At 42.0% G+C, this 72,089-nt stretch overlaps 1 pseudogene; it reads left to right on the top strand.

The window, feature by feature from the left end:
- The first annotated feature begins 34,719 nt into the window (after positions 1-34,719).
- LOC130095972 (zona pellucida sperm-binding protein 4-like) lies at positions 34,720-63,524 on the top strand (annotated as a pseudogene).
- Positions 63,525-72,089: the final 8,565 nt, after the last annotated feature.

Raw genomic sequence — 72,089 nt, 5'->3', positions numbered from 1 at the left:
GATTGGCCTCTCTAGCGAGATTCCTATTGGTCAGTCTGACCTACGTCTCCGTTCCCTCCCTCAGGGAACGAGGGTTACCATATGTAACCGAAACGTTTTAAGTTGTGTTGGTCGGTTCTTGTTGATATTTTGTGTGATTTTGGTTCCTGAGACATTGTTATCTATCTTCTTCGTCTTTATCATGCGCAGGTGCCATCACACACGTAACAATTTACAATTCAAATACATAAATATTAAATTTAGTCCTAAATATTTTTTGAGTGTATTTATTTATTGTTACATTTTGTAAAATTGGCTGATATGTTGAGATTTTCATCCTTGTGTTGATTGATTTTGGAGCAAGTCACTTATAATAAATGGTCTTTTTGGACTGAGGAGAGAGTTTTGAGTCGAGAAAATGACAGCATATTACACAATATGACCTCTTTAATAAAGCAGCATTTGTCCAAATTTGTGAGCATCCCACACATGTAGTCATTTTAAAGCTCAGGGGAGTATTTTCTGCTATGAAGGTCTTCATTAAACTGTGGGTGTGTTAATGCACAGTTCTTACCGTTTGTGTGCACAGAGCCAATTATAGGTTATATTGACAAGAAAGCAGTAATCTGAACAGATGGAACATAAATCATTTCAACACCTACTGTGCTGTTTACCAAATATGACATTTAATGTTAGTAGGTTTTGAATCTCAGGTCACATTATATTTATTTTGATGTACATGTAGCCTGATGATGTATATCAATACAACTGTGTATAACTTTTATTAATCTTGGATGGATTTTACAGAGCCAGAGCAACCTAAAGTGCAAACAAACATTCCTCCTGATATTTAAAGACCTGGTTCATTATCCATTTCGGGACTAAAATGTCAGCATTCCAAGTATTATCATTTATATTACATCTATGCATTTGGCACATGCTTTAATCCAGAGTGGCTTACGTTGCATTAAAGGTATACATTTGAACACATTTCGTCAGAGGTGCTGAATAAATGGCCCCATTGATGGCTGTGGTTGGATTTGGTGTATGGGACAGTAGTAGAGCATCCATTCATTAACTCCCAGTAGATACTTCATTAACCCTGGGCCAATGGGCTTCTTTTTCCAGGAACCTCAGGCTGGGAGCTAATTAAAAACCTGGCTGACAGTATCTTCTGTATTTTCAAAGATTTCTGTAGATCTGTGATACCCACTTGCTGCTCTGCCTCATGTTGTTTTATGGCTGTCTTCTGATAAACAAAAGAAGATATTTTGAATATTCCAACTGTTTTCATGAATACAATGAAAGCAGAGTCTAAAACAACAACACATTTTTTTTTGTGTATCTTTCATTGTATGGACAAATTGACACTTTTACATATTCACCCAATGCATTCTAACAATATAAAAAAACACTAAGACATGTTTATCATCGAACAGTGGTTATATTAGACAGTATGACAGTTAACTTTGATTTCCAGAGAGATCATAGACAGGATTTTGCCTTCTGAAATGCCGCCTCTGCAAGTTTTCTACACTGCCTTATTTTTTCCATACCTTATGTTAAGCCTCTTGTTTTTTCCCCACACATTCATTTTAGAGCTCATGTGAATCATCACCTGGAGGGGAATAAATTGATAACCTGAGTCACATTCCAAGACTTTAAATGCAAAACAGTGAATATTCACACACAAGTTGGCTACTTGTTTTCTAACATATACATATATAACATATAATAAAAAAAAGAAAATTATGAAGTATGCTCATATACTCGATGAGTATATGAGTATAGTCTTTGTCTATAAGATTTGTCTCTGGCTCACTGACTTTTATAAACACGTTTACACGCAAACACCTTCAGTTGAGCTTTTCTCTTTCTCTGAATATTAATGGCATTTTAAGTGAAAATGTGATCCAACTTAATGTTATTCACCACTGCATATTCAAAAGACAACTTTGATTCAATCCTGTCGAGAAACACTGATTTGTTGCACCATAAGCAAAGCAGTGATAAAAAAGAAATAGAATTAATATTTTTAGGAGAGTTCCAAAGCTTCTGCCCAAATTAATGCGTTTTACTGATGTATGTGATATAAAAAAGGTAAAATGTGTGGATATATCCTTGTGAAAAAGGTAAAATGTGTGGATATATCCTTGTGAAAAAGAAGTACACTTTAGCATAGCTTTGAAAAGAGTACAGTAGCCTACTAATTCCAGAAATAATTTACTTCCAAAGAATATACTTCAATGTGAACTGAATGTAATACTTTATACACTTAATTGCCTGATAAATGTTAATGTAATGGTTTCAAATTATATTAAAAGCAATTAGTTGAACTTAAGAGTGCTTTTTTATCCACTTATATGTGTCACCATTATAGCGATGGTAAGCAAATGCATGATGCAGGCAATCTAAATATATAGTTTTTAGTAGACAAAGACGAGAACCGACAATGTACTGAACAGATCCGAAGTATAAATACACATGAGTTAACAAGGGAACAAATTGGGACCAAGGTGACAATAATCAGTAACTAAAGAAACTAATTAGGAAACTGTCACGTGTCTGTCCTGTCTTTGTGTTGCACATGAGTGTTTGGTAATGTGGGTCATTTGCTCTAGTCATTGTTTGGTCCCTCCCCCTTGTTATCTGATCATCGGTTTATTTGTCCCACCTGTTATCCTCGTTACCCTCCTCATTTGCCTTCCTATTTAATCTACCTGTGTTTGCTGTCCTGTGCTCGTACGTTGTTTATTGTTTCAGTGTTAGTCGAGTGGAGTTCGGTTCCGGTCCTGTTTTGCCATGTCTGTGTTGGATTTAGTTTCATTGGATTCTTTTGTTGGTTTGTTTATTTCATGTTTTCTTTATTAAAGATCTCATCACTCACTCTGCGCTTGAATCCTCCCTTCAATTCTCCACAACTCACCCAGTCAGAGACTGTTCAGCTCACGTCTGCCCAGCCAGAGAGTGTTCACGTCACGTCTGCCCAGTCAGAGACTGTTCAGGTCACGTCTGCCCAGCCAGAGAGTGTTCACGTCACGTCTGCCCAGCCTGAGACTGTTCTTGTCACGTCTGCTCAGTCAGAGACTGTTCATGTGATGCCCATTTGTGTGGCCGCCAAGGGTATACTGGACTTTTTGGAGCAATTGACTCGAATCCCGGACATGCCTGTGTCTGCTGCTCCAGAGCCGGAGCCAGGGTCCGCTGTTCCAGAGCCGGAGCCAGTGTCTGCTGTTCCCGAACCAGAGCCAGTGTCAATACCCGTTCCGGAGCTGGACCCGGAGCCAGTGGCTGTTCATGAGTCGGAGCCAGTGTTTGTTCATGTTCCGTCTGGCCAGCCAGACACGGTTCATGTCCCATCGGGCCAGTCTGAGACAGATCTAGAGATGCCCATTTTTGGGACCACCAAAGCAATGAGGGCCTATTTGGAGCATCTGGCTCGGAGCCTGGACAAGCTGGTGTCTGCTGTTCGAGAGCCGGAGCCAGTGCCTGCTGTTCGAGAGCCGGAGCCAGTGCCTGCTGTTCGAGAGCCGGAGCCAGTGCCTGCTGTTCGAGAGCCGGAGCCAGTGCCTGCTGTTCGAGAGCCGGAGCCAGTGCCTGCTGTTCGAGAGCCGGAGCCAGTGCCTGCTGTTCGAGAGCCGGAGCCAGTGCCTGCTGTTCGAGAGCCGGAGCAAGTGCCTGCTGTTCGAGAGCCGGAGCCAGTGCCTGCTGTTCGAGAGCCGGAGCCAGTGCCTGCTGTTCGAGAGCCGGAGCCAGTGCCTGCTGTTCGGGAGCCGGAGCCAGTGCCTTCTGTTCGAGAGCCGGAGCCAGTGCCTTCTGTTCGAGAGCCGGAGCCAGTGCCTGCTGTTCGAGAGCCGGAGCCAGTGCCTGCTGTTCCAGAGCCTCTGCTATGGCCGCCCGAGGGGTCTTCACCGCCCTGGCCGCCCGAGGGGTCTTCACCGCCCTGGCCGCCGCCCTGGCCGCCTGAGGGGTCTTCACCGCCCTGGCCGCCCGAGGGGTCTTCACCGTCCTGGCCGCCCGAGGGGTCTTCACCGCCCTGGCCGCCGCCCTGGCCGCCCGAGGGATCTTCACCGCCCTGGCCGCCCGAGGGGTCTTCACCGCCCTGGCCGCCCGAGGGGTCTTCACCAAGGGGACTTATGGAGCGTCTGGTAGCCGCTCCGTAGGGAGGGGGTAGTGTCACGTGTCTGTCCTGTCTTTGTGTTGCACATGAGTGTTTGGTAATGTGGGTCATGTGCTCTAGTCATTGTTTGGTCCCTCCCCCTTGTTATCTGATCATCGGTTTATTTGTCCCACCTGTTATCCTCGTTACCCTCCTCATTTGCCTTCCTATTTAATCTACCTGTGTTTGCTGTCCTGTGCTCGTACGTTGTTTATTGTTTTAGTGTTAGTCGAGTGGAGTTCGGTTCCGGTCCTGTTTTGCCATGTCTGTGTTGGATTTAGTTTCATTGGATTCTTTTGTTGGTTTGTTTATTTCATGTTTTCTTTTTTAAAGATCTCATCACTCACTCTGCGCTTGAATCCTCCCTTCAATTCTCCACAACTCACCGTGACAGAAACGATATACTAACTAAAGCTAAACTGATAGGGTATACAAGGAAGATAGACACATGCATGAAAACACAATGAAACTAAACATAACCATGACACTACTCACCCCTCTCACAAGACACGTCCTCGCGCTGCGCATTACAGTCCAAAGTTGGAGGGAGGAGGTCATGGAGGCGGGCGAACCAACCCGATCTCACGGCAATTCGTATGAATTTTACGAGGTGGCTAATTCGTAGGAATTCATACGACCTCACTCGTTCGAATTCGTAAGATTTTTGCTAAATAGTACATATTTTACAAGTTGCCCAATTCGTATGAAGTCGTATGAATGACCTACCCCTGACCCTGCCCCTAAACCTACCCATCACAGGGGTTTGGCCAAATTCGTACGAATTCATTTGAATTAACCACCTTTTACTCACTCGTACGAATTAGCCACCTTTTACTCACTCGTACGAATTAGCCACCTTTTACTCACTCGTCTGAATAGCGTTGGGGGAACACCACGGAGGGAGAAACCAAGGAGGAGCCCTGATGGATCGAAGGAAGCAGAGTTGAATGAGATTGGGACCCCAGCTAAGAGTTGGAGTTGAGCCTATCGTTTCCGGATCTGTGTGAACGGGAATCATTTTCATGACATTTTCATCTGTCCAGAGGGAAAACGTTTGTCGTGAACAAAAAAAAATGTTGTTGTGTTGATGGGGTCTTCATAGGGGACAGTTAAGTTGACACGGTCTCTGCTGACATTTCAACTTTAAGGCATGACAGAAGAATGACAAAACATAATGATTACAACTGTACTTCAAACTTTAATTTGACACTGTAAGGGTGATTTCCCAACACTGGTTCAGGCGGAAGGATTGCCGAATGACAAAAGAAATATTATCAGCATGATGGTGTAAAACTGTACATTCCTTGTATATCACCCACTGCTACTTATGCCAACAATGGAAACATGTGCAGTTAGAATAGCAAAATATGTGGGAGAGCATTGCTAAAGTGTGACTATATTGTATTGCAATAGGTAGCACTTCGATATTAATACTGAATCAAAACTAGTTAGCACATAATTTATACTTGAAATGGTTTAAAAATGAAAAGAGAGAAAGATTGAGTCTAGGAGTAGAGCCCCAAGACTAGAGCTAGAGAAAAATAGAGAGTCCACAAAAAGAGCCAAAGAAAAGAGCGCTAGATCAACAATTACAATCTTCTTTTATCCCTTTTTTTGTTGACCATGTGACTAAAACCCAAATCTGAGACATTCAAACTGACCGATCAGCACATTACACCTTCCCCCACCATGTGGTAAGAAAGAGGGTGTTGAAACAGGAGTCTTTTCATCAAAATTCTTTCTTCCTTTCAAGATTATAACACACTGCAATGTTTAAAAGTGCGTATCTCAGTTCCATTCAAACCTTTAAGGTTAAATGTGACTTTGTGAGGTTTCTAGTTGTTTTTGTTGATTTATATTTATTAAAGTGTTTGCGAGTAGGTGTTAAAGAGGAGGCCACTGATGATTAATGCGAAGTGGGTGCCACAACTTCCTCTTATGTCAGTTGACACATACAAGAGTCCCATCAGTGTGATGACTAAGATTGGACCCATTCAGATGAGAAGCTTCAAGCACCTCCTCAGAAACCTCTCGTGCTGTGTTCTAATCAACAGTGGTCCCTGCGTTTCAAAGTAAAAAAAGAAAAAAAAAGCCCTGCCTTATTATTGAAAAAAAAAAAATATATATATATACATATATGTGTGTGTGTGTAGGTTTCATCTGAATGAGTTGAGCTCATGAGTGCAGCTAAGCAGCTGCAACCCCTAAACAAAAACAATATTTACGTATTTAATTTAATTCTTAAAGAGGGAGAACCATGCACATTTCAAATTCCCTTGTGTGCAATATTCCAAGTCGTCTTGTTTTATGTGAGAAAAATTTGTCAGTGTTTAACAGTCCACTGGAGATATAGATAGGCCTACTCTCCTTGTGAAACAGAAGTGCACTTAATTGTATTCAATGTGAACTTTACTTAAAATCTTAAAAGTTAAAAAGTGTACTTGCAGATATACAGTAGATTTCATGAAATAAATCATTGTTTAAAAAATCAAGCTTTAGAGAAGTACACTTATGTTGACTAATGAACTGAAGCTTGTGTAAAGTACACTCTAAAAAAAGATGGTTCTTTAAAGGTTCTTTACATGCAGTAGTACTGTAGCGTCCTGAAGAACCCATTATATGCTGAAATGGTTCTTTTTGTTAGAGTTTAAGTTTCCTTATTCCCGCCATTTTGTTTTTCAAATCTGTAACTGTCAAAGCCTCCTCATTACTGATTTTCTGGAGCTCAGCTATACAACTACAGTTACTACACAGACTGTCAACATACTCTCAACAGGTACATGATTTTCTGTCCATTTTTGCTAATTTTGGGCTTCATGAACAAATGGAAGAGACACAATGTAACTCTAAACTCAATTGTTTATTTCAGATGCTGTCACGTACCATAACCTCCTCATCTGCAGAGAGCAACTGCCACTCAGAATACACATATAATGAAGGACGTAAAGACATCATAGGGGGTTATGAAGATACTTCACTGGGACTTGGTCTTCATTACATCTAAATCACGTTCACTGTCAATTGTTATTAATCACTGTATTTATATTAATGTTATTTATTATTTTCTCATAATATACATTGCACATCAGCACATTTTTCAATGATTCTCAAACGACTCGTAGGATGAATCAATCTCTCTAAATACCTCATTTCCTACTCTGCTTTGATTGGCCTTACAGCGCCTGTCAGAACCTCAATGCCTAATACCATGGCTGAATTTCAGCTCAGGAGGGTTCCTCAGTCATCAACGATTGTACTACACACCGTAAAGACAGTAACGATGGCGTTGATTTTACCATATTAATCCAAGAGCGAGTCCGATGATGAAACATTGGAAGAACTAGTTATTCAACCCGAACCTCTATCGCAAGGATGACTTGAGCAGGACGTTTCTCAGTGATACACTACTCATTTTGAAGTTATGAGATGTTGCAACTGTAATTCCTCACCATCCGCATTAACATGTGGATGTGTATATTTCTAATTTATTGGAGAGCACAATAATTGGAGTGTATCAATAACGGTGCATATGTTCGCCCAGTACTAACGTGAATGACTTATGTAACATTAAAGTTTGTAAAACAAATCTTGCTCCAACCTTTATCTTTACTCAACGACAGACAATCTGCATTAATAGACACAGTTTTAGTTAATAGTGGCCCACAGCTGATCAGCAGAAGTATTTCAGTAAGACAGTAATAATGTGAGTTAGCCGGTTAGCCGGAAAATTACACAATATAAGACAAAAACCTACGTATTTTCAACACCCGGTAGAAAAAATATACATCAATAATTATTCATACTTACAGGTTGTGATTCTGAGGAGCAAGTTGGTCCAAATAAACTGGGTACTGACCCATCTTTCAAGAGCAAGCGTTTTGTGAATCCCGCGTTAAATCTGCAAGAGATTTGAGGGGGTCAAGTTGTTCGCAGGCAGACAACATACAACATAGGCAGGCGTTACACAAATGTCTTATCTAGTGACGGTGAACTGTAACATAGTGGGATTCAAATTACAGATGACTCGTTTGGGCGATTCAGAGTTGATTCTTTATTTTGGGAGTTGGGAGACAATAACTTTATTGTGCACTTTCGACTTTACAACTTTGTGGAACTTTTACATTCACAAACAGCTATATTACACACTGCTTGAAAGGGAATATTCGAAAAATCTCAAGTAAATCCTTTAAAGTATATTATTTTTGTAATAAGCACTTGTTCTAAAAGTAAGAGATTGAATGACATTTGAATACTTGGCAGGAGTCATATGAGATATATATTATTATGATTATACAGCACTTTTGCATTCTTTTGAAGGCACAAAGAAAAACAAAGAAAAACAAATCTTCTTTTGCATTGCACAGAAGTAAGAAAATCATACAGTATGTGTTCAGAATGACATCAAGGTGAGTAAGTTATGATGGAATTTGCATTTTGGGATAAACTATTGCTTCAAGTCATTATACATTGTTTTTTTTTTCAGGAAGGCCTATAGGAAAAGAAATTAACAATGATTCATAATTAGACCTTTCAACACAAGCTGTTGCAACCGTGGCCAATTACCAGTTTCCTTTAGGTGATCAAAACAAACATACAAATGTATGCTTAATTGCCATGTTTCAGCAGAAACCCATTGTGGCCAACAGATGGAATCAAATGAGAGATATATTGACATTCATGAACAATATTTCAGATGCTAAGGGAGACAGTTCTGTTTGACTACAGATGAAAGAGGCTTTGAACTCCCTAAAATTGCCACATGCTTTGATGACAACTGTGACAAGTATTATCATATGAAAAAATACAAGAACATGTTTTGTGAGTAGGTATTAGTATTCACTAAAAGTGTTTTATATGTTTAAATTTATATATTTTATGTTGCTTTGGGTGGACTGATTATCTCAGAACCAGGACCGTATAGGGAAAGCCATGCACATATACAATATTTTCTGATGAAGAGAGCTATCTGAAGATTAATGATCTTTCACCTCGACTCCATCAATTATGTAAACCCTGAAATTAACATTGAGTCAGACTTTCACATTCTCTGCAAATGCTCCTGACAGTTTAGTTCATGCATTTTTCAGGCCACTTGAAAACCCAACCATTATGAACAATTTACTCAGAGAAACTGGACGAATAAATGTGGGAGTTTGTGAGAACTTAACCACTGATTGTGTCTCCTCGCTCTTTTCAGAACTGTTTAGGATTATGTGCTCATCCCTAAGTGACCCATAAATCCGAGCAAGGCACTTTATATAACGCAGACTGCATCCAAACAATCCATATTTCATGCTGTTGTCATGGTGCTATGGATTCTTAAGTTAGAGTCTGTGCAAGATAACGGCAGATGAGACAGTTGTACAGTGGGGTTAAAAACTTTGAGACCATTTTGAAAATCGGGATTCAAAATTGAATTTAAACTTGGAAAATAAACAGAAAGTCATTCTGAAATTGATGATAATTTGAAATGCTTACCATATAATTTGTCATGAAAAGAAAAACTTGTCTTTAATTAGAAAACTGCAAAAGCATTTTTACGAGTGGTCTATTTGTTATGATTTCCAAGGGCTTTCTGATGTTTCGCTGCCAGCAAATCACTTTAGTAAAAACTGGCTTTTGCAAAGCTGCAGAGAGATCGCTGTGTGTATGTGTGTGTGTGTGAATATTTAATACAGATCCACTGTTGTAGGTCAGATCAATGTGCAAATGCATGTTGCTAATTGAGTTTTGGGGCCAGTGAGACCGTAAAATGCAAAGTGCATTAAAAAGATGTTGTGCTTTCATTTTCCATGCATATAATCACATCATTCTGCCTGCAGGCTGTACGCAAAGTGTGCAAATCAGATGATTAAGGACTCATGTTGTGTCTTTCTATAATAGAAAATTATCATTGCTGCAAATAAAACAAAGATAACCAGATATGTCTTAAGGAACTTTACTGACTCAAATCAGGTGTCAAACCTTAATTGAGTCAGTAAAGATCCTTAAGACGTATCCTTATGATCTGTAAAGTTGCCTGAATCACCCTTTTTATCGTGGCATTATTTTTCTTAGTAAATGTACTTTTGGCTATGAGATATAGCTTCTTTACAGAGAGTCACATCAATTTGTGGTATTGTTGTGCGTATTGTTTGAAGGTTATTGATTTTACTGGTGTTATCTTATGCAGTCCTGGTCAGAAAATGATACTGTCAGACGAGACTCATGCTAAGTTAAAGGGCCATTCAGTTGTTCTTTAGCATTAGCAACAAAAAAAATAGCATTAGCATCGCTAGTTATAGAGAGTGTTCTACACAATAATTAACTTCCTATACCTGCCCATGTCACCAAACATTTGCAATAAAGTTGAGAAAACTGACCTATCCGCAGTCGTGTAAATTTGAACGTCTCAGGTTACGTATGTAACCCTGGTTCCCTGAAGAAGGAAAGAGACGCTGCGTCGAGACGCTGTGGGTAGACCACTGCGCGATTGCGTCGTGAAGCACGCGTATAATCAGTCCAATGGTGTGACATAGGCTGGTGACGTCATAGACCAGGATACTATAAAGCACACCTGAAAACAGACCGCGCTAGCTTCTGATAGGCCGAAGCAAGTCGATCACAGGCATGCTGGGAGTATCACAGGGCAACGCAGCGTCTTGTTCCCTCTTCTGTGCATTTGCTATTATGGCACAAATCATTGTGCACACTAAGAAGCAAACACCTTAGACCCTGGAGTGGAGCCTAGATCCAAGTCTTAAGGCGAGACACGGCAGGCAAAAACAGTTTTTTTTTTTTCCATTGGTCAATTTTGAGATTTTGGGCTATTTGTCTTCAATAACATGTCTTCTTTCATTCTTGTGCTGAAAAAAAGTGAGATTAACCCTCTGGGGTCCAAGGTGTTTTTGGGGTCCTTGAGATGTTTTGACATACTCTGACATTTGTGCTTTTTTCAGTTGCTTATAAACAAATTACTGGCAAAGGTGTAATTACACTCTATTTAGCACACACAGGGCTACCATAATATGTTATCAACATGTATGTACATGTTTGTATTTTTGAGAGAATATTGTTTATGCGTGGTTATTGAAAAAACTAAAACTTAAAGTTTCTGAAATAAGGCCACAAAACACATACTAAATATGTGTCCACAAGACTTTTGACTAATGGATGTTGTCGCCTAGAGTTTTTTCTTCAAAATGATCTGAAAATCATCCCGCCTTATCATTCACATAAAACAATAGATTGGTTTAAATTTAAAAATGACACTTTTTGTTTGGAAAGGCAATATGCGCAGGGGTGTGACCTGCTGTGATTCACACCTGAGAAGACAATGGGCCCGCATAATGAGCGCATAATGGGGCTGCATACTAATGAGCCTTTCATTCAGGTGTGTCACTGAGCCACAAGAATGCAATGACAATATATATATATATATATATATATATAGGCCTATTTAATACAAAATTGGTTCACAGTTCCAATTATTTATTTATTTATCAAATTGTGCTTGCAAATTGTATAATATCAAATGTAAACATTTCTAGTAATTGTGCAGTTAATTCTCATACTGTTTTTACAGAAAGTTTGGGAATATATTCCAAATTTGTCACTAATAAAACACAATACAAATAATTTAAAGAGGAGGCTTATATTGAGCTTTTAAGATTTACCTAAGATGTATTTATATGTAGCACATATATTTAAATAAAAAGGTTACAATTACAACAACAATTAAAATTAACTATATTTCAAATGTAATCTTTCTTTGTATATATTAAAGTATACATTTTATCATACATATTTCACAGTTGCAGATTAATTAGTTTGAATATAGCCTACAATCGAACAAACACTATAATAACATCTTAGCAAACAAGCTTATTTGATGTGGCAGTATTTTACAGTAAAAACGACATCTTGTCTTTCATATGTAACATATCGTTTTTATGATTAGGACATATAAATGTTAATTTGCAGTTTAATACGTTGCTTATACAAAAATATTTTATTTCAACATATTTCAGTCGATTTTTACTCATCTCAGTATTGGAATATAGTTAGGTAAAAGCTGTTCATTCATTCACACACAAAAAAGCGATTCATATTCAAACAGTCTTTTTGTTTACAGACACTATTTCATATCGCGATTAGAACAAAGCACTTGAAAATAAAGAATGTAGCCTACCTATTCCTCAGCTGGATCCGTTGCTCCTCCAAATGAAACTACCTGTAGGCTACTTCTGAGGTAATTTTTTCCAGGATTATTATTAAGATAGTATTATTCCTCACAGCGTCGGAAATATGAGTCTCTTTCGGTGGGTTATCCAGCTGATGTGGGCGTGGATCGCCTCAGAGCATTTGTGTTTGAATAGAGCGCGCGCTCCGTGGGCGTGGTCAAATTAACTTTAATGACCTGAGACGAGAACGACTGTCATCTCTCTCTTTTCGTACAGATTACATAAAATGAGAAAATTTGTTTTTTATATAAATTACTTCATTTAAAAGAAGATAATTCAGGCTTCATGCCTGTGTGCCTGTATACCTGTTTGACTGAGTATTTGCAGAGTTACAGTTCATTTTTCGGACGCGTTTCAGAATGGACTTCACTGACAGAGAGAACGCAGAATGGGCATCATGTTTATTTTTCTTTATTAGGCGAAAAGCACAACACTTTGTTTTTATTATGAGGTTCCACAAAAAAAATACAAACTTAACAGGATCGAATGATGTACAACACTTATATGTAAGATCAAAATCAACAGAGTAATTTGAGTCTCTTTTGCACTGATAAAGAAAAAAGTGTGCTGGTATCGCCGGCGAGACCGCCGACCCCAGAGGGTTAAGTTTTTCCTGATCTGGTGTATTAAAAGGTGGAGGACAGAAGGCCTGCAGCACTATCTGGCCCGTAACATTAGTAGGGAACTTAGGAATATAACCCAGCCTAGGGTGAAGAAAGGCTTTCACCCTCCCATCGCCGCGTGACCTTGATCATGTGAAACGGATTTCCCCTCTGAGAAAACCCCTTGGTCCTGAGCCACCACTGCAGGGGTCTCATGTACAGGAGGCCAAAAGTTATTACGTTGGACGCAGCTGCCATGAGACCCAACAGTCTCTGAAACTGTTTCACAGTGAGTGACTGGTCTAGTTTTACCCCATTTATGGCTGAGAGAATCGAAGTAATATGTCCAGGTGACAATTGTGCCCGCATCATTGTTGAATCCCATACCACACCTAGAAAAGTGGTCCTCTGAGACGGGAGAGCACACTCTTCTTGGCGTTGAGCCTCATCCCCAGCATCTTTATGTGGGACAGAACGATATCTAGATGCCGAACCGCCATCTGCTCGGAACTTCCTGTGATGGGGATGGATGGATACATGGAAGTAAGCGTCCTTCAAGTCTATCGTGACAAACCAGTCCTCGGACTGAATCTGTGACACGATCTGTTTGATTGTAAGCATCTTGAACTTGAGTTTCTGAACCCTGCGGTTAAGTTGGCGCAGATCTAGAATAGGACGCAAACCCCCATCCTTTTTTGGAACAATGAAATACCGGTTGTAAAACCCTGACTCCCTGCTGGGAGGAGGAACCCTTTCTATAGTCCCCTTTCGTAGAAGAGTCTGTACTTCCTGCTCTATAACCAGAGCCTGCTCAGGGTCCACCAACGTAGGGAGGACCCCTAGAAATCTGAAACCCCTAGAAATTGTATGCAGGACCCAATGAGATATATTTGGCAGTAGCTTCCACGCTGACAGAAAATCTACTAAGGGAACCAGTCTCTCGAGACTGGCATCTGGATTTGGTCGAACAGTCACTTCGGTTCCCTGAAGCGGCGAACCGGCAGGGAACAACCTAACTGACTGTTCTACGACCCTCCTCGGAGGATCGTTGAGATGTGCAGGCACCTCGGTGCCCTGAAGCGGCGAACCGGCAGGGAACAACCTACTGACTGCTTTACGAAGCCTTTTTAGAGACGATGACAGTCCTCAGATCTTGCCTGCCCCTAGCTGTTTTCGACTGCGACCGCCACCCCGGCCCCCCTGATTGTGGAGGCGCCCGAGTGGCGATCCTTTGTTTTTGTTGCACTCTGTGCTGTGAGGAGCTCGTAGACGGCCGAGACTGCTCCCGCCCAGCAGTCTCGGGGACATTAGATCGACGGGGAAGAAACTTTTTGAACACCGCTGATTGTTTATTCGCCTCCAGAAATCTATCGACGAACGTATTAACAGCGCCGCCGAATAGACCCTAAGGCGAAAGTGGAGCATCCAAAAGAACAGATCTGTCTCTATCTTTTAAATCAGCTAGATTTAACCATTAATGACGTTCCGTGGCCCGGAGAGACAGATCAGTTGACTTGATGATTGATCACAATCATCCATGTCCCTAAGCAGATCAGCCTGGTATGCCTGCAAAATTGACATGTAGGCAAGCATGCCACAGCCTGACCCGCTGCCGAATACGCTTTACCCACCAGCGCTGAAGTGGATTTTAGTGGCTTGGTGGGTAATGTCGGGGCTTTTAATGACGATGCTGAATCGGGAGAGAGATAGCTCGCGAGCGTCTCTTCAGCTTGAGACATCGTCCCATAACCTTCATCTTTAATACTGACCGCTGTCAGATCCATTTGCTATGTGCCTTGGCATTTTTTCCCCTTTCTGTCTTCTGCGTTCAGGCCTTTTTTGGATCTTAGGCCATACTGGCAGTGATTATCCCATTGTCTCCCGCTGGTAAAGCACAATAACAAATGTCTTCATAATATGTTGTGTATTATGTAATATATTTTATTTTGATATATTATGTATTTGCATATGTATTTCAATATTTGTCAAAATCAGTCAAAATGATTTAATATGGAAATCAACATGCACTAATGAAGTCCATAAAACTTAACTTGAATCCAAAATACAATCCTTTCATTCCCTTTCATGAACAGTTTCCTTAAAGAAACTCTGTAACCTTTGTCCAAAGGGACAAATACACACTGCAAACATTGACATGGCAAAGACACCCAATGAACTGAATCCTAATTTAATCTACTACGCATGTTTATGTTTGCTCAGAGATCCTGTTCTCTTTTGCAATACCAGACATGGTCTCTTTAAGAAATGTCACAGGCAGTTGTTTGATCGGTCATCCTTCTTCCTTTCTTAATCAGTATGACAGACCCTTCGACAGAAGAGGCTAAAACAGTTGGCAGATGAGACATCACATATTCTAAATTAGAAGACAGGTTTCTGTCTGATGGCCAGGGGGTTGGACCCCAAAAGAAGCCTCTCCCCTTCTTTGAGGACCCCCATGACAAATTAATTAATTCATTGGGGAAACATTATACTTCTCGTGTTTTTGCGCCTTTAGCATTCGACATATTCGACTATCGTGGGTGCGAAGGCACGAGGGTATACGATGATGCCACAGGTCAAAGAGACGCTCGCAAGCAATCCCTCACCTGGGTCAGCATCATCTCTTTAGAAACCAACTTTTCAAGCGTTTCCAGCAGTGGGTCAGGCTGAGTCACCCAGCCCCCCTGTGCAACGGAGCATACATGGCCCAAACTGCAGCTGTATGCTTTTCCCCTGGTTTCTCTGCTCCCGGGAGTTCTAGCCAGAGTTCACCAACAAGAGTCTTGCCTCTTACTGATTGTGCCGCATTGGCCGAACAGATTTTGGTTCTCAGAGATAATATATCTCCTCAACGACTCAAGATTACCCTCTGTCTCAAGAGCATGGAACCTCTACGATTGGCCCCTGAAGGTTTCCAACTGGGGGACACTGGGCTTTCACCCAAAGTCATAGAGACCATTCTCTGTGCTAGGGCGCCCTCCACTAGAATATTTTTTTTCCAGTAAATGGGGTATCTTTGAAAGGTGGTGCAGTGCACATAATACCGATCCAGTTAACTGCCAGATTGTTTCAGTTCTGGACTTCCTGCAGAAAAGTTATCAGCAGGCACATGTCCCACTCTCATGGTTTATGTGGCCACTATATCGGCTTGCCACACCTTGATTGACAGGGTACCACTCGAAAAGCATCCTCTGTTCGCTCGCTTCATCCGTGGGGCCAGGCGACTGAGGCCTCCCATTAGAACCAAGATTCCTTCGTTGAACTTAGCTATAATGCTTGAGGGGCTGGTAGACCCCCTGTGAACCTCTAAAGTCAGCGCCTGACAAGCTTCTGACTCGATTTTTTTTCTTCTTATGGCTATCACCTCACTAAAAAGAATTAGGAATTTGCAGGTTCTGTCTATCTTACGGCGAGTGAGGTGGCGTTGGCATTCTCGTTCCCATAGCGTTCAGCGCAGCTTTAAGAGTAGCTTTTGAAAGGGAACGTCTCGGGTTACTTGACTGTAACCCTGTTCCCTGAAAAAGCGGGAACGAGATGCTGCCCTTCATTGCCGCATGTCACTTCATGTCCCAAGACCGTTCTTCAGACAAAGTGATACCTGAGGATGCACCTGTGGCACATCTTATTATAGCCTCTGATGAGCATGCATTCCCATGACGTCCAATGTGCTACACACATTATTCCCAGTTGGTCATACAAAGATATATTTCCCATAGCACAACATCTCGTTCCCGCTTTTTCAGGGAACAGGGATTTAGTCAAGTAACCCAAGGCGTTTTACTGAACATGAAAGTACACTTTATCAAGGTTATTACACGAGTAATATAGTTTAAAATAATATACTTAAGTGTAATATACTTAATTTGATATTAAATTAAATTAGCTGAACTCAAGAGTGTTTTTTTTTTTTACCCACTTAAGACTTAAGTACATCTTTATCATAATTGCTTCAGTTGTTTTAAAAGCATGGTTAAAGTTTACTAGTGTGAATGTTTACTAGTTTACTGCATGTAGTGGCAAGCATTTACAGTATGGTAAACTAAAATATACTTTAATGTAATTTATATTGAGACTTGTATGTCATGTATTTAATATGTGTAATTAATTACACATTTGTAAGTACATTTAAAATATATTATTAACTTTAAATGTCATTTCAAATAATGCACTGCAGTTAAAATTATAATTATAATGATTATACCGTAATTGTAATTGCTTTACATGTGCTTTGGTACCTTGGTCAACATTAAAATAAGTGTACTTGACATGACAGCGCATGACAAAAGAATATGAAAACATAATGGTTTAAAATGTAATGGCTTAGAGTGTACTCCAAGTACACTTTAAAGTACAGTATTTAAAAATATATAATTTTAAGATTTGAAGTTCACTACAAGTGTACATTCAATACATTTATATATTTTCTTTATTTTTCACAAGGGTATTATGACATACTTGGATTGACATTTCATCAGTGTACGTAAAAAAAAAAAGCTAATATAATTTGAAAAATTATGTTTAGAATGTATATTTTAAACATAATGATTTAGCATAATGTTACAGCTTAAACAAACAGAAAGGTCAATTTCTTGTGTGGAATACGTTTGTACACCCCTACGTGTTCTTAATGAAGGACATTACTAAATCAAGTTCCTAAAATAAAGGATTTCAGAGGCTTTTATTTTTAGAATAAAAATTATAGTCCATAAATAATGCAGATCATGTGAACACACAGTGCTAAACATTAATATTTAACTACACATTTTTTTTTTTTCATTTACGGAAATAGAAATTCCATGTGTGTCACGCTACGGATGGACTTAACACGTGTAAAACCCACCCAAACAGACAAGAAACATAGATCACCCGTAATTCCAAGAGAGTTGGAGAGTTGTGGAGAGTTCCAAGAACAAGACAAGATAAATATTGACTGAATTATGAAGTATGAGTGAACTGAATTTATTTATTTTTTTGTGATAAAACTCTTATAGCCTATAAGTTGTATCTATGTCCTGTTTCTCCTTTCTGCCTCATCTTACCCAAGGGGGTAATCCATCTACCGGAAGTTGAAGCCGGCCGGGTGCCGCCATGTTGTAGCAGAACTTCACTTGCGTTAGCATTTCCACTGACTCCCATTCATTTTGGCGTCACTTTGACAGCGAATAACTTTACATCTGAGGCGTTTAAAGACTCCATTTGTCCATTATTTATTTCTAAAGGAACACGCCAATGTATAAAGGGCTCCATTACCTTCTATGTTACATTATGGCCCCGTAGAAACAGATTTAGCAAAAATAGGCTAACGATTGTGTCATAACCACTCGACTCTCTGTCGCGCTGTACAGAAATTACCGTACAGACAGGAGGAGAAGCTCGCAGGCAATCGGGGGGACGTCCTGTCAAGGGAGAAGCCCATAGATAATGAGTCCATAAAAGCAACGGAATACTTACTCCTGCTCACTCACGCCAAAGAACTCTTTGCTCAAGTTCGCCGTCTCTGCAAGATTAACGTTGGCAATTTTCAGGCACAGCTTCTAGAAGATTAACGTCTGTCAGACAGGTTGTTCACGTCATCAAGCTTAGTTTGAGTCGGTTTGAGTCTGCGCGTCAGGAACGGAAGTGCTCAAAAATCACTAAAAATGGGCTTCAACTGTCTCAACTGAGTTCCAATGAGATGGCTCTGTCCACTTCTTATACTGTCTATGATCTTACCTAAGGGGAAAAACATGTTGACAGTAGACTGATAACATCAAATGTGGATGTGTTTCTGGTCAGGGCAATTGTGACAACAATATAACAATATTCATTATTCTGCATGGCTCAAAATGTGTTAGATGTCGATGCAAATAAAATAAAATAATGGCATTACTGATCAATTGATCAATATAAAAATAAATAAAATGTTTACATACATTGTATTCAGTTTTACATACAGTAATATACTAACATAATGAAACCTTTTTTTGCGCTGATTCGCTGGTGGTTGGAATGAGACTAGACGGTTGTGAATGGATACCCTTTATGCCATAAATAACATAAACTGTATATAAATGTGGTTTTGACAATCCAAACTGGCCCACTGGAAAAAGTCCTGGTCCGCCATGCCTGAACTCAGCTTTACGTTCACTCAATTTTAATGCAATGTGACAAAAGCGATATTGCATTTGATGATGCCACACTAGTATCAGTTGGAAAATACCCTGTTACTGGAAAACAACACTATTTTGAAAACAGCTAAAGAACTAACTTAAAAATGAAGTAAAAATCAATTCATGTGTTTGTTTTGTTTTCTTGGTCTGTTCTATTTTGTCTTTGCCTCTGGTTTGTTAATTAGTTTGGTCATCCTCTGTTCCCTTCCTGTTTTGTTACGATGGTTTCTGATTGATTTGAATAAGTCCGTTGTTTGCTGTACATAATAAGCCCTCAGTTTCCTCCTTGTCCGGTATTAGTCTTGGTTAAGCTGTTTAGTTCTGTCATTTCTCCTGTGATACCCGAAGTCTTCTGTTTGTGAATTTAAATAAAACTCTATTGGATTTCAATTCCTGCTTCCAGCGAGTGTCTGAACTATACAGCATGACAGATAAATTAGCACCACTATTTTGTTTACCCGTAAGCCTGGCTTGGAAAGCAGCTCACTAGGGTTTGAAACAGAACCCTATCATTTTATCTACCATTTCATGTATGTAGAATTCAAACAGCATTTGTACTTTGGGCAATGGTATATGGATTAATAGAGGATTAGGCGTATTAGACCCTCACCTTATCTCCAGAGACAGCAGATTCCCAGTCTTTTGCTTCAGTGGAGCACACCACACTCTTATTCCTCTCCCAGTGGCACTCAACATCACAAAAAAAAAAATATATATATACATATATATATATATAATTGTGAACCCACAAAGAACATCTCTGGGTTATATTTCCCATCACTGAAAGAAAATAAATTCACCCATAATATATATACACTGCTGTTCAAAAGATTGGGGTCAGTATATATATATATTTCTATTTCAAATAAATGCTGTTATTTTGAACTTTCTGTTCATCAAATATTCCTGAAAAGAAATGTCATATATTCCACAAAGAGATTACGCAGCACAACAATGTTTTCAACATCGATAATAAGAAATGTTTCTTGAGCAGCAAATCAGCATAACGTGACACTGAAGACTGGAGCAATGATGCTGAAAAATCAGCTTCGTCTCTCAGGAATAAATTACATTTAACAATGTATTAAAACAGAAAACAGTTATTTTAAAAAGTAATAATATTCCACAATATTGATAATATCAGGGTCCCACTTTATATTAGGTGTCTTTAACTACTATGTACTAACATTTAAATTAATACACATGTATTTTTAAAAATATATGTACATTGTAAAAACATGTATTTTATTACAGATGTAATTAATATCTGTAATTACATCTACAATTACTCTGTTATTCCCTTACCCCTTAACCCACCCTAAACATACCCATACCATCAAACCTGTCCCTAACCTTACCTGTATCCACCTCCATAGCACCAAACGTTTTCCCAATACAACATTAACACAATAACTATATTATTCATATTTTTTGATGCAAGTACATAGTAAGCTGCAGTCCGTAGCTTTTTTGGGTTAAAAATGATCCAAAATAATTTTTTGAGCAAATACATAACTAGCCAGTGTTCAAAACTATCTGCTTGTCTTAGCTTGAATCAAACCGGTAAGCTTGTAATCATGTTTTTAACTCCAGTGGTACTGGTAGATTTCTGCGGGAGATTCGAGCATGTCTTTGCATCATTACGTCACATCTGTACACATAAAGAAGAGTCTCGGCTAGTTTTATATATTGCGAGTGAGGATGTTGGAGGTGGAGATTTATAGCCTTTTCTCACTGCACTTGATATAATTAAATGTATCAATTTGATGGCGGATCCAGAAAGGACAATCACCAGTGACAACTGAAGATTCACCCGTTGTAAAATGCAAAAGACTTCGGAGTGGCTACAGAAAAAAAAGAGACTGCAACCGGCCCATGCGAAAACAAGGATACATATCTGAATGGCTTTAAATGTAGTCACTCAATGCTGATGTTGAACATTAACAATTTGAGAACAAAGTATAATTTGCACGGTTTTACGTGATATGATAAGCGATTGTTAGATTTAATCAGCGTGATTTACTGCAATGAATTTTTTCCCTTAGTTGGTCAGAACCAGAACAAAAGTGGATGGATGTTACTTACTTGTTCAGATGACATTTTCTGGTGAAAATTATTATGTTGGTATATTATTTTAATAATCTGTGATTGCGAATGTCAGTATCCACACCGGCGCTGTGACTGACACCTGCACATTCTCCTCAAAACATTGTGTTCATCCGCGCTGTTCCATGTCGAGGCACAACTCAACTAAAGTTGATAATGAAATCCACGAATGACTCCAATTGCAGATTTCGAACAGAGATGGCGACAAAGAGGAAAAACTGCGGACTGCAGCTTTAAGGACACCCGATATAAAGTGACCAAACCAGTCCTGGTCCTCTAATTTTATTGACTAAAGTGCTTTCCACCAGGACTGATTTTAGTTTTTAGTAGATATTTAAAATATTTAGTAGATATTTCACTGTTTGCATCACTCTATGTCTGTGTTTGCAGTGTTCTAGACCACAGTATTAAGCAGTGTGAATGGAGCTTTTGAAGGAGTTCTGTGATTCTGCCTAGAGCAAGTTTTTTTTTAAAAACAAAGCATTTGTGTTTTCTTTTGCTTCAGGAATGCTCAAAGCACAATTTCCTTCACCTGTCAGAACAGGAAATTGAAAACCCGGAGCTGGAGCGATCACAAAATGTGGAGTGATGGTAGCCTGACTACGTCATACTTCGTACTTCCGCTCAATTTCATTTCGCTTCTGTACTCAGTCTGAGACAGCGGCCTATCTATCCGTTTTCCTCCGGCCTGAAAACAGCCGGGCCAATCAACGAACAGAGGGCGGGCTGAAAGCCGTGACGTAGTCGCTAAGCGCCGAGTTTAAGATTAGGTCAGGGAAATCGAAAACGACCGCGGATATGGAGACGCGGATGCAATTCGCTCTGTTGTGGAGAATATTCCCGGCATTAGCAAACTTAAGCCCGAACAAGAAGAGTGTGTATTAAACATTTTGAATGGAGGTGATGTTGTGGCCTATACTCCCTTTGAGAAAAGTTTAATTTATCAACTATTACCAATCGTCAGCGAGAAACTGGGGAGCATTTTGACAGGTCAGTGTCTCCTTTCTTTTCCAGGTCTTAAATATTGCCATGACATGCTGTAATCTGGCAATTAAGTTGCAGCATTTCCGACAGACTCGAGATGAACAGAGAGCTGTGTTTAACAGAACTAATCCTAACTTTGACAGTTGGCTGCAAATATTTTTTTGTTTCTCTCTACTGTCAAATATCGGTTTAGAGGCCCTGATTTTACCGTGGATGCTTAGATTAACTTCGCATAATCTGCAAAAGTCGTTTACAGCCATGTTCACTCCGGTATTTCGCTCGCATCATCAAGTGTTTACAGCAGGTTTACAGTGGAAGTTCGATCATAGATTTGAGTTCGATGCATGATGTCTGTGGTTCGATGCGGCTGTGTTGGCACATAACATACGTCATATATAAACTTATCTGATTGGCTTTTTTTTGGGGGGGTGGACTAATTTAATTTGATGCCTTTGGATTCTTGTCAAACTATTTTTGCTGATGGCAAACACAAATGGCGGACCCAAAATGAACGTGAATTCTCCTGTAAATTCTTACGGAAGCTTCTCTTGAATCGCTAATTTAAAAAAGATGAGGGCTGAAGGTTTAGTAAAAAATGCCATAACTCACTGTATGCTTGCATGAAATTCCCTTGAGAAGAATCTGCAAATCAGCAGTTTTAAACTCAATTAAACCCACATTGGAAATTCTATTTTGTCACAGCACTGAGCCTTAGCTCTTCTCCATCACTCTCCCAGAATGTGTTAAGTTTGGTTGCACTGAGCCTACAGCTCATGGGCCAATTTAAAACTTAATTCACTCAGCGCCAGCCTTCCATCATCCTCTTCTAATAACCACGACGATCGCAGACAATGTGACATCTTCCCGGACAGACGGAGAGATAATATTCCTCCCCCAGCCTTGAGGGAGAAGTCAGAGGCTGAGATTGAGTCGAATGCTCTCCTGTTGGCACTGGCAGGCCATAGCTCATGAAAAACTGCCACATTGGGACGGGTGAGACACGAGAGGACCTTGAGCCAAAAGTGGAGCAGACTGAGTCCCAGACAACAACGATGGCAGGGGGAATGAAGGTTCCTGAGACAGCAGTGATAAAGGCTTCAAAACTCCTGCGAGGATTTTATTGTTGGGTAACCAGTCTGAGGGGTGACCTGCTTTCAGAAGCTTAAGAGAGGATTAGATGGATGGCAGACTTTGAGGCAGGATTTTACTTTGTGTTTTTATATAAAAAGGAGTTACATTTTGTCTACTGTATAAGCTCTTGTTGTCTTTCTTGACAGGAAAAAAAATGCCTATGACTATAAGGAATACGTTTTGAACTATTTACATATTTTCCAGTTTTCGGGACATTTTGAGTTACAAATATGGTCTAGGATTTACTTGGACACCATTTTTTCACTCAGAAATTGCTAGTAAATTTTGCAAATAATTAGGAAAAACGGTAAGTAACACTGAATTAAACATCAAGGGGTCTATCATACATCCGGCGCAATGCAAGTTTTCTAGTTTCAGCCTGACGCAGTTATCATTTTCATTTCCTGCACCACGTTGTTTAAATAGAAAATGCATTTGCACCCATTTGTGCGCCCATGGGCTGCTGGTCTGAAAACAAGTTGTGTTCAGGCGCATTGTTGGCGCGTTGCTATTTTAAAAGCAACTGAAATAGACTGCGCCATTGACCAACTGAAACCTGTTCTAAAGTCAATGGCACAATTTTTTTTTATTTAAAGAGCACGTTAGTAATATGAGCCTATAGGTGGGTCCACAACACACGTACACTTTGTCCCGTATGGTCTGCTTTAACCTCGCATATGAGCAGATTCGTTTCTTTGTAGAGAAGCGTTCAGTTTTTCCGCTTGCAAATTCTGCCATGTAAATAGCGAATCCGCCATAACTCATAAGTGTGCCCATAACTTACAGTGTACTTATGTATGTAGAATCTAAACGTATGTAGTTGAAACTACATAAAAAACAAGTTTGACCTACATAATTTCTCCAAATGCTGTCCCAACTAGTAAAAAACTATTTTCTGAACAAAGAATTTCATATTGAACTAAAAATGTAATTCAGGGGTCAGCAACCCTATGAAATGTTGAGGGATAATCGCAGTGCGCACCTCCGGTCATGCAAATGGTTTGTCGGATCTGCGCACTAATGCAGGTTCAAATCTCACACTTTAATAGTACCTCAAAATGTTCGTTCTTAAGCAAATTTGAGAGACTTTGAATATCCCACTGAGTGCCAGTGTTGGCGCAGGTGCCATAGGTTGCCTATCCCTAAGTTAAGGGTATGAGTTCCCAGCACGCATTGTTTTGTCATTATTGTTAGTTATTTGTTTTGTTATGATCAGGGGGACCGTAACATGGATGATATAATATTGAATCTGTACTTTGGTTTTCTATATACTGTTGGTATCTGATAATGTAAATGTTAAACATTGAAACTTATTGAATGGCATTGTCAACCAATTGTAGTAAGATTATTGGAATTAAGAAGACTGGGTTATAAAATAACCTGAATGATTTTTCATGAAAAAAAAAAAAAAGCTTGAGCTATTCTCAAATTCAATCTATCCACTGTATCCTTCTGTTATACGTTATAATTTGCCTAGACTTTAATGTAATCGGTATAGGCATTTTTTTATTCCCACTGCTGCAAGCTTTTATACTTGTAAGCAGTGGCGGCTGGTTATAATTATTTTTTTTTGTGGGGGGGGGGGGCTATTTTTATTTTATTTTATTGAGGGGGGCAAATAAATACAAAGCAGTACCAAAAAGCATGTTTCCTACTTGAACATACATTTTGCTCTTCTTTCTTTCTGGCCAGCAAATTTCTCAATTACTCTCTGATTAAAGTCAGTCATCTCCGTAACAAGTCTCTTTTCCATGGACAGCAATGCCAGTGCATTCAGCCTCTCCTGGGTCATGGGTCGGGTGAAGCTTTGTGTGCTTGATTTGTAAATCTGGTTGGTCCGGTCCGATATCCTTTATCCTTTTTTTTTTTTTCAGCGAAAGCCTTGTGAAAGGGTTTTTTTTTTTTGTAAATAAATTACAGAATTTGGATTAACTGCTGCCATTGTTTATACAAAAATGGTGGTCAGCCTAGCAAGGTTTTGGCAGAGTCGAAGTGGTGTCGTCTGCGCACTCGCAGTAGTGGCCCAGGGTGTAAAGTTGAATGACAGGTGACGAGAACCAATCAGGGGTGCGTTTCCCGAAAGCATCGTTAGCCAACTATGGTCGCAAGTTCCGTCGTTACCAATAGAGTTCAATGGGATTTGCGACCAACTTGCGACCATAGTTGGCTAACGATGCTTTCGGGAAACGCACCCCAGATTGGATAAAATAACATGTATCCAATTCTGATTGGCCAGGGACGCAACAACTTGCACCCGGAGGAGAATCTTTAAGATACCAATTAGAGACCAGCTTCAGGTCACATGCTGCCCGAAAAGTCTCAATCTTGATGGGGGCGCCCTAGCGCCCTCTATTGACAAGCCACCACTGCTTGTAAGGTTTCTGAATGATGTGTTTGCTGATTGTGTTAATGTTTGTCTTTTGTACAACGCTATTTTGAATAGTTAATGTAATGTAAAAACATGTTGCCATAATTAATTGGTCATAGAGTTTTTAAAGTGTATTTTTTACTGTTTGAATTACTAATTGAAATTAGCTATTTAGCTACTAATTTTGAATGAGAAATCTGCAGTTGCCTTCATTTTATTGGCTGAATGAGGCCATTTGAGTTAGATGATAAAAAAACTAAAAAAAAACCTAATTAAATTGGGGGAAAAAACCACATTGAGATAATCTAAAAATCTGAATGCATCATGTTGAGTTGATTTATTAAATCATTATGCAGTGTAAATGATGGAAACAAATGTGTTTGGTTTAAATTTGGTATAAGCCAAACAACAACAAAAAGATGCCACAATGTGTTTGTTCTGAATTCTTCAATGACAGGATTGACACAGTGGGACACAGTGGCCCTCATTTATCATTCTTGCGTAGAAACGGGCGATTTGCATCAAGCAAGAATGTGCGGTTCAAACAAACAGGGCTGGGCAACCGCGTTCGTCATTACGTTGTATGTAACTGTTCTTGCAGTGCAGACAGTTATATAAAAATGTCTTGGCTCTTCCAAGATTTATAATGGCAGTGAATTGCTGTTTCTGTTTTGAAGTCCATAAAAGTGCATCTATCCATCATAAAAGTTCTCCACACGGCTCCGGGGGGTTAATAAAGTCCTTCTGAAGCAAAATGATGCGTTTGTGTAAGAAAAATATTCATATTTAAAACTTTATAAAGTAAAATAACTAGCTTCCGGCCAAACGAACATACAGAAGTGTAAAGCGCAACTTTATGCGAGTAATGTGACGTACTGCTGTATTTACACCACGCCATGACGCACTACGCTACTTCCAACATCACAAGTTGCGCATTAGGCACAAGTAGAGACTGCGTATGGCCGTTTGGCCGGAAGCTAGAATTTTATTTTGTAACGTGTTAAATATGAATATTTTTCTTACACAAAATCATCCCTTCGCTTCAGAAGGCCTTTATTAACACTCTGGAGCCATGTGGAGCACTTTTATGATGGATAGATGCACTTTTATGGACTCCAAAACCGAAACGGCCATTATAAAGCCTCGAAGAGCCAGGATATTTTTAATATAACTCCGATTGTATTCGTCTGTAAGAAGAACGTCATATACACCTAGGATGACTTGAGGGTATGTAAATCATGGACTAATTTTTATTTTTGGGTGAATTATCCCTTTAAGTCAATATATGCTGTCAAACTCCCAAAATTACAAATAAGCACCATGAAAGTAGTGCTAGTCTTCTATCAAGAGATCTCCTAAATTTCATTAAAAGCATGAGAATGCTTTCTCATTTTCTTAGAAGCATGAACAGCAAACCAGTTATTCAAATTTTTAAATAATAAACAAATTGAGCAACAAAACTGTCTGCCATCTCATTATCAAGAAAGCTCTCCACACTGCAAGCTTACACAGTCACTGAATTCAAGATTTCAGTGAATGCTTCATTATATAAACAAAGCTGTCTACAATGCAATATGAAAAATAATGGAATTAGAAGATGTTGATGCAACAAGAATAGACAAATTTGGTATGATGTTATTGACAATTGTAATTTCAATAATTTTTTTATTAATTGTGCAGCCCTAATACGAATTGTGCAGCCCTCTCTTTATATAGACTGAACAAAATTATAAACGCAACACTTTTGTTTTTGCCCCCATTTTTCATGAGCTGAACTCAAGATCTAAGACTTTTTCTATGTACACAAAAGGTTTATTTCTCTCAAATATTGTTCTCAAATCTGTCTAAATCTGTGTTAGTGAGCACTTCTCCTTTGCCGAGATAATCCATCCACCTCACAGGTGTGGCATATCAAGATGCTGATTCGACAGCATGATTATTGCACAGGTGTGCCTTAGGCTGGCCACAGTAAAAGGCCACTCTAAAATGTGCAGTTTTATCACACAGCACAATGCCACAGATGTCGCAAGTTTTGAGGGAGCGTGCAATTGGCATGCTGACTGCAGGAATGTCCACCAGAGCTGTTGCCCGTGAATTGCATTTTCATTTCTCTACCAGAAGCTGTCTCCAAAGGCGTTTCAGAGAATTTGGTACATCTAAACCGGCCTCACAACCGCATACCACGTGTAACCACACCAGCGCAAGACCTCCACATCCAGCATCTTCACCTCCAAGATCGTCTGAGACCAGCCACCCGGACAGCTGCTGCAACAATCGGTTTGCATAACCAAAGAATTTCTGCACAAACTGTCAAACCGTCTCAGGGAAGCTCATCTGCATGCTCGTCGTCCTCATTGGGGTCTCGACCTGACTGCAGTTCGTCGTCGTAACCGACTTGAGTGGGCAAATACTCACATTCGATGGCGTCTGGCACTTTGGAGAGGTGTTCTCTTCACGGATGAATCCCGGTTGTCACTGTACAGGGCAGATGGCAGACAGCGTGTATGGCGTCATGTGGGTGAGTGGTTTGCTGATGTCAAGGTTGTGGATCGAGTGGCCCATGGTGGCGGTGGGGTTATGGTATGGGCAGGCGTATGTTATGGACAACGAACACAGGTGCATTTTATTGATGGCATTTTGAATGCACAGAGACACCGTGACGAGATCCTGAGGCCCATTGTTGTGCCATTCATCCACGACCATCACCTCATGTTGCAGCATGATAATGCACGGACCCATGTTGCAAGGATCTGTACACAATTCCTAGAAGCTGAAAACATCCCAGGTCTTGCATGGCCATCATACTCACCGGACAGGTCACCCATTGAGCATGTTTGGGATGCTCTGGATCGGCGTATACGACAGCGTGTTCCAGGTCCTGCCAATATCCAGCAACTTCGCACAGCCATTGAAGAGGAGTGGACCAACATTCCACAGGCCACAATCAACAACCTGAACAACTCTATGCGAAGGAGATGTGTTGCACTGCGTGAGGCAAATGGTGGTCACACCAGATACTGATTGGTTTTCGGACTGGTTTTAACAAGGTTTTGTTAAAATCAGATGAAAATGTTCAAAAAGAACTGATACGCACACTGAAAACATTAACAAGTTTTATATTTGAAAATCAACAACAAATAAAATTAGCAGCTATATGCTCTTTTTAAAAGCACAAACATTAAATGATTGCCACCATTGCCAATGGTCGCAAGAAACAACAACAACAAAAAAATTAACAATAATAATTGCAGGGGGGCTGAGGCTTACTATTTAAAGAACGGGCTATTATTGTCAGGTTGTTGCAGGTAGCTGAAGACGAGGACACAGGAATAGCAGTATTGTTGATTTATTTACAAATTTAACTTTCTGGAACATACAGGAACAAAATAACAAAACTCCAGGACTTCAGTGAAAACAACCATACAAGGATGACGATCAACAAACACTGAGGGAAAACACAGGGCTTAAATGAACGGGGACTAACGGGATAATTAACTGAACTCAGGTGATGGGGATTACTAATTAGGGGGCTTTCACACTGGCAGTTTAGTTCGGAACGGGGCACGGTTCTTATGAAAAATCGCTTATGTGAACGCTGTCAAGGGACCCGGGTGCGCACTGGGGTACCGAACCCGAGACTACCTGGAGGAGGTGGTCTGAGTTCAGTTGCTCCCTAACCGTGCCGCGGTTTGCGTGAATGTGAAAGCAACACGGACTCGGGTGCGCACTTGTTCAGGAAGTAAAGTGACCTGTGCATGCATTTTAGCTTATTGTGATGTATTCAGTTAAATAAAACACTTGTAAGGGATGATAGTGTTGATGATTTACCTTGGATACGAGCGAGAGTGAGCCTGCAGTGTATTTGTGCATTGCGCGTGAAATCAGGGCACCAAATTTGGAAATCCACTGTCTCCTCAAAAGAGTCCGTTTGCAAGCAGCAGAAGACCACCTTATGTGACACACGCACAGTAAACCTGTATTGTTCACTCAACTGCGCATAATAGCAGCGAATTAATAAAAAAACAAACAATATTGACCCGCGTTCTGTTTTCTATCATGCGCCATGCACGTTTGCGATGACGTAATATGCACGCAAACGCACCAAGGTTCGATAGAATCAAGTTGAGTGTGAAACCAGACCAACGCTGCGGGGGGCGCCGGGAACAAGCGCGCTCGGGCTCGGATTGCAGCAAACGAGCCCAGTGTAAAAGCCCCCTTAGACAGACCGGGAAAACTAACAGGACTGAACCAAAATCACAAAGGCAGGGGGAAACAAGAACGCAAAACTGAACTAAACACATAGAAAACGTGACAATTATGACAGCACCAGGTACACAGAAGAGACACCACGCCATTCAGAATCACTGCAAAAAAATGGCACAGCAATAATGACAACCCTTGGTGAAGTAAAGTCTGTGCAGCAATGAACCAGCCCGCTTCAGGAAGCACTCAGCTCCTATAAAAGAAAGGAACAAAAGGAAACAGAAAATCAAGGAAAGCACAAAAACATAATATACTCATACTCATACGCTTATACTGATAAGCAAAAAGAAAAAAATAAATGTTACAGAACCATACACAGGCAAAACAAGTACTTCCTGTCACAGAAGTATAAAAAAATATATATAAATAAAAAAATGCACACCAGACTCTTGTAGCTAACTATAGGTCATAGGTTAGCAAAATTGGCCGAAATATCTAAAACCACATGGTGATAATCGATAGGGGTGTAAATCGGAGCCTTAATGACGATTTGATTCGATACCGATTTTTTAAGCCAACGATTCGATTATTTTCGATACTTCAGAATTTCCCGCGATACGATTCGATTAGATACGCTACGATACACTACGTGAATGAACGTCGCGAGGCCGGTGGCGTGAGTGTTAATGAACGTCACCTGTGAGACACACCGGTCTCTCGGGTCGTTTCTCAATACCGAGGATGCAAACTTCGGACTTGCGTCCTTGGTAGTTCGGACTTGCCAAGTTCGACTCAGGAGAAAGAACTCCAGAGGACGAGAGGACGCAAGTCCGGTTATTCTGCAAATGGAACAGCGGCGTTCTTGATCGCGTCACTCAGCGCGCTCTGGCTACTCCAGTAATCTCTTTATTTATATTTTAGGCAACAATAAAACGAAATAAGCTACAACTCTGCCTCTTTTCGTCAACAATAAAACAAAATATGTTATAAAACACCACTCAGCCTCTTTTCATTTAAAAAAAACTTAAACATATTAGCCTAATGGCCATGTGGTTTAGGCAACGCGTAGGCCTACATTGATTATCTTCACTGCATATATTTATAACAACATGAAATATAAAACACAACCCTGCTTCATTTTGTTTTCATTTTAAAAATATGAAACACTATTGATTTTTATTGACATTTAAAAAACAGAGACAGGGTTGTGTCATTTTATTTTATTGTACATATAGTGAAGAGAATGTTAAAATAAATATAAAAAATATATATATATTAAAGTATATAAAATAAAATTACACAACCCTGTCTCTTTTTGTTAAATGTCCGTTTTAATGATCAATAATAATCCAATATAAAAGTATAAGTAGCCTAAAAGGTATAAGAAGCTACAATGAGAAATAAAGCAAACAATTCAATCAAACATAAGTAAGCTCTCTAATAGGCTACAAAGTTAAAGTTAAATTGCCTAAATTTATAAAGTTATGAAACTTCACTTTGCCCTCAGCCAAAACGATTTTTTGCCATGGAACAAACTATAGATTAATGAGACCAAAGATCGACTTATAGGCTACACAAGACGAATTATACGTCATGTTTATCCACTAGACTAGAGACATCAGAGCACGCGGCAAACGTCAGAAGCACTAGCCGAGGAAAAGCTGTTCCAGTCGGGGTTAATGAGCGCTGAACGCCCGGTGATCGCCTGGATCTCACAACTCGTCAGATACATTTTTCAAATGGGCGCTATCTTTAAAAATAAACCACAGATTTGAGCTTTTAATTACATTTCACGACACCAAAACAGTAGTATTTTGATATTATGCGGGTTTTCTCCTCTGCTATTGACGCTTGCTGGTTGGTGCGAGATGCATTCTGGGATACCTGGCTGTCTCAAGTCGGCACAAGTCACCTCTCGATGCATCCTCGGTAAACGGGGCGGATCAAGAACACATCCGGGGATTTGAACTGGACTTGGCTAGATGTGAACTTTGAATTGGAACAGTACTTGGGCAGTGACTGATGACGTTTCACAGGTCCACAAGAACACAAGTACAGACAAGAGCGCATATTGAGAAACGGCCTCGATCTTCAGCGTCGTAGCTCCTCTTTTTATGCTTCTGCTCCTCCGTGAGAGATTCGAGACCAGTGAGTCTCACAGGTGAAGTTCATTAACACTCACGCCACCAGCCTCGCGCCGTTCTCTCACGTCCCTCGGCCTGCTCGCCACAGTATTCTATTCACATAATGTGTATGTTACACTATAGCAGAGTCTTTCTCTTTGCAAACGGCAACATCTCTTACCACTGCTCCATCTGTTTTCCTGAAGCCAAAATACTTCCACACCCATGACTTGACGCCGACTGGAGTGTGTAACATTTCACTTTCATTGCCAGCTCGCTCTGACGGTTCCATCGCTCTTGAAAGTCAGACTGAACAATGTGTGTGAACATAGACTGTGAAACGTAAGTAACGCGTGTGAAGCAGAAGACAATAATGAGGTTAGCGCCACCCGCAACTTAGGAGTAGGTTGTACGTATGTCGGAGCGGATGCTGAAAATAGACAGGCGGCAAAATAAACACATTAATCGATACTTGCGGACTCATCGAATTGTCAGCTGTATAATCGATGGATCGATACGAATCGATTAATATTTACACCCCTAGTAATCGATACAATGGATGGAGACAAAACAGTCTGAATAATTAAACACGTCAGTGACAGTACTATAAAACAAATCCACAAACACAAATAAATAATCCAAACAAAACCAAAAGGGAACATTCAAGCCCACTTGGGCATTGGACGAGGTGGTGACTGGACCCCATAAGCAGCAGTGTACCTCAGAGCGAGGGATAGGAAGAGGGCTACATTAAGGTGACTGCTCTCACTCAGCCTGCCCTAACGCACACACAGAGGACCTTAAAACACAACAAAGTGAACAAACATTTTTTAAAATCTCAATTTAAAAAAAGCATACAAGTTTATTTACTCGTTGTGTTTACTCACAACGACACATAAATAGATCATAGAGTAGCTTCTTTAGTGGCTATAATAGCAGCAGCTGCTGCTCCGACCTGGCTGTTACACTGTGGTACCACACAGATGGGGGGCCCTGAAGCCACACCACACCAAGACCAACAGCACTCCACATACAACATTTTGTCCCAAAGTGTTCTCCTGAGTCGCCTTGGTAGCCCAACGTCACACTACACAAGATAAATTGCATAATGTCACTAAATAACACAAAGATCAAACAGCTAAGCTACACAGTTAAAAAAAATACCTCCATAGTACGTGGCCTTCAACCATGACGCACACCAAGAGGCATAAACAGGTTTATTGTAGCGGAGCGATAGCCTATTGGCCGCTCATTTAAAGACTGTGACGTTTTACACCGGTCACAGACCTCACTACTTTCTCCAGTCTGTAGCAACGAAAATAAGGGCCAGGCTTTCAACCATGCCACACCACAAGAGGCATAAACAACAGGTTTATATACTGTAGCAGAGCAATAGCTCATTTACTGATTGTGATGTTTTACCCATATCACAAACATCACTACATACAAATAATGTCTAATAATGGGAACATTGATCTTGGAGTGAGTTTCCTCGTGCTACTGTCGTAACTGAATTCAATGGGCTGTTTGAATGCTGAATGGAGAATGACTGTGGACTGAGGAGAGATGAGTTTCCATTAACTTTAACACCTTAAATATTAATTTGTACATCACATTAAGCTATCGAATGGTTTCATAAGTCTTGGAATATAGTGCACGAAAACTTTATGGTGCTTTACAATGTTTTAATGCCTTAAGCATTAAACAACAGAAAAGTACGTACAATATTGGACGTCACTGAGAAGCTGCAGCCGCGGCGGGGAGGATTTTGGGGTAATGAATCTCCTCTTCTGTCACTGCCTTCCGCCATGTATTCTCGTACAAACAATAAAATAAAAAATACAACGTTGCATGATGCGGCTGCGTCAGACTAATGCTGCCAGCACAGGATTTACCGCAAGTTTCCAAAATCGTGATAATCAAACACGGTTTTAATGATAATTACATTTTAAACGATAATACTAACCATCAGGACATTTTATCGTGGTTTATCGTGAAACCGATAATCGTTCCATCCCTAATATACATATAAATATATATATATATAAAGATGAGTCTAAATGAGTGCCTGGCAGACTATTGGATTAGACAGGGCAATGGTGGATGTGTTTGCTGTGTGGTTGTTTTGACAAATGACACTGCATCTCCAGCCTGCTGTACTGCACCAATCAAATTATCTCAAGGTGACATGCTGAAATAGTAATATCTCCATGGTCATCACTGCAGAAGGTTTTTTTTTGGAAGTAGATATTGAAAATGTATCAATTTTCTGTACACTTCAGGATTCAAGCCAACTCTGAAATGTGTCCTTTAGTTTAACTTCAATGAAAAATATATACTCAACTTTCTGTGTAATAATATCACACAAATTAGGAGGCTACAGCATTTGAACTGCATGCATAAGCAATGTGGTGCTGCATAGCAAATTGGCAGAATGCCAGAAATAGTACTAGCATACTATTCTGAATTCAGCTCAATATGTGCTTTTGTGTATGTTCACATAGGATGGAAAAACAAACAAAAATGTTTTAAGAACCAATAGAATCACGCAGTTGCATAAACTCCCACCCATGCAAGTCTGGAGAATCATGACTGTTAATGAAGAGGGAGGGATAATCATTAATTAGCCACAGTCTGTATGGTACAAAAAGACCAAAGGGCAGCATCTCAACAGTGTGACTAGCTGTTGAACAATGGCAGGAAGTTGGTGTGCTCCTCGGTCTCTGGCACTTTGTTTGGTTCTGTGCTTTCTGTCATGCTGTTCCACAGTGGAGTAATCTGCCCCAGAATCCTCAAACTCTGATGTTCCAGCAAACTGACCAGCGGTTTCAACAGCCAGTTCAACAGCAAGCTAGTCAACAGTTTCCTCAGTCAGTTCAACAGCAAGCTAGTCGACAGTTTCCTCAGTCAGTTCAACAGCAAGCTAGTCAACAGTTTCCTCAGTCAGTTCAACAGCAAGCTAGTCGACAGTTTCCTCGGCCAGTTCAACAGCAAGCTAGTCAACAGTTTCCTCGGCCAGTTCAACAGCAAGCTAGTCAACAGTTTCCTCAGCAGTTTCAACAGTCAGTTCAACAGCAAGGTAATCAACAGTTTCCTCAGCAGTTTCCGTGAAAAAAAGCTGGCTTGAAAAGTCTCAGGCTCCTTCAGGGCATTTTGCCGATGATGTATACTGAGTTTTTTTAGCTACACCAATGTTCTCATAGACTATCAAGGTACCCTGGACAAAGACACTGCATGCCATCTTTCATTAGACTAACGTTTGGATGCAGTTATAACCATTGTCATGATTTTTTTTCCATGTTATAGCGCCACCAAGTGGCCAATCGTCGCAATTTTTTTCATGCCACCTCAGATTGTGCTCATGAACATGTGTCCCAAATTTAGCGAAAATATCTCTTTCCGTTCACAAGTTATAACCATTTAAGTAAAAGTGGTTCTGGTGCCATCAAACGTTTTGGTTCCCCTTAGCAACCGACAATTGAAATTTAATTTTTTTTTTATGATTATTGACAATCGGACTCCAGAGAATATTTCTGCAGTGGTTTGGTTCCGATCAGGCCAAAAACCTAGGAGTAGTTCGCAAAAGTAGGTTTTACACAAAAACGCAATTTACTCGAAATTGGAGCTGGAAGGGCGAGCCAATCCGAGGCATGCATCTTGTCCGGCTCGAGCCAAGGATTCCAACGATGTAAGACACTTGAGCCTACACCCGACGGTTGAGGAGTTATGAGCCATTTCGTACTTTTGCCCGCTGAAGCCACCTATGGGCCAATCGGGGTGCCTTGGTGAGGCTGTAGGCGGTGTGAGTACTACCAGCCCCCAAAGTTTCAAGTTTCTACGACTTACGGTTCGTCCTGCCCGATCAGTTTTACATGGAGAATGTTGCATGATGGGAAAATTAACAATAACAATAGGGTTTCAGCACTGAAGTGCTTGAACCCCTAAAAATAAGTGTGCGAATTTGGCTGGTGCCGTCAATGCGGTGGGATCTGTAAGTCGCACTGTAAATTACCTTAAATAGAAATGGTCTGATATAAAGGTGGACGTTAAACGGAGAACTGCTGCGCACCGACAAAGTGTGGGCAGAACAGGCAGTGGTAAAGGGGTCGATGAACTCACACCCTTTGAACAGAGAGTTGCCTCAATTATGGGTGAAGTGACACTTTAATCTCTGGAGTATATCTGCTGCTGTGGGAGAGATTTTACGTATCCATTGCATGTATGGCAAATGCGTGTACCACTGATCTATATAGAATGAAATTATATGTCATTAGATCAGTGGCGTTTTCCCATTAATAAGGAACAGACTCGAACAGTGGCGGTTCTACACTGAATTACACCCTGGGCGAGACCCCCTTCGAGCGGAATTATAGATCTTATATAATTATTTTATAAATTGCAAATTAACAGCAATGCTTCCCACATGTGGTGGTGCGATAGACGTGTAGAACAATTCGTTGTGTAATGTTTGCAACTTGACTTCATTGCCTGTAAGAGTTGCCAACGGAAAAAACTATGAGAAATGTACGTACGCCAGACATGAAATTGGCGGGGAGGAATGCATATTCTCGCGTTAATTTCACTGTTAGTACATCCGACCGTGAGCGTGAAAGCTGGCGTACGCAAATTTTTTGTGCTTACGCAAGATTGATACATGAGGCCCCAGGTGTTTCTGTTTAATGACATTCCTGTTTAATGTCTACTTGTGATCCGATCAACCAAAATGCATCTAAATACTGGGTGTGAACAGGTCTTGAGAGCATTGCAGATGTGGCCATGCAAGAATGCACTTTCAGAGGACTAGTTTTTTTATTTAAAAGTCTCTCTGCAGTCAATATTATCCCTTAAAGGGATAGTTCACCCAATGATGAAATTTACCCCATGATTTACTCACCCTCAAATCATCCTAGGTGTATGACATTCTTCTTACAGACTAAAACAATCAGAGTTATATTAAATGTCCCGGCTCTTGCAAGCTTTATAATGACAGTGAATGGCTGTTTTATGTTTTGAAGTCCATATAAAATCATCCATCTATGATAAAAGTAATCCACATGGCTCTGTGGGGGTTAATAAAGGCCTTCTGAAGTGATGTGTATGTGTAAGAAAAATATCCATGTTTAAAACTTAAAACTAAAATAACTAGTTTCCAGCAGACGGCCGTTCGCGTACTACGCAAGTTGACTTCCGCCACAAGAGTAACCAGTGTAAGTTTAGACGCCTCTCGCAGTTCAAACAAACAGAGCTGGGCAACAAACTCAAGCTCTTCTGAGATTTTACTTTATTATTATTTTTTACCTTTAATGTTTACAAGCAGGCAATGGATTTCACCCTCGGAAAATGTATGAAATTGAACATGTTTGAAAATATTGGTTGGCAAATATGTAAACATCTTTAAACAAGAACATGATGTAGATTTAAGAGAATCAGGGCCAATTTATGTTATGTTTGATTTAATCACATCGACACGGGAGGTAATTACTCAACTCAATACATTATGAAACAACCCGAACAACACTTGAGGCACTTACGTGCAGACATAACCGTTTTCACTTTAAATACATCACATTTACTTATTCACATATTACAATTCATGCATTCATCAGCTTCCAAATAGGAGTAAATGCAGGCTCCTCTGGTTTATGCTGTCTTTATCTACAGGCAGCATGGTCTGCTGACCTCCTTGTCATCACCCACTTCGTAACAAACTTAGTTGGGTTCCATAACTCTAGTGGTGGACCCACTAACTTTACAAACATCAAATAGGACACATTGACAATCTTCAGCTGATTTCTCAGTGGTGAAACAATAATATTCATAGCTGAGAATCCCCTTTCACATTCAGCTGAATCACATTTCACACTCACAGCCAGTGTATCTACTGTGTGTTTTAATTTCAGAAGACCCTCTTTAATTGCCATGTTTGGGTTTTCCTTGTAGTCCCTGAAACCTTGTTTGACACTACAGTAGTTCACAGCCAGACTAACACACAGCTGCCTCAATTCTTGTTCTCCATACAGCAGTGGCACTGGAGAGGCCCAGGTGTCAGGTGACAACACATTTATTTGATCAAAAAGCTCCAGCTCATGCTCTGGGACCATCCTGAACTGCATGCTATAACTGAGTGCATGATAAAACTTTCCGTGATTGATTTTTATTTGTCTCCCACCAGTTTTCAATGGAATCCCTTAAAAACACCATCCTGAACAGCCTGACAGGCAATCTGGTAATGAGGGCCTGGTGTCTCCATCATTGCTGGGAAAACATCAGCCTGCCGTTTAACTTTTTTTAAACCTTCTGAGAGACGAATTTCTCTGTTTTGTAATGCCTCAGACAAGTCTTTAAGCTCTTCTAGAGCACCCAACATTAGTCCTAAATTGACAACAAAACCCTCTGAGGATAATTTAGCTGCAAGCCCGTCATACATGCACCTTTCAGCCGAGGTCCTGGATGTATCCTTACCAGCACTAATAAAGTCAACTACCCATCTCACATTGAACACACAACATATTTTTTCTCAACTGTGTGCCCACTACTGATGCGGCCTCATCCAGTTCCCTCAAATTCTTTGGGGACTGACTATAAAGACAGTACAGCTTATCCAGGAAACTGGTGAAGTGGTTGGTTTCCACACAGCTCCTTACGGCATCCCCAACTGACAGCTCTAGCCTATGATTAAGGCAGTGCCAGCCAACCACTGCGGGATATCTGGCCTTTAGCTTTGCATACACCCCTGCTTTTCTACCCAGCATCACCGATGCCCCATCTGAGCAAAAGCCAAGAAAGCACTGCTTCAGAAACTCATCATCTAACCCATTGTCCATGAGACACTTGAGCAATGCATCAGTGATGCCATCTGCAGTAGTCTGTTCTAGCTCAATAACCTCTAAGAAAAAAGTGAGTGGGTCTGAATTTTGAATTGATGCGCGAACATATACAACTAAACAAGATTTTTTGCTTAGTGTCGTGCTCTCATCTATCAGGATGGACACTTTGGGCCTTGTATTCCTGATGCTGGTCATCAGGGCATGTTTCATTTCTATTGAGATGAAATTAACAATCTCTGTGCATGTGACATTAGTGTGCAAAACTCTCCCCATATTAAGACCATTCATGCGCTGTATGTCAATGAGCGAAGGGTGATCTGTGTATGGGCGATTTCTTTTGGCAATGTGATATGCCGTCCTAAACACCTTCTCAGTGGTGCACAGCTGTTCTTGTTGTGCATTTAGGAAGCTGGCATCTAATGTACTTCTTTTTTTTCACAGATCGACTCGGCTAATTTGTGGCTATGCGATGTTACGTGCTCGCATATTTTTTTTCGTAACGATCTCATCTGCTTGTCTTTAGTATCCCCATAAGGTTTAACTCTGCCATATTGCCACTCTGATGAAAAAGTGTATTTGTTTGAACCAGATCTTAGCACACCTGGTGACCCTGCATCTCTGCATATTTCACATCCCAGTGCATTATTAGATATGAACGAGTATTTGGTTTTGAAGTGTTCATATTGGGGCAGAGTCCAACAAATTGGCAAACTGAGGGCTGACACTGGGCTGCTTCTGCTAACACTGCTGAGGGCTGACGCTGGGCTGCTGCTGCTACCACTGCTGAGGGCTGATGCTGCTGCCAACACTGCTGAGGGCTGACGCTGGGCTGCTGCTGCTAACACTGCTGAGGGCTGACACTGGGCTGCTTCTGCTAACACTGCTGAGGGCTGACGCTGGGCTGCTGCTGCTAACACTGCTGAGAGCTGATGCTGCTGCCAACACTGCTGAGGGCTGACGCTGGGCTGCTGCTGCTAACACTGCTGAGGGCTGACGCTGGGCTGCTGCTGCTAACACTGCTGAGGGCTGACACTGGGCTGCTTCTGCTAACACTGCTGGGGGCTGACGCTGGGCTGCTGCTGCTAACACTGCTGAGGGCTGACACTGGGCTGCTGCTGCTAACACTGCTGAGGGCTGACGCTGGGCTGCTGCTGCTAACACTGCTGAGGGCTGACACTGGGCTGCTTCTGCTAACACTGCTGAGGGCTGACGCTGGGCTGCTGCTGCTACCACTGCTGAGAGCTGATGCTGCTGCTAACACTGCTGAGAGCTGACGCTGGACTGCTGCTGCTAACACTGCTGAGGGCAGACACTGGGCTGCTGCTGCTAACACTGCTGAGGGCTGACGCTGGGCTGCTGCTGCTAACACTGCTAAGGGCTGACGCTGGGCTGCTGCTGCTAACACTGCTGAGGGCTGACGCTGGGCTGCTGCTGCAAACACTGCTGAGGGCTGACGCTGGGCTGCTGCTGCTAACACTGCTGAGGGCTGACGCTGGGCTGCTGCTGCTAACACTGCTGAGAGCTGATGCTGGGCTGCTGCTGCTAACACTGCTGAGGGCCGACGCAGGGCTGCTGCTGCTAACACTGCTGAGGGCTGATGCTGGGCTGCTGCTGCTAACACTGCTGAGGGCTGACGCTGGGCTGCTGCTACTAACACTGCTGAGAGCTGATGCTGGGCTGCTGCTGCTAACACTGCTGAGAGCTGATGCTGGGCTGCTTCTGCTAACACTGCTGAGGGCTGATGCTGGGCTGCTGTTGCTGCCACTGCTGAAGGCTGACGCTGGGCTGCTGCAGCTACCACTGCTGAGGGCTGACGCTGGGCTGCTGCTGCTAACACTCCTGAGGGCCGACGCTGGGCTGCTGTTGCTATATCTGCTGAAAGCTGCTGCTGGGCTGCTGCTGCTAAAACTGCTGAAGGCTGACGGTGGGCTGCTGCTGCTACCACTGCTGAGGGCTGACGCTGGGCTGCTGCTTCTAACACTGCTGAGGGCTGACGCTGGGCTGCTGCTGCTAACACTGCTGAGAGCTGATGCTGCTGCTAACACTGCTGAGAGCTGACGCTGGGCTGCTGCTGCTAACACTGCTGAGGGCAGACACTGGGCTGCTGCTGCTAACACTGCTGAGGGCTGACGCTGGGCTGCTGCTGCTACCACTGCTGAGAGCTGATGCTGCTGCTAACACTGCTGAGGGCTGACGCTGGGCTGCTGCTGCTAACACTGCTGAGGGCTGACGCTGGGCTGCTGCTGCTAACACTGCTGAGGGCTGACGCTGGGCTGCTGCTGCTACCACTGCTGAGAGCTGCTGCTGCTGCTAACACTGCTGAGAGCTGACGCTGGGCTGCTGCTGCTAACACTGCTGAGGGCTGACGCTGGGCTGCTGCTGCTACCATTGCAGAGGGCTGACGCTGGGCTGCTGCTGCTAACACTGCTGAGGGCTGACGCTGGGCTGCTGTTGCTACAACTGCTGAAAGCTGCTGCTGGGCTGCTGCTGCTAACACTGCTGAGGGCTGACGCTGGGCTGCTGCTGCTAACACTGCTGAGAGCTGATGCTGGGCTGCTGCTGCTAACACTGCTGAGGGCCGACGCTGGGCTGCTGCTGCTAACACTGCTGAGGGCTGATGCTGGGCTGCTGCTGCTAACACTGCTGAGGGCTGACGCTGGGCTGCTGCTACTAACACTGCTGAGAGCTGATGCTGGGCTGCTGCTGCTAACACTGCTGAGAGCTGATGCTGGGCTGCTTCTGCTAACACTGCTGAGGGCTGATGCTGGGCTGCTGTTGCTGCCACTGCTGAAGGCTGACGCTGGGCTGCTGCTGCTACCACTGCTGAGGGCTGACGCTGGGCTGCTGCTGCTAACACTCCTGAGGGCCGACGCTGGGCTGCTGTTGCTACAACTGCTGAAAGCTGCTGCTGGGCTGCTGCTGCTAAAACTGCTGAAGGCTGACGGTGGGCTGTTGCTGCTACCACTGCTGAGGGCTGACGCTGGGCTGCTGCTTCTAACACTGCTGAGGGCTGACGCTGGGCTGCTGCTGCTAACACTGCTGAGAGCTGATGCTGCTGCTAACACTGCTGAGAGCTGACGCTGGGCTGCTGCTGCTAACACTGCTGAGGGCAGACACTGGGCTGCTGCTGCTAACACTGCTGAGGGCTGACGCTGGGCTGCTGCTGCTACCACTGCTGAGAGCTGATGCTGCTGCTAACACTGCTGAGGGCTGACGCTGGGCTGCTGCTGCTAACACTGCTGAGGGCTGACGCTGGGCTGCTGCTGCTAACACTGCTGAGGGCTGATGCTGGGCTGCTGCTGCTAACACTGCTGAGGGCTGACACTGGGCTGCTTCTGCTAACACTGCTGAGGGCTGACGCTGGGCTGCTGCTGCTACCACTGCTGAGAGCTGCTGCTGCTGCTAACACTGCTGAGAGCTGACGCTGGGCTGCTGCTGCTAACACTGCTGAGGGCAGACACTGGGCTGCTGCTGCTAACACTGCTGAGGGCTGACGCTGGGCTGCTGCTGCTACCACTGCAGAGGGCTGACGCTGGGCTGCTGCTGCTAACACTGCTGAGGGCTGACGCTGGGCTGCTGTTGCTACAACTGCTGAAAGCTGCTGCTGCTGCTAACACTGCTGAAGGCTGACGGTGGGCTGCTGCTGCTACCACTGCTGAGGGCTGACGCTGGGCTGCTGCTTCTAACACTGCTGAGGGCTGATGCTGGGCTGCTGCTGCTAACACTGCTGAGAGCTGATGCTGCTGCTAACACTGCTGAGAGCTGACGCTGGGCTGCTGCTGCTAACACTGCTGAGGGCTGATGCTGGGCTGCTGCTGCTAACACTGCTGAGGGCTGACGCTGGGCTGCTGCTGCTAACACTGCTGAGAGCTGATGCTGGGCTGCTGCTGCTAACACTGCTGAGAGCTGATGCTGGGCTGCTTCTGCTAACACTGCTGAGGGCTGATGCTGGGCTGCTGTTGCTGCCACTGCTGAAGGCTGACGCTGGGCTGCTGCTGCTACCACTGCTGAGGGCTGACGCTGGGCTGCTGCTGCTAACACTCTTGAGGGCCGACGCTGGGCTGCTGTTGCTACAACTGCTGAAAGCTGCTGCTGGGCTGCTGCTGCTAACACTGCTGAAGGCTGACGGTGGGCTGCTGCTGCTACCACTGCTGAGGGCTGACGCTGGGCTGCTGCTTCTAACACTGCTGAGGGCTGACGCTGGGCTGCTGCTGCTAACACTGCTGAGAGCTGATGCTGCTGCTAACACTGCTGAGAGCTGACGCTGGGCTGCTGCTGCTAACACTGCTGAGGGCAGACACTGGGCTGCTGCTGCTAACACTGCTGAGGGCTGACGCTGGGCTGCTGCTGCTACCACTGCTGAGAGCTGATGCTGCTGCTAACACTGCTGAGGGCTGACGCTGGGCTGCTGCTGCTAACACTGCTGAGGGCTGACGCTGGGCTGCTGCTGCTAACATTGCTGAGGGCTGACGCTGGGCTGCTGCTGCTAACACTGCTGAGAGCTGATGCTGGGCTGCTGCTGCTAACACTGCTGAGGGCCGACGCTGGGCTGCTGCTGCTAACACTGCTGAGGGCTGACGCTGGGCTGCTGCTGCTAACACTCCTGAGGGCCGACGTTGGGTTGCTGTTGCTACAACTGCTGAAAGCTGCTGCTGGGCTGCTGCTGCTAACACTGCTGAAGGCTGACGGTGGGCTGCTGCTGCTACCACTGCTGAGGGCTGACGCTGGGCTGCTGCTTCTAACACTGCTGAGGGCTGACGCTGGGCTGCTGCTGCTAACACTGCTGAGAGCTGATGCTGCTGCTAACACTGCTGAGAGCTGACGCTGGGCTGCTGCTGCTAACACTGCTGAGGGCAGACACTGGGCTGCTGCTGCTAACACTGCTGAGGGCTGACGCTGGGCAGCTGCTGCTACCACTGCTGAGAGCTGATGCTGCTGCTAACACTGCTGAGGGCTGACGCTGGGCTGCTGCTGCTAACACTGCTGAGGGCTGACGCTGGGCTGCTGCTGCTAACACTGCTGAGGGCTGACGCTGGGCTGCTGCTGCTAACACTGCTGAGAGCTGATGCTGGGCTGCTGCTGCTAACACTGCTGAGGGCCGACGCTGGGCTGCTGCTGCTAACACTGCTGAGGGCTGACGCTGGGCTGCTGCTTCTAACACTGCTGAGGGCTGACGCTGGGCTGCTGCTGCTAACACTGCGTAGGGCTGACACTGGGCTGATGCTGCTAACACTGCCATTGCTGAGAGCTGGGTTGCTGGTTGTGCCTTTCTTTAGGGCTTTTCTACTAAATGCATAGTTGCAAACATCAAAATTACTGATTTTGCACAGGCTTACATCTTCAATCTCTATCATTATTGTGATATGACAATTGCAGCATTAACTTACCCCCTTAACCCCCCAAAAAATCTTCCAGGGTCCGCTTCATGTTATAGATCAATGTTTATTCAGCATCTGAATGAACACAATCAGCTTTTGTTGAATCTTTTTTTTTTTTTGAAAGAGGGACATTCTAAAACACTTATCGTGAAAAAGCTTAACGTGGTTTAAAGTACCTAAACAACGATCAATGATCACCAAATTTCTCTCTCAGGAGCAATATGAGAGAGAAATTTGGTGATCACTGATCGTTGTTTAGGTACTTTAAACCACGTTAAGCTTTTTCCTCATAATAGGCTCTAATGAAGCAGAAACACTTAATGCCAGATAACAGCGGTAACAACGTAGAATTGTAAGACGCGACAGGGCTGTAGCAATTTTTTTGCGTGACATTCAGCCACTGCGAGACGACGGTGTGACAATTTTTTTTTTTTTTTTTATGCTAGATAGGCCTATATATATAACCCCCATTTAGCATTTAATGTTTTGAGGTTAATTTTGAATTAGTCAGATGTTAAATAATAATATACTTTTTAAATATTGTTTATCCTTATTTTTATTTAATGGGACTATCAGTAAATTAGCCTAATTATAATCACCTGCAAGCCAACTGTACACTTTGAAGAGTACAAATTAAAACTGCTTATGGTAATCAAATTGCACTTCCAAAAGTAATACATTTATGAAAAAAGAAAAAAAAAAAGAAATAAACGAATATACACATTACTTTTAAGATAATTAAAACATAAAAAGCAAAGATCAGAACATTTAATGAACAAAACCGTGTTCTGCTATATGGCAGACAGAGGAGCGTAGTTGAAAGCCGGGCAATAAAGTTTGTTTTTATAAGTCCAGGAAACATCAACAAATCCAGAGGAGCAAAGAAAAGAATGAGACTAAATAGCAGACAAATCAAATGAAAAACTAAACAGTGTGAGCGAGGCTACATTAGTCACATTAGAAAATTAAGTTGTAGGTTATGTTTGAATAACTACATATCTTATTTTATCTGAGGTAAATTAAACCAAATACTCACGTATGCTCGATAAAGAATGAGACAGCCCAATGAGCCCATCGGGCGGTTGAATTTAAATGGCTGATTTTCACGCTTCAGGGCAGTGACGAGTACATTTGTCGTCCGGTGGTTGTCCAGACACCCTAGACACCAATGGCCCTGAATGGTGGTTTAATGTCAAGTTCAACGGTGTATCAACCTTCACCACACATGCATTGAAGCAACTGCCATGTGATTGGTTGATAAGTTGACAACTTTTTAGCCATGTTGTTAAGACGTTGTTAGAAGGTTGGATACATTGTGCCAACGTTCTGTGCTTGCTGGCCCAATTTTGTTGTTGTTGAAAACGGCAAAAAAAAAAAAAAAAAGTCAAAGGTTCAAGACTTTGAACAGAGAAGAGGACTTCTCTCGATCGCTCTAGCCGTTCGCGGGTTTCCATGGTAACGTCGCTGGTGGGCGGGGTGCTGAACCAGAGAACACAGCGATTAATGCATTATGTCTGATAATTCCATGTAGCCTGGGTGTCTCTGTGTAGTCTTGCTAATTATTCAGTCTCATATGCAATGTATTTACCAGGAGATGAAAAATAATTAAATGTGGAATAACAATATTTGCTTACCTGTATATGCTGAAGTCCCGCTGAGCCAGTGAATCAAGTTGAACCTCCACTGTTGTGATCCAGTCTCATGCCCAGGAAGACGGAGCTATCTTACTGAATTCATACCGACCTGTTCTGCTTACCTGTCTATGCTGAAGTCCCGCTGAGCCAGTGAACCGAGTTGAACCTCCACTGTTGTTATCCAATACTGTGTCCAAGAAGACGGAGCTATCTTACTGAATTCATACCGACCTGTTCTGCTTACCTGTCTATGCTGAAGTCTCGCTGAGCCAGTGAACCGAGTTTAACCTCCACTGTTGTGCTCCAGTCTCATGCCCAGGAAGCCAGAGTTATCTTACTGAATTCATACCGACCTGTTCTGCTTACCTGTCTATGCTGAAGTCCCGCTGAGCCAGTGAACCGAGTTGAACCTCCACTGTTGTTATCCAATACTGTGTCCAAGAAGACGGAGCTATCTTACTGAATTCATACCGACCTGTTCTGTTTACCTGTTTATGCTGAAGTCCCGCTGGGCCAGTGAACAGAGTCGAACACTGTTGTTATCACCCAGTCCCGTGTCCAGGAAGACGGAGCCATCTTATTGAATTCATACCGACCTGATCTAATTACCGGTCTATGCTGAAGTCCCGCTGAGCAAGCGAACTGAGTCGAATCTCCACTGTTGTTATCCAGTCCTGTGTCCAGGAAGACGGAGCTGCCTTACTGAATGCATACCGACCTGTTCTGCTTACCAGTCTATGCTGAAGTCTCGCTGAGCCAGTGAACCGAGTTTAACCTCCACTGTTGTGCTCCAGTCTCATGCCCAGGAAGCCAGAGTTATCTTACTGAATTCATACCGACCTGTTCTGCTTACCTGTCTATGCTGAAGTCCCGCTGAGCCAGTGAACCGAGTTGAACCTCCACTGTTGTTATCCAATACTGTGCCCAGGAAGACGGAGCCATCTTATTGAATTCACACCAACCTGATCTGCTTACCGGTCTATGCTGAAGTCCCGACGAGCCAGCGAACTGAGTCGAATCTCCACTGTGGTTATCCAGTCCCATGTCCAGGAAGACAGAGTCATCTTACTGAATTCGTACTGATCTGTTCTGCTTACCTGACTATGCTGAAGTCCCGCTGAGCCAGCAGACTGAATCGAATCTCCACTGTTGCTATTCCATCCTGTGTTCAGGGAGACGGAGTTATCTTATCGAATCCATACTGCCCTGCTCTGCTTACTTACCTATGCTGAAGTCCGGCTGAGCCGGCGAATCGAGTCGACCCTCCGCGGCTGCTATCCAATCCTTTGTCCAGTAGGACGGAGCTATTTTACTGAATCCATATCAACCTGTTGAAGCAAGATAGGTGATTAGCCTGTTCCCTTTTTTTATTTTTGCCTTTTAACTAAATAAATAAACTTGAGATTCATCTTATTCTTGTTGTCCGTGCTCTTTGTGCTGCGGGGTAGCTCCTCAGAGGGACTCAGAAAAAGTAAGGAGGGTCGGTTGGCTGGAAGCGCCTCTGCACCCCCGGCCTGTGACAGATGAGTAAGGACGTCTGCCGGAAATTAGTTATTTTAGTCGATATTTAAAAATTTATATTTTTCTTACTCGAACACATCAATTCACTTTAGAAGGCCTTTATTTACCCCCGCATAGCCGTGTGGATTACTTTTATGATGGATTCTCAATTTGAGCATATTTCTTCTCACTAGATGAGAGAGTTCTTTATGCAAAAGCAATTGGTTGTTCTTCACCGGATGGAAACACATGAGAAATTACTGCTCCGACACCATATGGACTGGCGTCACAAGCAAGCCTGAGAGGCTTCTCTGGATCATAGTGTGCAAGGCATTTGCTATTCAAGAGCCGTTGTTTACAGCCCTGAAATGCATCTTCACATTGTGGAGACCACTTCCATGGTGCTTCAGCTTGCAGTAGCTGGTGCAGTGGGTGCAACAATGTGGACAGATTTGCCAAAAATTTTCCATAGTAATTAAGCAACCCCAAAAATGATCTTAACTCAGTAACATTTTGCGGGGCTGGTGCGTTTACTATGGCCTCTACCTTGCTTGTGGTTGGGTGCAGTCCCAGTGCATCTATTCTGTACCCTAGGTACTCCACTGAGTCTTGCAGGAATGCACATTTGGAAAGCTTGATTCTCACACCATACTTTTCCAGTCTTGCCATCACTTGATCCAAAATTGCCAGGTGTTCTTCCTTTGTAGGTGCTGACACCAGAATGTCATCCATAAAGCACACAACCTTCTCCATCCCATTCAGTATTTGATCCATTGTGGGTTGAAACACTGCTGGAGCTGTGGAAACTCCATAGGCCAGGCGATGGAATCTGAAAAGGCCTTTGTGTGTGTTCACTGTAAGATACTGCTCTGACTCTGGATCTAATTGCAGTTGTTGATAAGCGAAAGACAGGTCTAGCTTACTGAAAACTCTCCCACCTGCCAAAGTAGCAAACAAATCCTCAGCATTTGGAAGTGGATATTCTTCCGGGAGTATGCATCGATTCACAGTCACTTTGTAATCACTGCACAATCTCACTGCCTTGTCTTTCTTTGGTACCACGACAAAAGGTGCCGCCTATTCACTCCTTTCCACCTGTGTTATGATGCCATTCTTCTGTAAGCGTTCCAGCTCTTTCTCCACTGAGTCCCTCAACGCATAAGGTACTGGTCGTGGTTTGTGGAAGATGGGCTTGGCCTCACTTTGCACTCTAATCTTCGCTCTGAAGTCCTTAATCTTTCCATATCCGTCTTTGAAAAGATCCTTGTGCTTTTCAAGCATTGCTTGCAGGGTGAGCTGTTCATTTTTCTCGCCGCCTTGAAGACTGAAGATCTTACCCCAGTTCAGCTTTATCTTCTGCATCCAATTTCTTCCCAAAAGTGGTGGTTTACTGCCTTTCACCACCACGAGTGGCAGCTTCCACTCATATCCCTCATTGGCACTAGAATATTCCCAAGCACAGGAATGGTTTCTCCTGTGTATGAAGACAGATGAATGGCTACTGGCTGCAGAGAACAGTCCTTCAGTTAGTCACGAGAGAGAGACTCTGGAATCAAGGACACAGATGCGCCTGTATCAACTTGCATTTTCACTGGGTTCCCAGCTACTTCAACTGTGACAAAAATTCCATCTTTTGTTCCTTGAGCGGTATACACCGTAAACAAGTCCAGTCCATCATCTTTACAATCATCAGAGTCATCAGTTACTCCAGTTGCGTTCACCATTTGAGCTTTGTCCCTATGCTTTATTTTCTTGCAGACTCTTTTTAGATGTCCGACTTTTCCACAACCGTGGCAGGTTTCGGTGCGATAGTAGCATTCAGTTGCTTGATGATTGTCCTTTCCACATCGATAGCACTTCTGCTTTTTCTCTGTAGAGAAATGCTGTTTAGCTCTTCCATCATCCTGCCGGTTGTAAAATGAACTGTTACTCTTCTTGTGATGCCGCCGGTCACCAGAAGTGTTAAAGACTCTGTGAACTGCCCCTTTTGGTTTTTCAGCATGTTCTCTCAATTCCATAGTGTCTTTGTAAGTGCAATATCGCAGGCCTTTTTGATTGTAAGATCTTTTTCAGACAATAGCCGCATGTGATATCCCTCTCCTGAGAGCCCACAAACAATAAAGTTTTTCCTTTATAACTTGCTTTGTCTTGCAAGACACATTTTATTTTTAATTTTTTTCCAGTTACATCCACTCACCACAGGAGGGTGCTCATGCGCTTTCATGCGCTGTCCCTTTCCCTGTCCCTTCCCGTTTGAGTAGCTAGCAGTTTCGGTTTCCTCCGAACCCGAAAACAGGCGGAATGTTGCCTTTTTACTGAGTTTCACTCGTCAGATATCTTCAATATCCTTCCCGATGTGGATTCATTAAATCTTTATCCTCGTCGCCACTGTAATTTTTGTGGATGAACAATAACGCAGAGATGGAGCCAAGTTGAGTGTTGTTTTACTTCTGGTACAACTCTGATACAGATCATATCCGGGTGAGAGTGTCCCCACCCCTTTACCGTATTTCCTCTAATACTGATACTATCATTACTATACAGTATAAACTACTACAGGTGTGAAAAGGGAAAAACATCCAGTATGCGGCAGTCCTGTGGGCGAAAATGCCTTGTTGATGCTAGAGGTCAGAGGAGAATGGGCCAACTGATTCAAGCTGATAGAAGAGCAACTTTGACTGAAATAACCACTTGTTACAACCGAGGTATGCAGCAAAGCATTTCTGAAGCCACAACACGCACAACCTTGAGGCGGATGGGCTACAACAGCAGAAGACCCCACCGGGTACCACTCATCTCCACTACAAATAGGAAAAAGAGGCTACAATTTGCAAGAGCTCACCAAAATTGGACAGTTGAAGACTGATGTTTGCCTGGTCAAAATGTTGCCTGGTCTGATGAGTCTCGATTTCTGTTGAGACATTCAGATGGTAGAGTCAGAATTTGGCGTAAACAGAATGAGAACATGGATCCATCATGCCTTGTTACCACTGTGCAGGCTGCTGGTGGTGTAATGGTGTGGGGGATGTTTTCTTGGCACACTTTAGGCCCCTTAGTGCCAATTGGGCATCGTTTAAATGCCACGGCCTACCTGAGCATTGTTTCTGACCATGTCCATCCCTTTATGGCCACCATGTTCCCATCCTCTGATGGCTACTTCCAGCAGGATAATGCACCATGTCACAAAGCTCGAATCATTTCAAATTGGTTTCTTGAACATGACAATGAGTTCACTGTACTAAAATGGTCCCCACAGTCACCAGATCTCAACCCAATAGAGCATCTTTGGGATGTGGTGGAACGGGAGCTTCGTGCCCTGGATGTGCATCCCACAAATCTCCATCAACTGCAAGATGCTATCCTATCAATATGGGCCGACATTTCTAAAGAATGCTTTCAGCACCTTGTTGAATCAATGCCACGTAGAATTAAGGCAGTTCTGAAGGCGAAAGGGGGTCAAACACAGTATTAGTATGGTGTTCCTAATAATCCTTTAGGTGAGTGTATAATCAACATTAAAAGCTTGATTTTCACCACAGGGGGACTTTAAGTTACAAAGTTGTGCTATGTAGATTGAAATTTTATCAGTTTAGAGAAAGAATTCTTTTGAACGCTTTCATTGTAAAATCAATTATTATTTGTATTTGTCCCACTGGAGATGGCAGCAGGTAAAATAGTTCCATAATATGTTTAGGTGAAGAGAAACACTTTTGATGGAGCCCACCCTCTTCTGACAAGACACTTGTTCACAAAATTTGGGGTATATTATCGCCTTATGGTTTTCAGGGCTAGCCTGCACCCTGCTACACCCTAAAATGTTAGGCTATACACTGAAGGATCTTATGGTGTGTGCAGGATATTAAAAGCCTTTATTATAAAATTTAAGAATAGAGCAGCTATGGCTGAGACAGGCTTACAATTTCATAGTAGCATTACCCTTATGAAAAGGAAATATATTTCCCTATATATGAATGATCAATATATTAAATGGTTTAACAGTATATTTGAAAATATACAGAATAATATATTCTAATCTAATTGGGACAAAACTCACCCTATAGATCACCCTAAATTAATTACCGCTATGTGTCCGACATTTAAAGAGTGATACCATTGTGCAGCGTTTACCTCAGTAAGTTGGCCGAGTGAATCTCTGAGCTGGCGGGACTGAGTGGAGGCAGGACAAATTAGCATATTCACGGTATCCCGCGCATACTAAATGAAACAAGGGTGTAGAGTTGCATTCAAGCTATTTTAAGGCATGAATAATTGTATATAATAATAAATAAATAAAACTTTAAATATGTAATTTTGGTGATCAAATGACTATAGAGGGATTTTTTTTTTTTTTTTTTTTCATCCAACTGTGACAACTGTGTGCTGCTATACTCAAATAAATGCTGAAATCGCTTCAGTGGTGGAGAGCAGGGGTTGAATCATTCACTTTGAAGGAATAATGTAATTGAATCAATGTTGGCATAATGTAGCCCTCTGGCCCCTTGTTGTGACCCATAATCTCGGAGAAGAACTGCTCAGGTTACCGTGAGGAACGCAAGCCTGAACACTTTCTTTGAAAAGTGACAGGCGGGAGCTGACTGTGCAAAGCAGCAGCATCTGACAATGCTTTGAGTCAGCCCCCCTCGAAGGCTAACAAAGCATGTCTTGACCATGTGACCACATTTTTAACAGCAATAAAACCAACTTATCTGATCGTGGTCATGGTAACTAAGACCTTCTTGCCCTTTTGCGGGGATGGGACCACAGATATAACAAATACTTGTGTCTGATTTGTCTCAGTCGTTATAGCTCGCAAACACTTAACACACAAGTCATGTAAGGAAGCGAGGGCAGGGAGAAGCACATGACTTGAATGTCTGAATATTCGCTATACTTTTGTGTTTTATGTACTGCACTATATCAGGGCAGACAACAATAAATAAGACACACAGTTTGACACAGAATGCTTGCTGAGGCACAAAAGCTAACATAGGTCTTTCCAGGTGTGATTTTATGCTTTCCTGGTCGTGACGTCACCCGCCTGTGATGTTACGTCTCGCCATTGGACTAGTTGACACATGTGCTTCAGATGCAATCAAGCAGAGGCGTTCCCAAAGCGCCATTGATGCAGTGCGAGTTCCCAACTGAAGCAATTTTGTATTATTTTCATTGACAAGTTTAATTTGACATCCAAATTATGGGTGGCCTATAATTCTGTTTTTTTTTTTTATAGTTTAAGCTAAAAAACAAAGTTAACTTTTAGGAGAAGTTACCGTTGCATCGTTGCATGATTAGACCATGAAAATACACTTCATCAAATACAGAATTTGATAATCTATTATCATTACTATAATAATACAAAATACCACCACTATAATAACAGATTGCAGCTGACCTCTCTGATGACATGCTTGTTCTCAAAACAGATACTGCAAGAAAAAGGTACGGACTTTAAATTCTGAAAGGTCATCCTGCCAAATGTGGCTTTTTGTAATAATAATTGTGTGTCCATTTTTTCCCTTTTAAAATAATGATGATATATCATTACACTTTAGATAAAAGCATCTGCTAAATGAAATATGTTTATGTTGTGGAATATATATATATAAAAATACGCTTAGACACACTGTAACAAGTGGTAACATACAATTGCCTTAAAATACCTGATTTAACCCATAAAAAATAGGTTTGTTGGTATAAATTAATGTATTTAGGATTCAGTATATGATTTCATATATATTTTTCACCTTAATAAAACAAGTTAATGTTACAGTTTTTAGGTTACCATTTTTTTCAGTGCACCGGGTCTTGGTATTTGTTTCAACCAATAAAAGTTGTTAGTTCTATGATGGTTGAGCTCATTCGAGAAGCATCTAACATCCAAATCTCACAGTATATGTAAAGAAATAGATACTATACAGGATATTTTCATATTCTGTCTGAAATAATCTGCTTAGCCGTAAACAAGAGTTTAATCTTTCCTCCATCAATAATTGGTTCACAATTATGCACACAATATAATCAAGATGCCAATTTAAGGGGAAAAAATCAGACTGTAATGATGGAGGACAGACACAGAGATAAGTCTTACAGAGATTTAGCGGAACGCAGATCCACAGAAGATATCAAGCAGGAACATAAGGCAATCCAACATAAACAAACTGAGCACTTAGCTTCAAACTTAAAGGGCTATTATGCTCCTTTTCACAAGATGTAAAATAAGTCTCTGATGTCCCCAGAGTGTGTATGTGAAGTTTTAGCTCAAAATACCCAACAGATAATTTTTTACAGCATGTTTAAATTGTCACTGTGGCAAGGGGGACGTGGTCTAGCGGAGTCTGTAACGGGAGAGAAGATTGGGAGGTGCGGCGTAAGTGGGTCAAGTGCAAATGATGAACACCTGTGTCTTGTTTCAGTGACTGGCCTGGAGAGAGAATAAAAGCCATGTAGAAAAAGGCAAGGGGAGAGAGACCAGCGGAGAACTGTGGGTGCAACGCGCAGCGAGCTGTACGATAGCGGAAAGAGTGTGGGAAACCTGAGACGAGAGAAGCCATAGAGCGCGAGGAACGTATTTGATAATTGCTGACACTAGTGGACTGAGTTAAACGCTGTGTGCGTGAAGTTGTTTTGTTTCTTTGTTTCCAATAAACACCCGCAGTCTCCGCAAGCCGACCCTGTCCTCTTCCTTCCCTGAGTCATTAAATATCCGAACATTACTAATGTCACTTTTTGGAAAAAAAACACACCATTTTAGTGTGTATCCCTTTAAATGCAAGTGAGCTGCTGCTGCCGGCCTAGAGGGCGGAGCCTCACAAGCTCGTACTCAGAGCCAGGACAATCTACGGTGGCCCAGTAGTGCACAACACAATGAAATTTAAAAAGCAAACATAAGTTCACAACACAACGGAAATGAGCCAAAACACAACGGAGAATGTACAACACAACGAAATAAAGCCCCAACACAATGAAAATGCTCCCGTCCAGTAGAGCGTTCTCGGAGCGCGGTAAAGTTGATGTCGCCTTGGGGTTCTAAGCATGCGTCAAAACCGCCGCCATCTTGGAACAGGGGTCTTGTCATAGGAAGTAGCTAGGTAACGCTGCTATCTCCGCCTGTACTTCGAAGTCATGGATTTTCTGACTTTTGTGCTGCGTATGGATGTTCACACGAACGAAATCAGAACTAGGAAGAATGTTGTTATGTATTTTTGTTAATTTTCTCTGGACTCAATGATAAATACATGTCTGACCATTGGAACGAACCAAACAAACTAGAAAATCGCATTCATGACGATTTATGGTGATTTTATTTCTGTTAGACCTTTGCCTACATTGACGCTTATGTATTAAAGAGGAGGGGCTCCCCTGTTCCACGATGGCGGCTCTATTGACGCATTCGTTCCAATGAACTGCCGTAGCCAAGGCGACATCTAGGGTGCTTCTCAATATCCCTCCTCATCTCCTCGATCCTCCGTCCTCCATCCTATGACCCGGAAACCGATCGAGCTTAGCCATCTTGAAGGACATCTCAATTCTCTAATTGCACCGCGAGGAGGCGAGGATCGAGGAGTGAGGAGGCTTCCAGAGGAGTCATGAGCGAGGATGCACAGTTGCATGCTTTGCGGAAGTGTTTTACCGACTAAATGTGACGCACGTATAAATTCCCCTCCCCCTTCACGTCGGTCACAATCATTTGAATTTATACTTTACCTTTGCAGTTTATATAAACCACACATCTCACATATTTCAACAGGGTGTCTTGCTTTATTATTATTTATTACTAATTTCTTAAATAACCAAACTTCAACAACATAAGGGCAGATCCTTTGAGCGCTGCTGATGACGCAGTGAAGTGACGCTCGAGTGATCAAGTATTCCAAAGTATAAAAAATACTTTCAATCGATTCCTCCGTCCTCCTTTTCTTTCCTTGCAGCCTTCCCTCGCGTCCTGCAGGGGGTGGAGCTGAGACGCGAGGAAAGGAAGCGAGGAAAGGAAACGAGGATGCACAAATAAGAATTGAGAAGCACCCCTAGTTAGGGATGGGAATTGATAAGAATTTAACGATTCCGATTCCATTATCGATATTGCTTATCGACCCGATTCCTTATCGATCCTCTTATCGATTCTCATTGGGTGAGGGAATAAGTACAAATTTGTTTGTTTGTATCAACTCGCTTTAATATCTGATCAGAAGACACAGCACAGAGTATACACAAATTATGTGTAACAACCATGTTAGCAGTGTAGCTGCAGCAATGTGTATGTGTAGCAGCAGCAATAGTGCTTTTTCACATATGCTGCGTTTACAGTGTGCAACTGATCTGTGGCTGTACCACAAACACATTTGTATTTCAAATCCAGAAGTTATCAGCAACTTTTATTTAAAAAAAGTTGTCACCAGTGCGATTCTCTTTGTACACATACACTCTTTAATAGACGTTTAACACAATTTAAACAACGTATTAGGCTATTCAATGCATTACTTCTATAATATATATATATATACACTCACCGGCCACTTTATTAGGTACCCCATGCTAGTAACCGGTTGGACCCCCTTTTGCCTTCAGAACTGCCTCAATTCTTCGTGGCATAGATTCAACAAGGTGCTGGAAGCATTCCTCAGGGAGTTTGGTCCATATTGACATGATGGCATCACACAGTTGCCGCAGATTTGTCGGCTGCACATCCATGATGCGAATCTCCCGTTCCACCACATCCCAAAGATGCTCTATTGGGTTGAGATCTGGTGACTGTGGAGGCCATTTTAGTACAGTGAACTCATTGTCATGTTCAAGAAACCAATTTGAAATGATTAGAGCTTTGTGACATGGTGGAAGTAGCCATCAGAGGATGGGTACATGGTGGCCATAAAGGGATGGACATGGTCAGAAACAATGCTCAGGTAGGCCGTGGCATTTAAACGATGCCCAATTGGCACTAAGGGGCCTAAAGTGTGCCAGGAAAACATCCCCCACACCATTACACCACCACCACCACCAGCCTGCACAGTGGTAACAAGGCATGATGGTTCCATGTTCTCATTCTGTTTACGCCAAATTCTGACTCTAACATCTGAATGTCTCAACAGAAATCGAGACTCATCAGACCAGGCAACATTTTTCCAGACTTCAACTGTTCAATTTTGGTGAGCTCTTGCAAATTGTAGCCTCTTTTTCCTATTTGTAGTGGAGATGAGTGGTACCCGGTGGAGTCTTCTGCTGTTGTAGCCCATCCGCCTCAAGGTTGTGCGTGTTGTGGCTTCACAAATGCTTTGCTGCATACCTCGGTTGTAACGAGTGGTTATTTCAGTCACTGTTGCCCTTCTATCAGCTCGAACCAGTCTGGCCATTCTCCTCTGACCTCTGGCATCAACAAGGCATTTCCGCCCACAGAACTGCCGCTCACTGGATGTTTTTTCTTTTTCGGACCATTCTCTGTAAACCCTAGAGATGGTTGTGCGTGAAAATCCCAGTAGATTAGCAGTTTCTGAAATACTCAGACCAGCCCTTCTGGCACCAACAATCATGCCACGTTCAAAGTCACTCAAATCAACTTTCTTCCCCATACTGATGCTCGGTTTGAACTGCAGGAGATTGTCTTGACCATGTCTACATGCCTAAATGCACTGAGTTGCCGCCATGTGATTGGCTGCTTAGAAATTAAGTGTTAACGAGCAGTTGGACAGGTGTACCTAATAAAGTGGCCGGTGAGTGTATATATTAAGTTGCTCAAAGCAAGTGGTAACATTTAACCATGTAGGCCTACTTATATTAAAATCACAAACATTTTAAATTAAAACTTAAAATTGACAAAAACAGCAGGCTCATACCTTTTCTTTTGCATAATTTAAATCTTTATACAATAAATCTTGCATGTCACAAAGAACTTGTTTTTCCACCCCCATGAATGAGACGAGTGTCGTTCATTATGTCGCCTTTAAAGGGTTAGTTCACCCAAAAATGAAAATTCTGTCAGTAATTGCTCTCCCTCATGTTGTTCCAACCCCGTTAGACTTTCGTTCATCTTCGGAAGCTTTGCGTAGTTTCACTACGTGAAATATCACGGCCTTACAGAGTAGTTGAATAAAGTCGTTCTTTTTGTTTGTTTTTTGCGCACAAAAAGTATTCTCGTCGCTTGATAAACTTAAGATTGAGCCACTGTAGTCACTCGGACTATTTTAATGATGTCTTTCATAACTTTTGGGCCGGCCAGTTTCGATCCCTTAAGAAGCCTATGGAGGAGTGATCCAGCTCTCAGATTTCATCAAAAATATCTTAATTTGTGTTCCGAAGATGAACGAAAGTCTTACGGGGTTGGAACAACATTTTTGGGCGAACTTCCCATTTAAGTAAATTGTAGTTTTCCTTGCTTTACCCCGATGACTGTGAAAAATAGTAGTATTTAATTATGCATTTATGGTGAGATTACAAGGCTACATTTTATTTAATTAAATGCATTTAAATTACTACATTTTCATGTCATTTTGTGTTCATTTTGACCACGAACTATGTGCTGTCACTTTAATTCAGCGCGTGCAGCACAGCAGAAATAGACTCGGTGCGTAAACGATCTCTGCACTGCTGTATACGCACCGCTCCTGGAACGGATCGCCGGACCGCACCCGCGTGCATTGTGAAAGCTAACCTGTTAACATGGGTACAGAAAAAAAATACGCACTGCAAACGGAATAGGCCTATGTTAGTTAGTTAGCGTCCTGATCACCCTAGCTGGGTATGGACGACATCCTCTGTGATGCATTTCCATTGTTCCCCTGGGGTTGGCGCTTCCCCTGGGGTTGGCGCCCCCTTGTGGTATCTAGCCAACTAAATCCTATGAAATGCACAACAATAATGTATTTAGTCATAATGCTACGGCGTACCCGGGAAGCGACGCAAATGCTCGTATAAATCTATTCAAAGAAGTACCATTGAATATTAGCGCTTTAAATGTACGAACCTTGTTACAAACTGGTCAACAAGCTTTATTAGCTACTACTTTAAGCAACCTGAACATTGATAGGCCTATGTGTGAAACGGGCGTGACGTGAGTGTATCAAACACGCGACAGTCCTGCAAATGAATTGCATGCTGTGTGGCCAAATGTTTCTGCATATTGGAGGTAGTTTCCCCCTTTGACGAAATGGAAATTGTACAAGTGTTGCAAGTGACCGTATTGTCGTCTTTTCGCGTGAAATATAATCAAACTTTAGAGCGCTTCTGCCTCGATGCGACTTGCTGCGTTCTGAACCAAAACAACGCAACGCGTGTGTGATGTCATGACGCATTTGCAACGAGCGGAACCGATAAGCGGAATCGTTAAGCAGGCATGCTAACGGTTCCAAGGAATCGATTCACTGGGCACCGGTTCTGAAAAAGAACCGGTTCTCGGTTTCCATCCCTACCCCTAGTGTATATATCTATGGCCATTGTTCTATAGAGTCGGCAGTCTTAAGATGTCAATACCACGATTAGTTTTAACAGTATGTAACTATTGTATTTCGACATAAAATATTACTTCAAAATCACCTACATGAATTATAGCTGCGTATTTATACTCGAGAATGCTTTGACGCGCTACCACGGCGCATGATCCCCAAGGGAACGTCTGGCAATTCCACCAAGTGGATAAAACGTATAATATATATGAGAAATAAAAATAAAAACCATTTGGTGAATTGCAGAATTACAGGAAGGTATTGGCACAATTTCACCTGAAATAAGTCAGTCGGGTCACTAGGAACCTACCACAAGCTTTGGGACATGAAAAAAAAAAAACTTTAGGTGAATTACAGTAGGCTACGGAGCCCCTAAAGCAGGGTTTCTCAATCTCGGTCCTGGAGGGCCACTGTCCTGCAGAGTTTAGCTCCAACCCTGATCAAACTCACCTGAGCAAGCTAATCAAGGTCTTCAGGATCAGTAGAAACTCACAGGTAGGTGTGTTTGATCAGGGTTGGAGCTAAACTCTGCAGGACAGTGGCCCTCCAGGACCGAGATTGAGAAACCCTGCCCTAAAGGGACGTGGTGGTGGAAAAAAATTTAGTATGGGAGAAATTTTTTTTTTTCAAATCTTTTGCGTTCCCTCGCAAAACGTTTGTGTTCCCCCCCGAGAAACTTTGCTTTCCCTCGCAAAACTTTTGCGTTCCCTCGCAAAGATATTTGCGTTCCCACGCAAAACCTGTTGGGATTTCAGACAGACACTTCCTGTTTAATGTCCCGCTGGCAGTGTTTCAGAGCTCCGTACGTTAACAATGGAGCGATTCATAGTGTTTGAACTTGGACTCATATAAAGAAATGCGGTCAGTGCTTAACTTAAGGAGTTCAGTGAAGTTGGCAATATATTCACATAGGCTATTCAAACTTCCCGGATCAATATTATTGAGCTAAACGTTGTTAAAACACAAACGACACCTATTTACAATCATAGTAATCTAGACAACGAGCTACAACCCAATTCTCCTCAAAACGAGCTTTATAATATAAATTTGTCTTTAACCAGCCGATTGAGAGACAAGTCGGAATAAGGGGCCGTCTGCAAAGTGCAAATCCCAAAACCCTTCTGCACATTTTATATTATTAAACATATTCAATAGCTTCACTGTGATACACTGTACTGTCACCAAATTCAGTTCACACATCACTGCTCTCCTGCTAGTTATACTACAATACTTAGTTTGATAAAAATGCATAATTTTTATGATTATTTATTATGAAATAAAATCAATACCTTTACCCTTTTTAGAAAAAATATTCAATAACTTCACACTGTTATACAAATATTTTTTTATACTTATTTTTTATGTGCAATTACTTCACAAACTAAGTGTTGTAGGCATATAACCAACATTAGAGCAGTGATGTGTGAACTAGATTTGGTGTGTTACAGTGAAGTTATAGAATATTTTTCATAATATAAAATGTGCAAAAGCAGTGTAGTAGGTCACCATTGATGTGTAAACTGAATTGGGTGGCCCTACAGTTTGTAACATTGAAGTTAATGACTATTTTTATATTTTTGATGCTGTAGTCGTTTTTTGGGTTATATTGCACTTTGCAGATGGTCCCTTCGGACCTCAGCCGCCTGCACATAGAGATCAATTTAGCCTATATTATAAAGCTCGTTTTGGGAAGATTGGGTTGTAGCTCGTTGTTTAGGTTATTGTGATTGTAAATAGGTGTGGTTTGTGTTTTAACAACATTTAGATCCGAAATCCAAAACAGGTTTTGCGTGGGAACGGAAATATCCTTGCGAGGGAACGCAAAAAATTTGCGTGGGAACGCAAATATCTTTGCGAGGGAACGCAAACGATTTGAAAAAAAAAATCTCCCATCCTAATTTTTTTAGGATGTAGGCCTCCGTAGTAGGCCTAATTGTACTGTGCATACAGCATGATGCGGCTGCGTCAGACTAATGCTGCCTGCACAGAATTTACTAACCGTTTACTAACTAACTTTAATACTAACCGTCAGGACATTTTATCGTGGTTTATCGTGAAACCGATAATCGTTCCATCCCTAATATACATATAAATATATATATATAAAGATGAGTCTAAATGAGTGCCTGGCAGACTATTGGATTAGACAGGGCAATGGTGGATGTGTTTGCTGTGTGGTTGTTTTGACAAATGACACTGCATCTCCGGCCTGCTGTACTGCACCAATCAAATTATCTCAAGGTGACATGCTGAAATAGTAATATCTCCTTGGTCATCACTGCAGAAGGTTTTTTGGAAGTAGATATTGAAAATGTATCAATTTTCTGTACACTTCAGGATTCAAGCCAACTCTGAAATGTGTCCTTTAGTTTAACTTCAATGAAAAATATATACTCAACTTTCTGTGTAACAATTTCTGTATTTAAATTTCTGTTTAATAATATCACACAAATTAGTAGGCTACAGCATTTGAACTGCATGCATAAGCAATGTGGTGCTGCATAGCAAATTGGCAGAATGCCAGAAATAGTACTAGCATACTATTCTGAATTCAGCTCAATATGTGGTTTTGTGTATGTTCACATAGGGTGGAAAAACAAACAAAACATGTTTTAAGATCCAATAGAATCACGCAGTTGCATAAACTCCCACCCATGCAAGTCTGGAGAATCATGACTGTTAATGAAGAGGGAGGGATAATCATTAATTAGCCACAGTCTGTATGGTACAAAAAGACCAAAGGGCAGCATCTCAACAGTGTGACTAGCTGTTGAACAATGGCAGGAAGTTGGTGTGCTCTTCCGTCTCTGGCACTTTGTGTTTGGCTCTGTGCTTTCTGTCATGCTGTTCCACAGTGGAGTAATCTGCCCCAGAATCCTCAAGCTCTGATGTTCCAGCAAACTGACCAGCGGTTTCAACAGCAAGCTAGTCAACAGTTTCCTCGGCCAGTTCATCAGCAAGCTAGTCAACAGTTTCCTCAGTTAGTTCAACAGCAAGCTAGTCAACAGTTTCCTCAGTTAGTTCAACAGCAAGCTAGTCAACAGTTTCCTCAATTAGTTCAACAGCAAGCTAGTCAACAGTTTCCTCAGCCTAAGCAGCCAGTGGCACAGGCAGAGCCCGTTGACAAATGTGCTGTAGCTGATTATGAGCAGATCCAATGTGGACCACCTGGTATCAGTGGTGCTGAGTGTGCAGCTATCAACTGCTGCTTTAACGGACAGCAGTGTTACTATGGGAAGGCAGGTAAGAGTGAGTCAATCCAAAGTGTTCATGTTAAACTGATCTTCAGCAATAACCTGATCTTGTAACTCATTCCAGTGACTGTCCAGTGTATAAGAGATGGTCAGTTTGTGGTAGTGGTGGCTAGAGATGTTACGCTGCCTCGACTGAGCCTGGATTCAGTTCGTCTCCTGGGTGGAAGTGACCCACCTTGCAGTCCTGTGGGATCCACACCTTTCTTTGCTATATACCAGTTCCCTGTCACTGCATGTGGCACGAGCATGATGGTGAGTAGCTGCTTGTGAGGTTTTTTCTGCATGGATTAGTATGGACTGGATGCTGACAGTGTTACTATATGCAGGAGGACAGTGGATATGTGGTGTATGAAAACCGAATGATCTCCTCGTATGAAGTGGGTATTGGACCACTTGGTTCCATCACAAGGGACAGCCATTTTGAGTAGGTGACGTATGCTTTATCATAACTGTTAATCATTGTCAAATACTACAAGCTCATGGTTTGTCCAGGCTTCTCTTCCAGTGTAGGTACTCTGCTACTTCTATGGAAGCTCTGGTTGTGGAGGTCAACAGTGTTCCTCCACCTCCACCAGTAGCTGCTCCTGGACCCCTCAGGATGGAACTTAGACTAGCAAATGGCCAATGTGTCACTAAAGGCTGTGCAGAAGGTAAGTGTTTGTCCCAAGTATGCCTAAAGCCTCTCAAACTCCAGGTTGCAGCAGTTTAGTTGAACATTGTATCCTCAGGGGACGAGGCGTACACATCCTACTACAGTGGTGCTGATTATCCAATTACAAAAGTCCTGCGAGAACCTGTGTATGTTGAGGTGCACATTTTGGAGAGGACCGACCCCAACCTTGTCCTGATGCTGGGACATTGCTGGGCGACACAAGCCCCCAGTCCACTCAGTCTACCCCAATGGGACCTTCTGGTTGATGGGTGAGTAAGGCTAGTCTTTATCCATGTGCTGTAAGGCATTACTGACTGCCTCTTTGCCTTTCAGATGCCCTTACCAGGATGATCGTTACCTGACCACATTGGTTCCAGTGGCTGGATCTTCTGGTCTTCAGTTTCCAACCCACTACAAGCGCTTTGTCGTGAAGATGTTCACATTTGTAGATCCAGCATCACTGTCTCCTCTGCAGGAAACCGTATGCTGCGCAGCCTTACCTCAAGCTTTAATATTAATGCTTTTTATAGTGAATTATGACTTAACCCTTTTCCCCCTCTGTTAGATCTTCATCCACTGTAGTACAGCGGTGTGCCATCCCTCTTCTGGCTCCTGTGAGCAAAGATGCACTAGGAAAAGTGAGTGCTTGTTGTAAATTGACTTCAGGAACTGAATTTATTTACATTCCCCTCATGCTTCTACTTTTTACAGGAAGAGATGTGCACGTCAAGACCATCTCTAGTGGGCAAACTGTGGTGTCTAGTGGAGAAGTTCTCCTGGTCATGTGAATTTGGTGTTTTAATAAACTTTCTGAAACTCAACATTGGTTTCTCTTTGGTATTGATTTCTGACTGAGTTGGGTGTTTCGTGACTTGTCAGTTTGATTTCTAGGGCTGCACTAAACCTTTTTTATTTTGTGCATTGAGGTTCTAGACTTGAACTAAATGGGCCAAGCTTCTGCCCAAGCCATTTAACAATAATAATAATAATGTTTATTTTCTATAGCGCCTTTCAAGAACCCAAGGTCGCTTCACAATGTAATACAAATAGCAAACAAACAAGCGAACATACAAAGGCCATCTGCTTACGAGAGACAGAACAGAAGGAAACAAGCATACACTGGTTTGCATGAAAAGATAGAGATATTGCATTATTTATCAAAATATGCTATTATGACAAAGTATGTAGCAGATAGAGTTGGAAAAGTATAGAACAGAGAAAACCGTGATGAGGATAATGATTTATTGGGCAAGCTTGAAGAAATTAGTTTTCAGATGTTTTTTGAAGGACCAGATGTTGTTGTTCGCATGAAGATTCGGGGGTAGCTTAATCCAGAGCGTAGGGCCAGCAACATTAAAAGCCCTACCGCCCACCGTGGAGAGTCTGACCCGGGGTACCACGAGAAGGTTTTCCGTGCTAGATCTGAGGATCCGAGTTGGAACGTATGGCTGTACCAAGTCAACAAGGTATTTGGGTGCCGGGCCATGTAGGGCTTTAAATATTAGGATTAACAGTTTAAATTGGATGCGGTGTATGACAGGAAGCCAGTGCAGTTGGTGAAGGATAGGAGTGATGTGAGCAGATTTTTTATATGTGAGGGTGCGTGCAGCAGAGTTTTAAACCATTTGGAGACGGTGTATTGCTTTGGTAGGTAGTCCGCTATATAATGAATTACAGAAGTCCAATCTGGAAGTGATAAAAGCATGAATAACAGTTTCCGCATCTGTAAAGGTAAGAGAGGGGCGAATACGAGCAATATTCCGCAGGTGGAAGAAGCATAATTTGACAGTCTGACTAATGTGTGAGTGAAAGCAGAGTTTTGTTGAAAGCAACAAAACTCCCAGATTCCGTACAGTTTTTGAAGGCCTAATCTCAAAACCATCTATGTCAATAAAAATGTCATGTCTGGGTGAGCTCTGTGATCTAGGTTTGATCAACAGGATTTCAGTTTTACCAGCATTAAGCTGAAAAAAGTTAGAGGACATCCATGTTTTAAGGTCGTGAAGGCAGGAGATAACTGAAGGGGGTGGAAAAGATGAGTTCGGGTCAATCGTGAAGTAGATTTGAATATCATCAGCGTAGCTATGAAAATTGAGACCATGATGTCTGATGATCTGGCCTAACGGTAGTAAGTATATTAGAAATTGAAGCGGGCCAAGTACAGAGCCTTGGGGCACACCATGGGAAACACAAACAGACCGTGAGCGATTGTTGCCTATCTTAACAAATTGTTGTCTATCACATAGATATGAGGTCAAACACTGAAGTGCCGCACCCGTGATGCCTATTTCAGACAGTCGTGAGATAAGTGTAGAGTGGCACACAGTGTCAAAAGCTGCACTGATGTCAAGGAGAACCAGGATACTATGTGCACCCGAATCAGAAGCCAGAAGGAGATTGTTTAATACTTTTAGGAGAGCTGTTTCTGTACTGTGATGTGTATGGAAACCGGATTGAAAGGGTTCAAAGAGATCATGTCTCTCTAAGTGTGATTGAAGCTGTGCCACAACTACCTTCTCAAGTAGCTTGCCAACGAAAGCGAGATTTGATATTGGTCTACAATTACTGTGAGTGGCGTTGTCGAGACCAGGCTTCTTAAGGATTGGGGCAATGGCTGCTACTTTCAGATTAAGCGGAACAGTGGCAGTGGCAAGAGACCTGTTAATAAGGTGGGTAATAGGTTGAATGAGTAAGGAGGAATGAGTTTTTAGCAGGTATGTTGGAATAGGATCAAGTGTACAGGAAGTTGAATTTGATTTGTTAATCATATTTGCAACCACAGATGTATTTGTGAGTGAAAAAGTGTCTAGCGGACAACCGATCAAATATGGAGTTGAAGGGGTAATGGCAGTAGAGGAAAAAGACTGATAAATGTTGTCAATTTTTGTAGGAAGAAAGACTGAAAACCTTCACAAAGATCAGCAGAACCAGTAAGAGCTACGGTGGACGGTTTGACCAGTTTATTTATTTCTGAAAAAAGAGTTTTGGGTTTTCATTTAGCTTTGTTAATAACAGTAGAGAGATAGTTGGAGCGTGCGATGTTAAGCACTTCTTTGTATTTCACTACCGATTCAGAAAAGGAAATGGCATGGACAAGAAAGGAGGTTTTGTTGTGGAGTCTTTCAAGACGCCTACATTGAGTTTTCAGAACTCTGAGCTCAGGGGTGAACCAAGGAGAGGAGTGAGTAGACGGAACAGTTCTAGTTATTAAAGGAGCAAGCTCATCCAATACATCACCAAGCGATTTATCGTAGGTAGAAACTATCTCATCAGGACACAGCAGATTGAGTGAGGAAGGAAGAGCAGAAACAGCAATGGCAGTGGAGACATTTTCAACAGTTATGCTTTTCAGATTTCGGTAGGATATAATAGTGTTAGTTATAGGTTTTACAATGGGTAGTGGTAAGTCAAAAAGTAGTAGTTTGTGATCAGAGATACCCAGATTGGGACCCTGGGCATGCACATTGTCAATACCAACCGTACAGAGCAGATCGAGAGTATGAGAGTGGGAATGTGTCGGTAAATCGATATGCTGAGATACTTCAAAATAATCCAGAACAGACAAAAAGTCTTTTGCAGCCGTACAATCAGAATCAACATGTATGTTAAAATCACCAAGCATCATTATTCTATCATGCCGGGCAGAAGCGAGAGTGAGAAGTTCAGTCAGATCAGAACAGAAGTTTGGGTTGTTTCTAGGGGGTCTGTAAATCAGTAGAATCAGAAGCGGAGCGGGTCCAGCAAGTTGAAGTGAGAGACATTCAAAACTTGCAACATCGAGAATGTCATATTTAGTCACTTTGTAGTTGTTCTTAAAGATCACTGCCAGACCACCACCTAAGTCGAGGTTTTGTGAAATAACTATATCCAGCAGGGGTTAGAAGGTTCAGTTCAATGAAGTCGTCAGATGTTTGCCAGGTTTCAGTCAGAAAGAGTAAATCCAGGTCTCTCTCAGATGTTACTTCATTCAGCAGTGTACCCTTGCCAGTCAGAGAACGAGTGTTAAAAAGTGCACAGTTGTATCGATGGGGAACATGCGACGAGTAGGTCACATCTTTGGTTAGGGGTATGAGAGTCCTAGCACAGTGGAGAGTCACATCGTTACCATGGAAACGCCCCGATCTCGGTGACAGTATCACAGGTATTGAGAGAGAGGGGTCATAGTAATAAAGCCATCTACGTTTAGCAGACCGATGGATATAACGTGTACGACGTGCAATTCTGAGAGTAGTACGTAAGTCAAACGTGGAGGATTCCAGACGGGTTAGACTATTGAGGTTGTGCAGTTGCAATGAAGTATAGTTTAAATCCATGTGCGTCGGATGTAGACGCTTTGGTAAAAGTGTCAGTATATGACGCCTTGGGATGAGAATGCGTTGGTATAAACCTGCACTTAATTTTCCTTTTACCCCAAGTTTATTACAGCACTTTTTTGTTTTTTGTTTTTTTTAGGACAGTCCCAGTAATGTTTGAGAAGTAGGCTGCTATTTAGCATTAATCCCTTAACTGTTGTATCCCACCTATGTTGCTGTCCAAGACCTTGTTTACACCTGTTACTAAGCATTTTTATAAATCCAATCACAAGTGGACTGGTAAATACAAAAATGGTCTAATTTTAATCAAGCTTTTTTGAGCTTGTCTATTTTTAACACTTCCAGAAGTAGTCAAACACATTTAACCAGATTGCTTTCATAGTGTAGACGCTCATGTGGTTGAATGTGTTTGAACATCTGCAAAACACGGCCTACTCTACCGCCTACTGACCTAATATGTAAACATTATAGGAAGTGCACAAGCAGATGTGATTTAAACTTTGTTGGCTGAAGACCTAAGTTTGGTAAGAAGACAAATGTACCAAATGTACCAATAGTAGAGGCTGCAGTCTTTCTTTAGCCTCCTTGCTAGAGTGCCTAACTCCCCTGCCGGAGACCCGCACAGAACAGGGTGAATATGATCTGGGAGAGGGGTTACATGAGTTTCTCACCGTTCCTGATTTTTAACATGTACTGTGTTCGGTGTGATATTGCGGCTGTCAGAGCAGAAACGAAAGCTGCTGCTCTCCATATATTTTTCTGTTTTATCCTTTTGAAAGATCTGAAAAAGTTCAAATGTAGACCCTCTCCTTGAAGAAATCAGGACAGAATTGGACAAAGGAGACCAATTAAAACACCAGGTGTGAACAGGAATGTCTACTTTTAATCCGATCAACCAAAATGCATCTAAATACTGGGTGTGAACAGGTCTTGAGAGCATTGCATATGTGGCCATGCAAGAATGCACTTTCACAGGACTAGTTATTTGGTCTTAAAGTCTCTCTGCAGTCAATATTATCCCTTAAAGGGATAGTTCACCCAATGATGAAATTTACCCCATGATTTACTCACCCTCAAGTCATCCTAATACATGACACTCTTCTTACAGACTAAAACAATCAGAGTTATATTGAAAAATATATTTTATATATAATTTTTCTTTTTTTTTTCTTTTTGGGTGAACTAACACTTTAAAATTCATCTTTGATTACCAAAATGACATATTTAAACATTATTTCCTTTAAAAAGATCTGTATGCCTTAAAATTGCTTGAATGTAACTCTACACTCTTGCTTCATTTAGTATATGTGGTTCTATGAATATGCAAATTAGCCCCACCTCCAATCACTCACATCAGATCAGAGATCCACTCGTTGACGTGATTGGTTACAAGGTAGTTTCTGACTTCAGAAACACCAGCGATTTCAAACCATTCACTGCAGTTTTAAAGAGAAAATACTCAGCAGTGGTGTTGACTTATTATTTTGCACATTGTTTCAATCAATTAATCAAAGCTTTATTAAGGACACACACGGTCCAATAATTAAATAATAACACAGACAAATACAAATACAAAGAAAGAAAAGGGGGGAAAAATCCACAATATCACGTTTACACATAGGCAAAAACGCAGTTCCACATACTGGAGAAGAACCTGACTGAACTTAGGGCCGGGTTTGTTTTAAAGCATATTAAAAACACAACGACATATAAACAACATTAAAAGCTTGATTTTCACCTCTCGTGATTGAAATTTTATCAGTTTAGAGAAAGAATGCTTTTGAACGCTTTCATTGTAAAATCACTTATTATTTGTATTTGTCCCACTGGAGATGGCAGCAGGTAAAATAGTTCCATAATATGTTTAGGTGAAGAGAAACACTTTTGATGGAGCCCACCCTCCTCTGACAAGATATTTATTACAATAAATGTGTATTTCACAAAATTTGGGGTATATTATCGCCTTATAATTTCAGGGCTATCCTTCACCCTGCTACATAAAATGTTAGGCTATACTAAGGGATCTTATGGTGTGTGCAGGATATTAAAAGCCTTTATTATAAAAATTACTGTATTTTATAATGAAAAATTTAAGAATAGAGCAGCTATGGCTGAGACCGGCTTACAATATCATAATAACATTACCCTTATGAAAAAGAAATATATTACCCTATATATGAATGATCAATATATTAAATGGTTTAACAGTATATCTGAAAATATACAGAATAATATATTCTAATCTAAATTGGGACAAAACTCACCCTATAGTTCACCCTAAATTAATTACCGCTATGTGTCCGACGTTTAAAGAGTGATACCATTGTGCAGCGTTTACCTCAGTAAGTTGGCCGAGTGAATCTCTGAGCTGAGTGGAGGCAGGACAAATTAGCATATTCACGGTATCCCGCGTATACTAAATGAAACAAGGGTGTAGAGTTGCATTCAAGCTATTTTAAGGCATGAATAATTGTATATAATAATAATTAAAAAAAACTTTAAATATGTAATTTTGGTGATCAAATGACTATTGGGGGACTTTTTCAGTTTTCATCCAACTGTGACAACTGTGTGCTGCTATACCCTAAAAAATGCTGAAATCGCTTCTGTGGTGGAGAGCAGGGGTTGAATCATTCACTTTGAAGGAATAATGCAATTTAATCAATATTGGCATAATGTAGCCCTCTGGCCCCTTGTTGTGACCCATAAGCTCGGTGAAGAACTGCTCAGGTTACCGTGAGGAACCGTGAGGAACGCGAGCCTGAACACTTTCTTTAAAAAGTGACAGGCGGGAGCGGACTGTGCAAAGCAGCAGCATCTGACAATGCTTACAGTCAGCCCCCCTCGAAGGCTAACAAAGCATATGATCCGCTCCCAAACACATAACAAGTCGTGTAAGGAAGCGAGGGCAGGGAGAAGCACACGACTTGAATGTCTGATTATTCGCTATACTTTTGTGTTTTCTGTTTTATTTTTTTAACATTTAAGCTTAAAAGCAAAGTTAACTTTTGGAGAAATTAGCGTCGCATCATTGCATGATTAGACCATGAAAATACACTTCATCAAATACAGAATTTGATAATCTATTATCATTACTATAATAATGCAAAATACCACCACTATAATAACAGATTGCAGCTGACCTCTCTGATGACATGCTTGTTCTCAAAACAGATACTGCAAGAAAAAGGGACGCACTTTAAATTCTGAAGTTCATCCTGCCAAATGTGGCTTTTTGTAATAATAATTGTGTGTCCATTTTTTTCCCCTTTAAAATAGTGATGATATATCATTACTATTTGGATAAATGCATCTGCTAAATGAAATATGTTTATGTTGTGGAATATATATAAAAACTACGCTTAGACACTGTAAAAAGTGGTGAGATGCAATTGCCTTAAAATACCTGATTCAACCAATAAAAAAAAGGTTTGTTGGTATAAATTAATGTATTTAGGTTGATTTATATGATTTAATATATATTTTTCACCTCAATAAAACTTAATGTTACAGTTTTGTTAAATGTTAAAAGTTAATGTTACAGTTTTAAGGTTACCATTTTTTTCAGTGCACCGGGTCTTGGTATTTGTTTCAGCCAATAAACGTTGTTAGTTCTATGATGGTTGAGCGTATTCGAGAAGCATCTAACATCCAAATCTCACAGTATATGTAAAGAAATAGATACTATACAGGATATTTTCATATTCTGTCTGAAATAATCTGCTTAGCCGTAAACAAGAGTTTAATCTTTCCTCCATCAATAATTGGTTCACAATTATGCACACAATATAATCAAGATGCCAATTTAAGGGGAAAAAATCAGACTGTCATGATGGAGGACAGACACAGAGATAAGTCTCACAGAGATTTAGCGGAACGCAGATCCACAGAAGATATCAAGCAGGAACATAAGGCAATCCAACATAAACAAACTGAGCACTTAGCTTCAAACTTAAAGGGCTATTATGCCCCTTTTCACAAGATGTAAAATAATAAAATAAAGTCTCTGATGTCCCCAGAGAGTGTATGTGAAGTTTTAGCTCAAAATACCCAACAGATAATTTTTTGCTCGTTGGTGTTTTATGCCCCTTCAAGGCAGCATTTCACGTTACTGCCCTGACAAGAACGTCGGTCTCCTCGGCTGTGAACCGCTCCTGGCGCGCGCCTGGCAAATCCGCCGTAATAGTAACAATCCGCCATGCAACATGCGCACCTGCTCTTAAAGGGTATGTTGGACGACGCTCTGATTGGTTTATTTCACGTTACGCCCAAACCACACCTATGAATAATGAAGCTACTTCAGACCAACCCCTTTTAAACTTGCGTCGGGCGCAAGAGTCATTTATCCCGCCGGTAAAATAGCAACAGCGCCAAAGACCCGCCGACATGCGCTTCGCGCTTGATACTTGCGTTTCAGATCGTTAAAATAGGGCCCAAGGTTTTTTCTGGTCAGTGGCGGAATTGTTTTCTGGAACTGCAAAATAGCCCTAGGGAATGTTTGCGCCGAAACACGCCTCCTTTTTGCGCCGACCCGCTCAGGGAGCGCAAGTTCATTTCCTAGTTTACCGACGTGCGTCTGTGGAGGGAAAAGCCCGCTTTGCGCGGGTGCAAAATAGGAATGATGTATGCGTCAGTGGACAAAGTCATTTCCGCCGGGTGCTACATAGGGCCCTTTGTCTCTTCTAGGTAAACGGAACTGAAGATAATAACAAAAGGCTGATGAATCAGGAAATACTGGTGAGCATAACAAGTAAGTCCAGAATTACGTGTCCACACGACGAGACCAGACACTAGTGTGGGGGAGAATGGTTTAAATAGTGTCCATTATTGCATCATGACAGGTGATTAGAATCAGAATTCAGGTGACTGTGAATGTAGGGGAGGAGCTAAGGGGTCTGGCGTGGTTGTGACAGTACTCCGGGCAGGTCCCAAGGACCGGTGTGATCGCCGACGTGGATGGCCTCTACCCCTGGGTGCAGGTCCATCTGGGTGGTTGCTGTGGAACTCAGACAACAAGGTTGGTTCCAGGATGTTGTCTTATGACACCCGAGATCTTTTTTTAGGTCCATAACC

Source organism: Rhinichthys klamathensis, unplaced genomic scaffold (assembly GCF_029890125.1).
Source record: "Rhinichthys klamathensis goyatoka isolate OS25496 unplaced genomic scaffold, OSU_Roscu_1.1 h1tg000194l_1, whole genome shotgun sequence".
NCBI lineage: Eukaryota > Metazoa > Chordata > Actinopteri > Cypriniformes > Leuciscidae > Rhinichthys > Rhinichthys klamathensis.
The sequence above is the reverse complement of the archived record's forward strand: the minus strand, read 5'-3'. Positions and strand labels throughout refer to the sequence as shown.